Source organism: Vulpes vulpes, chromosome 12 (genome assembly GCF_048418805.1).
Source record: "Vulpes vulpes isolate BD-2025 chromosome 12, VulVul3, whole genome shotgun sequence".
Lineage (NCBI taxonomy): Eukaryota > Metazoa > Chordata > Mammalia > Carnivora > Canidae > Vulpes > Vulpes vulpes.
The window spans coordinates 85,070,096-85,142,184 of NC_132791.1; the positions used below are offsets into that span (position 1 = coordinate 85,070,096).

The following is a 72,089-nucleotide window of genomic DNA, read 5'->3' on the forward strand; positions in this document are numbered from 1 at the left end:
AATTTGCGTAATTGATGAGATTCAAGAACTGGTTATCTGGAGATACCCTTTGCTTGTCTCCTGCCAAACATGAGGTTTCAGAAAGGTCTTTCTAGGGCCTCCTGTCCCACTTAAACTCACGCCCCTGGCTTTTTCTTTTTTCAGGGCTGAGCTATTTGGAACAGTCTATGTAGCTTCAATCTGTCTCCCCCTTCCCCTCCTTCAGCTTCCAAACTGTTACTAGGACAGTGCGTCTCAAGTTTGAATGTAGATCAGAATCAGCTGGACGCCTTGGTACAACACAGATTCCCAAGCCCCATGGCCAGAAATTCTGAATTCCCACTCTGAAGTCTGAGGTGGGGGCCAGAATCTGTTGTTGTTGTTGTTTTTCCTTTTAAGATTTAATTTATTTATTCATGAGAGACACATAGAGAAAGGCAGAGACATAAGCAGAGGGAGAAACAGGCTCCCTGTGGGGAGCCCGATGCGGGGCTAGATCCCAGGACCCCAGGATCACAGCCTGAGCCAAAAGCAGATGCTCAACCACTGAGCCACCTAGGTACCCCTAAAATCTGGATTTTTATCAGGTTCCCAGGTGAGGACCCTGCTGCTGGTGTGGCCCACACCTCGGGAAGCACTGTACCCCAGTTATTGCCCTAAAACAGACTGGTATACTCATCCTTCACCACCAAAAACCCTTATGTGTCTACAGGATAAAGCCAACTATCAAGCAGAGCACGCAGACACTTCGGGTTTTTGGGGACATCTCTCTCTACTGAGCATCTCTGGTTCAGGCACAGCAAACATTTCCCTGTTCTACCGCCCCTGTGCCTGGTCCCTTCACACTTTCAGATTTTGCATATCCCGTCCTCTGCCTAGAGTCTCCCCCTCCTGCTTCTATATTGGGTAGACTCCCACTCATCAGTCAAGTTTCTGCCTAAATATCACTTTCTCCATGGAGCCATTGCAGATCCCTTCAGTAATACAATTTTCCTCTCCTATCTTCTGTGCTCCGATTTGGAACACATCACATTGCATCTTGATGATCTGTTTGCACATTTCTTTAATGCCTTCTGAGACCCTAGAATTAAAGCTCAACTTGTTCTCTTTATCCTTGTCTTCTGTGTATCCTGAAGACCTAGCACAGTCGCCAGCACAAAATACATGCCAGCTGAGCACTTGCTGCATGAAAAACTGGACAGTCAAGGGCAGACCATATAAGCCAAGAGTGGGGTAACATTTCCCTTATAACATAAAAATACTTAAAATGAAAAGACAGACTGACTTGTTAGATGGAGGTTGGGCATGTCAGCTAGAGGGAACTGGAGAATGTTTGCAATGTTGGACACTATGGAAAATATGCATGCAGATTTCCAGAATTGTCTCAGACCCTTGTCTGCTCTACATGGGAATTAATGCCATTTTCCCCAATCCTTCCCCCACCCTTCCAGAAACACATTAGCATTTTAAATCTGATTGGTACAAAAGAGAGTTTGGGCGTGGTCTCCTCGTCTGACCAAATATAACTGCAATTATTTCAGCGACAAAAAGTCAGAGAAACGACCTGATAACACCCTTCACATTTGAAATATAGAACATGCTGTCATTTGGAGGATAGAGACCTGAGGTTCCTCCTTTTATTAAGATAAATGCAAGTATTTTAGGGCTTAATGACACTTAAGCAGCCACAGAAGCAAGTCAGTGTCATTCAAGAAAGAAAAACTAAATTACACTCATTTATCCTCAGGTTTCTAAAACATAGCAAGGCTGGGGAAACCCTACATTTAGAGACGGTTTTAAGGGTGAGGATATTTTTCCGTCACCGGCTGGTATTTTATAAAACATGCCATTGTGTTCAGCCTTGCAGAATTTATGCCATTTGGAGTTGTACATTCAGATAAAAGTTGGCTCAAGGAAAGGGAATTGTTGACAGCCCAGGGGCCGGTATATGATTCATGAAGACGTGTGAGTTGATTTGTTCTGAGTTTTAATCTTTCCTTTCAGTAAAACCTTGACCGAGGGCTTGGCGATCAGCCTGAGCTTGTAGCTTCAGAATGGCAAAGTACCGTCATGAGTGGTGGGTGGTATTTGGGTGCCCAGAAATATTCTGGGATTCAACCACTAATGTGGTGCAGAGTAATCTTTTGTTTATTCGTCATTCTACAAGTTTGTATTGAGGGCTGGTCCAGTGCTAGGTGCTCCCATTGGCCCTGGGGATACAGCAGTGAGCAAAGCAGACCCAGGTCCCTGCCCACATGGATCTTGCACTCTAGTTGGGAGACAAGCAATAAACCAAATACATCTGTATGTGTATGGTGTGTGTGTGTGTGTGTGTGTGTGTGTGTAAATCACCATGGAGAAGAAGAAAGCTGGAAGAAGGCTACAGAATCAGGAGAGTAGACGGCCTGTGGTTCTCCACCAGGGGGTCAGGCAATGGCTCATTGACCCAGAGGCGGTGGAGAAGTGACCTGGGATGAGCCTCCCAGGCTGAGGAAGCAGGCACGAACGAAGGCTCTGAGGTGGGACCAGGCCTGGGGTGCTTAGGGATGGTGAGGTGCAAGTGAGGCTAGAGCAGAGTGAGTGGGAGAGAGGACCAGATGATGAGGTCCAGAAAGGACCAGAGGACCAGATGATGAGGTCCAGAAAGATGATGAGGTCCATGGGGGAGGGGTTCCTCATATATGGTCATGCCAGCCGTTGTAATGATTTGGGCTTTTATTGGGTGTGCAATGGGAAGTCTTTGTAATTAGAAAAAGGGTAGGCTCTCTCTTATGCTTCAGCAGGGTCTTCCTGGCTCCTGTCTTCAGAGTAGACAGGAGGGAGATAAAGCAGAAGCAGGTGGATGAATGAGAAGATCGTGATAACAATTCTGGTGAGAGATAGGTATGGCTTGGACAGGGACTTAGGGCACAGGTGGTGAGAAGGGTTAGACTCTGGATACATTCTGAAAAAAGAGCCAACAGGATCTGCAAAGGATGGGACAGAAAATGAGAGGGAAAGAGAGAAGAAGCTTGATGTCAGGGTTTGGGGGCCCAAGCTATGGAAGCAGGGCTGCCATTCATTGAGATGGGCAAGGCTGTGTGAGAAGCCGACAGAGAGCTCTATTTGAAACATCCTAGGTTGAGATGCTGATGAGACAATCCGGTGGCTCCTGGTCTTAGGGAAGATGTCTGTGTTGGTTATGAAGTCATGAGACATCTGCATATAGATGGCAATTTGTAGCAAGGTGATGTAGGTAGAAAAGAAAAGGAGCCCAAAGGAAAACGTATGTCCTGGGCTGTCTAAAGGGGAGAGATCAGGGATATGAGGAAGTCAAGGAACTGAGAAATAAAGATGTGGAAGGAATATCCACACAGATATTGACAGCGCCAATAACAGGGACAAGAGAAATGTTGGAAAGTATGATAGTGACCCAGGAGCTAAAATAGTCGAGGGATAGACTGTCCAAAATTTTGATTATTGTGCAATCAAATAGAATGACACAAAATGCCATAAAACCCAGCAGGCGTGTAGGCTGAGGCATGTCGACTTCGATTAATTATCCGTGAGCGCCACCTGCTGGACACAGGCTAAAGCAAGTAACTATAAGGATGAAGCCTCTAGGGGACAGTCCTCCGTGTGATTTTAATACATTTCGTGGCAAGTGAAGAAAAATAGAAAAGTTCTCAGGGCACTGTGATTAATTAGATAATCACTCTGGTATTTAGCCAGAGGCAATCAGTTTCACAAATCTTGGTTTTTGAAATACCTAGAGAAGAAATGGAAGAGGAAGGACTTCCAAGGGAAGCTGAGTTTGGGGAAGTTAGAGAATGGACGCACAAAGGGATAAAAAGAAAAGGAAGCAGGAATAAGACAGAAGAGTTGTCTCATCTATAATTTGGCCTTTGAAGAATATATATCCATTCTATTTTTTTATGTGTATATGTATTTCCCCCCCACCCAACCCTACCCCCACCCTAGTTCATTAAGGTTTTCTGTAATCAGATACTCATTTAAATATTCTAGGGACACACCCACCATACCACTGAACCTAGTACAGGTCCAGGCATAAAGTAAATGTTTAATATTTGCCAAAAATTGGAGTAAGAAAAAGCCCTCAACAGTAAAGCTAGTTGAGTAACAATGTGAATTTACTTCACATACCAAGCTGTACCACTCAAAAACATTAAGATAGTAAAGTTTACGCTATGTGGTTTTTTTTAACCACAATTAAACAATTTTTTTTAAAAAGTATTTTAAGGGTAATATAGAGGATCTTCACACTGAAGAAATGTCAGGAATCTTGACTTTATTGATGCCAATATCCTGGTTGATAGTGTACAACAGTTTTGCAAAGTACCTAGACATATTTCTTTATTGCTTAAAATTGGTGCTAGTTTGGTTTTTCTATAATTTTTAGGTGAGAACATCCTAACTGATAAAATGGCTTGGCTAGGGGTTTACTTCAGAAGTGGCAATGCTGTTGGGTACTGGCAAAGATGTTGATATAATAATTCATTCCATCAATAGGAAGAGGAGAGAAACCATGAATCCATTTTGACATATACTAAAGGAGCATTTGGGAAAATTCAAAATATGTTTGTGAGTGCGAGATTCCCTTGTCAAAGAATAAGAAAATGAATACAAAAATATGTATAAGCTCTCTCAGAGAATGCAGAAGCATTTGGGGACAGAGCCACCTAATGTGGCCATTTCTTTCCCTTCAATCCAACTTCCATCTCTGTGGGTCTGCTAAGCCAAGAAGCTCCTGGGGTCTATAGGAGGCTGGAGAGCAAGGTCCTAGGTTTGATCGGACTCCAGTGAAGAGAGCCAATATACATCTTTCTCTCCTAAGAGCAGGATGATTGCCCGGAGGCCAGTTTTGGGGAGCTCAGGTTTGACAATGGTGGATATTGGGAAGAATGTAGATTTTGGATATAGAGGAAGCCCCTGGTAAAAGGCACATCTGCCTGACAAAGTATGCTTGGCCATTGGGCTTCATAATGCTAAGTAGTTAACAGGGTTAGTTAAGCCCTTTATGCCAGTGAGATTGATAAAGTACATGGAGACCAGTGTCAGGGAACTCACTCCCATGTATATCATTGGGAGTTGGTGGCCTGACTTCTCCTCATGAGCTCCCTGGGATGGAGTTTGCTTCCCTCTTCCTGTCATAGCTGCTTTCCCCGGGGAATTTAAATGATCTTACCTGGGTGCTCCAGTCAGACGTCCAGCAACAGCTATGGCAAGGAAGGTCTGCAGTCAAAGACAGAATGACAAGTTGTAACAAATAGAATACATACTCAAGGAAATGAAGCTGCTAAAAGAGACAACAGTTTTGTAGGGAAAATTGGGACAGGCAACCGGGGCAGGAATTGTTGAAGCTAAAAAAATATGATTTATCAATTAAGCAATTCCAAAGATCAGTACAAGTTTGCTGTTGAGACCCAAATTAGCGGGCTTAAGAAAACAAGTCCAAGGACTATTTCAGTGATGGAGGCGGGGCAGGGCATAGATAGATAGATATAGATATAGATACATATATAGATATAGATATAGATAGAAGATAAGAGACTTGGAGAACAGGCCTAAACATCTACTTCTATAATGGAGCTCCAGAAGAGGAGCCAATACTTTAAGAAATAATAAAAGAAAATTTCTGTAAGTCAAATAGATATTGGTGGCCTATAGATTGAAAGGGTGTACTGATTTCCAGACTGTGTATATGAGAAAAGACACGGATTTAGGAAAAATCCCAATACAGTACCTGAGTTCAAGAACCAAAGAGAAAATCATAAAACCTTCAGGCAAAAAAGACTACATCACTTTCCAAAGAAAAAGAATCACACTGGCCTTGGACATCTCACATGCAATGCTGGAAGATGAAAGACAAAAAAGGAAGGAGGAGGAGGAGGATGAGAAAGGAAGAAGAAGAAGAAGAAGAAGAAGAAGAAGAAGAAGAAGAAGAAGAAGGAGAAAAAAAGAAGAAGACGACAGTAGAATCAGGGATGCCTAGGAGGCTCAGCTGTTGACCATCTGCCTTTGGCTCAGGGTGTGATCCTGGAGCCCCAGGATTGAGTCCCACATTGGGCTCCCACTGGGGAGCCTGCTTGTCCCTCTGCCTATGTCTCTGCCTCTCTTTCTCTCTGTCTCTCATGAATAAACAAATAAATCTTTAAAAAGAAAAGACAGTAGAATCAGATCTGGACTTTTAGAGAAAAGAACTGTAAGCCACAATCCTATACCTAGCTAAGATAACCCTTTCCCATATCAAAGAAACTTGAAGGAGGCATGAGTTCAGAGACGGTATCACTCAAGTGGTCCCAAAGGAAGAATTTTCATAAGGAAATGCTCTAAGCAGACCACAAACCCACAAAACCCAGGGAGATATGACAATAAGGCAAGAAGATGACAGGAAACCATCAGGGGCAATGAAACTTGAGATATTTACATCTGTAGTATGCCCATATCTGGGAATCTGGATAGAAGTGTAGTAATGAACTCTTGAAACAGAAGAACATCCTTTATGGATAATTTAACAATATTAAATCAAAAGTGCTAAATTATCTCAGACGTAGGAATTGGAAGGAGTAGTAACTAAAATCACTCAAAAACTTTCAAATTAAGACCAGGTGAAGAAGAGGGCACCTGGGTGACTCAGGTGGCTGAGTGTCCAACTCTTGATTTTGGCTCAGGGTTGTGAGATGGAGTTCCACCTCGGGTTCTGTGCTCAGTGTGGAGCCGGCTAGAGATTCTCCCTCTCTCCATCTCTGCCCCTCCTCCCTTGCACTCTCCCTCCCTCTCTCTCTCTCTCTCTCTCTTTCTCTCAAAAAAAAAAAAAAGGCTAGGTGAAGAAGGAGAAAAAATACATTGAAGAGTATTCACTGATCTTATTGAGGTGATATAGGGTATATTGGAGAGATGGTTGGTTAGCCACCACCTCAGGGAGGGCTCAAGCTGACTGGTTGTTCAGAGGTTCCAGAAGATACTGTGACAGTCCCGGTGTTTCCCACTGAATTGGGAGCATTGCCTGCGTAGGCTCTTCTATGTCCCTTAATCACATGGAGTAGCAGGCTTTTATCAGGTTGAGTGACATGCAATTGCCAATGACTGGACCATATTGAACCTCGGGTTTTATATTACAGAGAGCGGAATGTAATATTTTAGCCAAGCCAATACTCCAAGCCTGTCTACCCAGGGCATCACTTCCTTCTTGCTACATAGCCCATCACCTAGAGATGTTAGTCTTTCTAGCAACTGATTCGCAGGCCAGCAATTGTTTGCCTTGGCCTGAGGACTCAAGTCCAGACGAATTTCTCTACCTCTGCTGAGGCAGCTGCATCAGTTGTTTGTTTGATCACTTGTTTGTTTGTTTGTTTTCTTGTTTGGATTTCCAGCATTCAAGCTGGACAGATTACAAGTTTGGAACCATGAAAGAAGAAGCAGTCCCTCCTTGAAGAATCACACAAATGGTTCCAAGCCGTTTGGGCTAACCAAGCAGTCACTCGTTGCTGGGGTATCTGTGGAAACGGCAATTTCCTGCATTGCCAAGTTCTCTGCAATGGTAGAGGCAAGAGGTAAAATGAAAATTTCCATTGCATAGAACTTAGAGGATGAAATTGAAGACGTGGAAGACAAGTGTAATAAACTTTCATTTGCATGTTGACTGCAGAATGACTTACAATAACTTGTGAAACTGAGAAATTGAAAGTAACTGAAACCTCCTGTAACAGGGATTAATTAAATAAATAACAGCAGTATCTTCCAACCTTTTTAGCAATGCAAATCTCCTTCAATGGTTTAAAAATATTTTCAGCAAATGAGTGGTGTGTGAGAGAGAACTGATTTTATTTATTTATCTATTTTTAAAGATTTTATTTATTTATTTGAGAGAGAAAGAGAGAGAGAGAGAGAGATCACAAGTAGGGGGAAGGGCAGAAGGAGAAGCAGACTCCCTGCTGAGCAGGGACCCCCGAGACGGGGCTGGGTCCCAGGATGCTGGGATCATGACCTGAGCTGAAGGCAGATGCTTCACTGACTGAGCCACCCAAGTACCCCTTATTTATTTATTGGAGAGAGAGAGAGAGAGAGAGAGAGAACATGCATGCGATCAGGGGAGGGGCAGAGAGAGAGAGAAAGTCTCAAGCAGACTCTGCACTGAGTGCAGAGCCCAATTCGGGGCTTAATCTCAGGACCCTGAGATCATGACCTGAGCCAAAATCAAGAGTCTGATGCCTAACCAATTGAGCCTCCCAGGTGCCCCAAGAAAACTGATTTTAAATAAAAAGATATTTTTATAATTTTGACCCATATATTAAAGGCTATACTATAAAATTCCTTTGAAATATAATAGAATCTTAGAGATTATTAGTTAATAAAAACCAGTTAATGTAACATGGAGTCTTTTTTTTTTTAAGATTTTATTTATTTATTCATGAGAGACACAGAGAGAAGCAGAGACATGGAGGGAGAGGCAGCTTCCCTGCCAGGAGCACGATGTTGGACTCGATCCCTGGATCTCAGGATCATTCGATCCTGAAGGCAGACGCTCAACCACTGAGCACCCAGGTGCCCCATCGCCAGGGAGTCGTAAGAAGCAATGCATATATACCTTAAGTAGTTTATTTTAGCTTACAACATTTACTTAGACTTTCACTTGAAAATATGTTGAATATAACAGCAAGGCATGAACAGAATTCTCACACCAACCACATTCAGAATCCATTATCCACAACCGGAGTTTTAGTTGTTTTAATTGGAGGCCGAAGTCTGTACATCTTATGGAATGATGTGAGTGTAGAACCTTTGAAGATTTTTTGTACAATCTGATCTATTCCCTTACAGACCACTTTTAAAATACAGAAGCTGTTAAAAATGAACTATAATACCAGTACAAATGGCATTAATAGACTTTAGAAGAAACATAACTGACTTGGTAAATATTTAACTCAAGTCTTGGGGGCAGCTGTGCTTGGGCCTGTCACTCGTCTCAAGGGAGCAGCTTCCATGGGCATATGTGCTGTGTGCCTACTTGTAAATGGAAGCACAGGGCACGCTTGGGTGGACCTCAGAATTTCCTCGCAGGCTTGAGCAAACCCAGAGCACTGGGCGCCACCATCTGATACAGAAGGTCTGGGGTGGGGCCTGAGAACGTGCATTGATTACAAGTTTCCAGGTGACGCTGGTGCGGCTGGTGGTTTGGGGGTGTCACACTCTGAGAATCGTTGGCTCAGGTCAATCCAGGGAGTTGGTAACAATCCTCTGGGCTGTCTTTCTCCCACCGAACAAGTGAGCATTGCTGTTTATTTTAAGTTAAGTGAGGAAAAGGCATGAATTGTTGTCATGTACATTTTAGATGATATGTCGTGTTTACTCCCGGGAATGAGTTGTATTACATGGGGAGGAGATTTATGTATTAATTACTAGAAATTATTAGGCATTGAATTACTGCTTTCCTGACCCTGATGTTTAGAATGATGGCATTCTGTGCTTAAAATAGCCAATCGCTTTATTTTGGGGACTGTAATTTCTTGTTTCTGAATGAGGAGAGAAAAGGTTTCAGATGCTTCACTGCAAATGCTTTTCTGTCAACGATACTTTGCAAATGCAGCTCTCCTTTATTCCTGATCTATGAAAAGCCAGCTTGGAGATAAGATGTACTTGTCATTCTTGTTTTCTATCACATGGGCTGTGTGTGTGTGTGTGTGTGTGTGTGTTTAAGATTTTATTTATTTATTCATGAGAGACACAGAGAAAGAGAGGCAGAGACATAGGCATGAGAAGAAGTAGGATCCCTGCAGGGAGCCTGATGTGAGACTCGATCCCAGGACCCCGGGATCATGACCTGAGCCGAAGGAAGATGCTCAACCATGGATCCACCCAGGTGTCCGAATCACATGGGCTTTTGAAGGATCCTTGAGGTCTCTGTGAGCTAACTGGTCATCACAATGACACGAAGTCAGGAGCAGAGTCTGGAGGTTGGTCTACAAAACTGGTTGCATCCAACCTCGTGTTTGTTTGCACTGGCCGTCCTGCACCGAAAGGACAGGAGGACAGAAAGCACCTGTCGGGAAAGCGAGCAAGGCAGCCTGCCCTTCCAGGCCTTCAGACCGTTGTGCTTTCACTGGGGAAATGCTCAAGTCATTTGACTTATCAGCCTTTTAAAAACAGAAAGTGAACCTGCATTCTGTCTTTTGCCATGGAACTCTTAGAAAAGCAATAATGAAATAAGGAAACAGTATTACATCATTAAGGACAATACTGTTCAGTAGATTTATTTACATGGAAGAGTGAAAAAAGCAAGCTGCAAAAGAAAGTTTATATAGCATGAGTCCATTTTTGCAGAGAACAAGTGTTGAAATACGGCCAGCAAAATGTTCCCAGCAGTTATCTGAGCTAGAGGACACCACGTTGGATTCCTGGTGCTTTTTGCTTCTTATGTTTTTGCCATTCCATATTACTTGCATAATTTAAGAAAGAGGCAGCTATTATTTTAAAGAAATAAATACAAGTGACACAGAAAGACCATAGCTGTCCTCTCCCACAGTTTATTTTAAAATAATGCCCTTTCCTGGGGCACCCGGGTGGCTGAGCGTCTGCCTTTGGCTGAGGGCGTGATCCCGGGGTCCTGGGATTTAGTCTCTCATGGCCTCCCCGCAGGGAGCCTCCTTCTCTCTCTGCCTGTGTCTCTGCCTCTCTCTGTGTGTCTCTCATGAATAAATAAATACAATCTTAAAAAAAAATGCACTTTCCTGACCTGAGATGTGTGGCATCTACAGGTTACATGAGTGCAAAGTGATCTATCCGCTGACACCCCATAGCATAACACATCTTTAAAATGCAGTATTTACCACATAATTACTACTTCAAATACTAGCTGTTTACTGAGTAGGAATAAAAAAACACGGAAATAGGCCCAGTCATAAATTACTGGTAGTCACTATAGAAACACTCTAGGATAAACTCTATTTTTGTTCCTGTGATTGCAAAGTTACTTTTGATCTAACATAAGAATCTTACAAAGTGTATTATTTTAAATATATGTGCAATATTTTAAATATACCCTTTAAATATTATTTTAGTTATAAGTTATCCGCAAGCATTTCCTCTCCCCCTTCCCCCTAAAAAACCTAGAGGATTTGCTAAATATCAAGATTACCTTCTGTTAGATGGGACCAAATCATCTCTTACAAGGAAATCTGTATAGGCATTTTTTTCTGTTGCCCTCCAGTTAAAATGATTTAATCTTGTCTTCCTGACTCATGACTTCCTGAAGGCTGTTGTTGGCTTTGAGTCCAAATACCCTGTTGGTTGTTCCAAACTTTGTGTTTTAAGAACGAGAAAGCCAATGATGTTATTTCAACACATAAAATTAATGTGATCCCAGAGGCTATATTTTAGAAATCTCTTTCCTTTCTATCACTCTTCAGTATAAATCACCGTTAAAAAAAAAAAAAAGGATCATGGAAGAAAGTCACATTGACATTTGAAGTTAAGAAATAAGTTGCAGGGATGGGTTGATAGCTCTGGGGGCAGCACACACGGGTTCAAACGCAAGGGGCACCCCAATGGATGCTGGCCCTCTGTGACGGTGGGAGGTGCTTAGAGCCTCTGAGCCTGTTTCTTCATCCCCAAAATCTCTGCTTGTTTTGGTGTATAGTTAATATGCTTAGAGCTGTAGAGCCTTTCCCTGTGTCCAGGTGTCTGTTTCCATGGCCTCACTTCCCACCTTGACCAAGTGTTTCTTGCTGAGTAGATATGCAGCTAGTGATTTGGGATGTGTGACTCTGGCGTATTTGACTCTCTATATGGAGAGAGGTTTCCAAGCCAGGGTATCAGTGATGATATTCACACCTAGAGTTCGAGTGTTTTAACTCAGCAGACAGGTCACCCAAGTCCCTATTGGTAGCATAGGCAAGAGCATAAAAGTTCAAGAGAAAGTATTATTGAGGTATTTATCAAATTGGGGAATTTAATTTACAATAGTTACTCTACATTTGCATTGGATGTATGTTTTGGTCACTTAAACTTTATTATTTACAGAGATGGGAATGACCCCCAAATCTTTTCCTAAGTGGCCTAATGCAATTATTGTAGCTACTCTGATATTTTATAAGATTAGCACATATCACCACAAGATAATCTCCAGACAAAAATCTCAGGACACATGGAAACCATCGTGTTGCTCACATGGGATTTTGTATAAATAATATTCTATAATATTATGGCGTATTCTAAATGCCATTTTAATGATCTGTATGCTTATCTATGTGTTTGGTTAGCATTTTAAAAAATTCTCTTTGTCTCATGGAGGATTAGAAGCAGTACTTTTAAACCTATTATTTTATTTGGTACATCATAAAGGAGGTTATCCCAAATTAACATATGAGGTGATGGAGACACAGTCCTGGACCAGGACTCCCCACGTCACACTTGTATGATGGATGCTCTGAAGTGTCTTAAAAGTTTTGTTCTGGAGTGAGTTTTGTTTTTTTTTTTTTTTTTTTTTTTTTTTTCTTTTTTTTCTGGAGTGAGTTTTGAAAGAAATGCCTCCGCCACCACCATCATACCTCACTGGCTGCAAGAGTCGTCAATCCTACAGGCTATAGGAACACAATATCCCAAAGGGAATTCCAAAGGGAATAAACAGAAGGTGCTCACGGTCCTCAAGTCAAATTGGCACTGCCCCCAGCCAGGGATTCCTGTCTTCTAGAGCTGTCCTGCTTCTGGAAGATGTATGGGTACACTGACTCACTTGCTAACAAAATACTCACACAGCACTTACATGACATTCACTTTCTGAGGGATAAAAGAAAATGCAACCGTGAACAAAACAGACTCCTCTCCTGTCCTATTAATATTGAAATATCTAGTGGGGGAAGCTGCGAACCTGTCAGGCAATTACAGCCCAGGGTGGCAAGTGCAAAGATGAGCAGGCCAGTGTGCCAGAAGGTGACTATGAGGAAAGGGCACCAACCCTGACCAGGAGCTCTGGAGGAAATGGTCTGAGTGGGCACATGAACAAGAGGGCATTAGCCTGTTCAGCTCAAGTAGTGGGAGGAAGAGGGGGAAGAAGGGAACAGCCTGGGCAAAGACCCCAAAGCTAGGGACAGCATGCTGAGTTTGACAATAAAAAGTTCAGTGCAGGTGAGTTGTGAGAGCAGAGATCCTTACCAGGTGCAGAAAAGAGTCTGGACTTGATCTTGATAATGAAAGGAAGCCAAGAGAGGTGTTTTTTTTTTTTAAAAAAAGATTTTATTCATTTATTCATGAGAAACACACAGAATCAGAGACACAGGCAGAGAAGAAGCAGGTTCCCTGCAAGGAGCCTGATGCAGGACTTGATCCCAGGATCACGACCTGAGCCAAAGGCAGACGCCCAATCACTGAGCCACCCAGGTGCCCCCAAGAGAGGGTTTTAACCAGAGGACTGTGATATAAAGATCAACAAGAATTGTGATCCAGTTGAAGGATGGTTGGGTGGTGAGAGGGGATGCATGTGACAAGGCGTGGGGGGGATCTTCCCAATGGAGATGCATCAGACCTCGTCAGTGGTTGGATGTGGATGGTAAAGCAGAGGTAAGGACCCAGCCTAATCCTAAGAAGCTAAGGGACAGGAATTCAGCTCAGAGTGCCCACAGGGAAGCAAGACACTGGCCTAGGGTCTCCTCCCAGCTCACCCTCTCCTGGACTCTCTCTCATTCCCTAGACCTAACAAAAGTTTTTCTTTCTTCTTACTTAATTCTCAGAATTGGATATTGTTTGCTTACGCTATATGGATGAAGCTATAACTCCACCAGCTTCAAGATACCGCTTTAACCCTTCCCAACATGAAAAGTGTTAAAAGAAATAACTGCACACACAGATCAGAAGCATACAGGTCATTAAAATGCATAAAACACATCCCTGTAGTTTGTCGGAAGGGACCCTCAGAGGATGGGCACAGCTCAAGGGCCAGAGCCAAAAAGAAGGGTTTCATCTGGCACAAGCACATTGATATAAGCTGGAAAGTATTCATAAAGACATCTTCACAATGTCTAAAGCTTCACTGGAGGAGAAAGCCAACTTTATAATATGGAAGTGAGTCAAATCTTGTTTTTTTTTTTCCCCCGTTTTGCCAGCATCGGCATTGAATTCCCTCAGCTGAGTTCAGCCCGGGCAGCTCATACAATCCTTCCTCACCCCCCACCCCCGGGGCATCCCAGTGGGGTGAGATCAGGCCTCCAGAAAAGCACGAGACAGACAAGAGTATCACAAGTGGGGACAATGGGTGCTGCTTCATGAGATTCCAGCAAGGTGGCCTATTCAAACACATCATCCACTTGGTTGTAGGACAAGTCTGACTCCACCACCCCAAACCCTTCATAACCAAAGTTTCTTTCACTTGAGGATGTATTGCTCTTCTTCCTCTTCAAGGGCCTTCCCCCCTGTGGTTGGGGCGGCTCAACCACCACCGAACCCACAGCATCCAGTCCTTGGCCAAAGGGAACCTCAGCCCTACCCCGCTGGGCTGCATCCAAATGATTGGCCGGGGACAAAAGTCGGTCGCTCCTTAGCCTTTTTCGTATGTCTTCTTCTTTAGTCTGAAAAGCAGTATGAAAGAATAAAAATGAGCCCAAATAACTTCCTCCTGAATATGCCTGAAAAGAGCCTGGGTGGCTTTTCCATTTCATCACTGGGTCACTCAACAAACATTAGGTTGAGGCATGACGGTGGAAGGCAGACACAGGCCAAGGTAGGTAGGCCTTGGTCTCTCTGAGCGGCCAGGTAAGGGGTGGAGACAGGGGCTGGTGGCCCACAGCTGTGAAGGTGGCTTCCCCGCAGGATGGGGGACAGAGGGTGGTGGGGACCGGTGTCCTCTGATGGTCTACACGGCCTCTCCTCTGCTTCCAGCCTCCACCCCACACCTCCTCCCACTCCCACCCCAACTGGAGCCCTTTGCTTTCCACATGAAGAAAACCCCATCCTCAGAAGTGAGCATTGCTTCCCGAGGCTACATCGATGGAACCAGCATCTGGCCAGCTTCAAGCTGTTGCTCGACTCCTCCACCACACAAAGAATTAAGGTAAAATTAAACAGCACAGGAAGCCCACAAGTACTTAATGCGAATCTTAGAGCAGCAGGTGGGATAGGCCCGCGGAGCACAGGTCAGGGGGAGGCAGGCTCCCGGGGAGCTCGGGTACCTTCCTGCGGTTCTCCACCGCCTGCATCTTCTCTTCCAGATCATTCATCGTGAAAGCCTTTGCTTCCTTTTTGATCTTAAGCTTTTTCAGCCTGGCTGGTGGCTTTCTCAGGGGCATCGTCGTGCTTACCTGGAGGAAGACAGTTTTCAAAAGGGAGAAATGGACTGTATTCCCTGGCGAGGAGAGAGCCAGGAGGGGTGCAGAACACACGGTGCAAATGTCGATCCTAAGAATCTAAACAGATATGTTGGCAGAGCTACAAACCACAATGTGGACGCTGGTAACAGTGGAACTAATTCCTTAAAAAAAAAATCTATTAGAAGCCTAGAAGGGGGAAAAAACAGGCCCTTCCTGAAATCCATGAAAAAATGCAAAGGTGTTCTGGAACCCCATGAAGACTCACAAGAAGGAAACATTTGGGAGAAGAAGCACAAGGCAGATGAGCGATGAACATGTAGTTCATGGTAAAAACTGAAATCTGGGGGCACCTGGGTGGTTCAGCTCATTAAGTGTGTGCCTTTGGTTGGAGCCATGATCGCAGGGGCCTGGGATGGAGGCCCCCTCTCCCTCTCCCTCTGCCCTTCCTCCTGCTTGTGTACTTTCTCTCTCTCAAATAAATAAATAAATAAAATCTTTAAAAAAAATAGTTACATCTGATAGTATTGTAATATTCCACAGGCTCCAAATGCCTTTCATTTGGGATCGAGATGGGGTTTTCTGGGTCTCGTGCGGGAGAGAATTCATAATTACTGAGCAGGGACACTGGGCTAGCCTTTGCTGTCAGTACTTGGAGAAGGTTCTCATGACAGCAGGACAAATCCCCAACTATTTCACATGACTGACTACCCTCTCTGTAGTTCAAGGCAGCGATAGTGACGTTCTGATTACAATTTCCAGTTATGAAAGAATTAAATTGTTGTAGAGGGTTTGTAAAGAAAGTTCTAAATACGTGTTTTTTCTTTTTAAAAATTAATTTTTCATAACCTACGTCGCTCATGAAAAAGTAAAGTGATATATAAATAGTCTTCTGTTTAACCACCTGGCCCCCTAGTTGTACTCATCAGCATGAACTATTTGAAAGAGTCTGGTATGTGTCTTCTCCACACGCATGTACTCATCTACCTTTGTATGTGCAGGACATCTGTAATGTTAAACCAAACAGAAATGGAATTGTACCCCCACCAGGCTCTGCAATTTGCCTTCTTCACTTGGTTTCTTATGGGCATCCTTCGAGGTCAGACTATATAGATTTATGACAACTGGGGAAGGTCTCAACGAACTCCAGGGCTTCATTATAAATAAACTGATTATTCTAGGCAATTTCTCTAAAGACTCATAAAGATCAAGAACCTATTGATATCCGATGTAATGTCTAAGAGACCGTCTCTTTATGCTGTAAAACTGCCAGTACTGAGAAAATACATCCAACAGAGAGGTAGTAGCCTAACATAGTAGAAAAAGATACCAGAACAAGACTCAGACAGACCTAGGTTTGAGCCCTGGCTGGGCCACGGGGTGTTTTTGTGGCAGTTCTCAAGCTCTGTAGGCCTTGCTTTCATCATTTTAAAAATGGGGTTAACATTTATTTCACAGGATTTTCTGTTTTAAGGAGTTATACAGTAATCACTCAGGAAATGGTAATTACATTTCATTCAGTGAAAGCAATAACTTTTAAATCTTAAAAATAATTTATTAAAAGATTTTATTTATTTCCTTGAGAGAGAGAGAGAGTGAGAAAACACAAGTGGTGGGTGGCGGCAAGGGGTGGGAGGAGAGGGGAAGCAGGCTCCCTGCTAAGCAGGGAGCCCAACATGGGGCTCCATCCCAGGATCCTGGGATCACAACCTGAGCCGAAGGCAGATGCTTAACCACCCGAGCCCCCGAGCAGTGACTTTTTTAATGAAGTTTTAAATTTTAATTCCAGTATAGTTAACATGCAGTGTAATATTATTTCAGGTGTACAATCTAGTTATTTAACACATAAATATACCACCCAGTGCTCATTACTGAGCCTTCCTGAATCCATCATGTGTTTCCCCCATATCCCATCCACCACCCACCTCCTCTCTGGTAACTATCAGTTTGTTCTTATAGTTAAGAGTGTTTCTTGGCTTGTGCTCTCTTTTTTTTTCCTTTTGCTCATATGTTTTGTTTCTTAAATTCCACATATGAGTGAAATCATATGGTATTTGTCTTTCTCAGATTGGCTGATTTCTTAGTATAATGCTCTCTAGTTCCATCTATGTCGTCACAAATGGCAAGATTTCATTCTTTTTTATGGTTTATATTCCATGTGTATATATACTACCTCTTATTCATCCATTCATCAGTTGATGGACACTTGGGCCATTTCCATAATTTGGCTATTATAGATGCTGCTGCTAAAAACATTGGGATGCGTGTATCCTTTTGAATTAGTGTTTTTGTATTTTTTGAGTAAATACCCAGTAGTACAATTACTGGATCATGGCGGGGGGGTCTATTTTTAATTTTTTGAGGAACCTCCATACTCTTTTCCACAGTGGCTACATCAGTTTGCATTCCCACAAACAGTGCACGAGGGTTCCCCTTTCTCCACATCCTCACCAACACCTGTTGTTTTCTCTGTTTTTGATTTTAGCCATCTTGACAGGTGTGAGGTGATCTCTCATTGTGGTTTTTTAAAAAAGATTTCTTTATTTATTCATGAGACACACACACACACACACATGGGGTGGGGTGGGGGGGAGCGGGCAGAGACACAGGCAGAGGGAGAAGCAGGATCCATGCAGGGAGCCCGATGTGGGACTTGATCCTGGATCCTGGGATTACACTCTGAGCCAAAGAGGACACTCAACTCCTGAGCTACCCACCCAGGCGCCCCATCTCATTTTGGTTTTGATTTGCATTTCCCTGATGATGAGTGATGTTGAGCAACTTTCCCTGGGTCTGTTGGCCATCTGGACATCTTCTTTGGAGAGATGTCTGTTCATGTGTTCAAGCACTCACTTTTTTCAATGACAGCACACAGAATCATCACCAAGTTACAGTATTTGTCTTGAATGGTAGGAATGGAAACCCAGATCACAGGGGCCAGCAGGAGGCCTGAGCTTTAACCTGAGTTGACCACTAATTCCCACGGTGTCACCTGAGACAAGGTACTTCTTTTCTTTGGACTCTTATTTCCTCACATGTAGAAATAATGAAGAGGGTGAGAACCACGGGGTTCCTTTCAGCTTTAAGAACCATGATTCCCGGAAAGCCTTTCAGAGGGAAGCATTTGTTGAAGTTTTGGCTCAGTTACAGCCATCAGACAGTTTTATGTGGTGAGAAGTTTTTCACTACATGAAAACTGCGGGCTGTTTGTCAAAGCAAGCTCCCCCTCCCCCATCACTGTATTATTTTTATGACAATTGGCTCTCAGGCTCCCTGCTGGCAAAAGCCATTTGCTGCAAAGAGGGATGTTCTTGCTGTAGTGGTTCAACTAAAGATACTGTGAAATTAGTATGAAAACAGTTTTTTAGGGAAGTTCACTCATCGAGGGCTAAAAGAACATGAAATGCTAATCCCAGATTCAGTGAAGAGAGACTGTACGGCTTTACACAGAAGTCTGAATCTTGACTAAAGGAGTAGATAGGAAGTTCTGAGAGACTTGGGATTTCTGGTCTGGGTGGACTCTTCCTGTGGCTTTCTCCTAGCTATACCTACAAAATCAAGTACTTCCTCTCACTTCTGGAAGTTAATCCTACCTGTGCAGCCTTCATTCTTTCCTGAGTTTGGCATTTTAGGTAAAAGCCTTGCAAGACCCAAAGGAAAATATCTGCATTCCTTTCCAATGGATTTTATGAAGTCAGGATTTACCAACTGTTGGCACTTAAAAATAACAATGGTCACATTACACATAGAGAAGTGCTACTACTAGAAACTCTTAAAAAATGGACTACAAAACCTACTGAAGTTACTAGTTCAATTCTTGTCTTTAAGAATACCAGCAGAAGCATTGCCACCCCAAAGATGCTGTGATAGGGTTTGGAACTTGTTTCCAGCCAACCTTGCTGGCAGCCACTCTGGATTCCTTGGAGCTGCCCTAATTAACTGTTGACCTGCAGATGAACCCACCTTGGCCATGTTCCCTCGCCAAAGTCTGGTGCCCAGAATGGGCCAGAGCTTCTAGGAGACCTGCCATTCCTGCCCTGTCCCTGTGAGGCCTCCCAGGCCAAGCCACCACATTAGTTGACATTAATCTTACCAGGTGCATGTTTTCCTCCTTCAAAAACTCCCCATGAGGTTCAACAAATACTGTTAGAGACTCTGATGCAAGAGGAATCAATTTCCTGACTGCACTGAAGGTTACCAAGCACAGAAGTTGCCCAGAGAAGGGAATCAACTTTGACCAGAGACAGAGGGAGTCGATAGAGAAATTAGAGTCTTATGTTTGGAGACCCTGGGCATGCTAAGAGGCAGGAAAAAATGAGTTTGGGATAAAAGATGCCTCAAATGGATGATACCAACGTGGATTAATGAGAGTCAATTACATCTCTTATAGAGATCTATACCAATCCAAACACATAGCTACATGTGTATATAAAGTCTGTCCATATTTGTCATACAACCACTTAGGTCTCTTTAGAATGTTTTAAAGTATCCTGAAAGATACTCTTTGTCTGATATTTCGCTTAATATTATATTCCTTACATATCATTACAATTCCTTCCGAATGAGAGTAAACTCTTAGTATGAATCTGCTTGAAAGCATGTTATCTGCAGTGAAGGGGGAGGCACTAGGGAATTGCTGTAATACTTGCCAACAAGCAAATGATAAAAAGAAGAAAAGATGAACGGGGAGCCTGAGGTGGACAGATACCCCTGTGGGCCTCTGGGGAGAGAGACTGGCCCACAGCTGGTCTCCTTATTCAGTGGATGAGTGGAGGACCCTCAGTTTATAGCATCTTTTCTTATATTTCACTCTGCATGAGAAGCAAATTAAAGAAGGGGATGGATCTAACACTCACTTGTATTTATACTCTTGGTCTATATAAGAAATCTTGTTTTTAAAGTTTTCTCACATTTATTATTCCATTTCTCCCCTAATGTTTGATTTAAAAGATTTTTTTGGTACCAAAGAAGAAACTGTGTCACATGTCTAGTTGGCTTCATCGCACTGTAGTAACTAACATTAATATCCTTTTGGTTTATATTTTTAGCCAATTTTATCATCTGTTCTTTTTTTTCTGAAAAAATATTAAGTATTGGATAGTTAAAAGTGTGAACTGCCTAATAATATTTCTGCCCTCAGTATGTTCCTTCTTTCAGGATTTACTCATCTTTCTACATTGGCCTCCTAACTTTTCCTAAAATATGAAGATGTCTGATATACATTTGTTCTCAGCTACACCTGAATTGAGAGACTCTACTTCTGATACTTAGCAACTCCATCTCTCCTTCATTTCCATGTATTCCTAGGTATACCCTTAGTCCTCTACCTGAAAATATGTTATTATAACATTATGATAACATACTTATAACATTATAATAACATCTTTTCAGGAAGGTTTTAGAGTTCATTTTCAGAGTGAATGGGGGAATTTAATTTCAGAAGATTTAATTCTGGGGCGCCTGGATGGCTCAGAGGTTGAGCGTTTGCCTTTGGCTCAGGTTGTGATCCCGGGGTCTTCGGATTGAATCCCGCATCAGGCTCCCTGCAGGGAGCCTGATTCTCCCTCTGTCTATGTCTCTGCCTCTCTCTGTGTGTCTCTCATGAATAAATAAATAAAATCCTTTTTTAAAAAAAGCTGTAATTCTTTCCAGCTTTAGGATGAATTAGAGGGTTGTGTGCACACGTTGGTAGAATCCTCAGGGGTGGTTCTCAACCTGGACTGTCCACTGGAGTCACTTGGGAGCTTTCAAAAACACTATAGCCAGGGCTCACCCCCAGCCACTGGTCCCAGGTGGGACCTGGGCACTGGGGTTTTTAAAAGCATCCGAGGTGATTGGAATGTGCAGCCAGGTTAAGGACCATGGCCCTCAGCAATAAAACACAGCTGTGTAGCTGTGTTGTTGCAGGTCTGGATTATGCTGGGACATCACGACCTAATTGCAAAGCAAAAAGCAAAGAAATGAAATGTGTTATTCTTGCCTACCTCTGTGGTCCTGCCACATTTAAATCTTTTTGAGAACACTCCAGCTAGGCTCCTAACAACCATTCCATTTCTATATCATATGAACACAGTCCTCATCCTGGGCTCACTTAATGATGTCATTGAAAGTCAAGCCCATAGTTTTCATTTTTCAATAGATACATTTCTTTCACAACGTAGTTTATGTTAATTAATTTTGTCGGTGCCCTTTTAAGGAAGGTCTCAGTCTGAACTCATTCCTCTCTGGCGTTTGAATCACTGAAAAATGTTTTAACTCTATTTCCATTGCTGTTAGCATCAGGGTTCTACAGCATTTCCCTAAAGGAGGCATCACTTAGCTACTGAAAGTTTCCACAACCCGTCCTCCTCCAGATTACTCTCCTGTCTTTTTCCTTTCGACACAACTTCCTTTTTTTCTGACCCCTGGAGACTCACCCACAACTAGGAAAAAAAATCTCTCCCCTCCTTTTCCATGTTAAAGACCCTTCTTCTAGTACTTTCAAATAAGATAGGGCATTCTAAAGTGCCTTGTATCACAATAGCGTGGCCCAGACGTAAACTGCCATTCTACTGGCATTATCTTTTCCATTATATAATCTCTTTTTACCTTTCCTTGCCCCCTACATCCGCTTATTATTGGCAGCCTGATGATATCATTCATGAGGCTTAGCAATCTCCTCTCTTTTCCCCAAATACCTTCTGCAGGACTTATTTTCTTCTTCAAAAGAAAAATGCCACTTTGGCTTTTATTCATGAGTTCTCAGCATTTCCTACACACAGAGAAGGAAATTACCTTTATTCAAATACTTAAGTGACTTGGTCTAGGTGGCAAACTTGATTTACATAATGCATTTTTTTGTATTCCCAGTTGATTGTTTTCCCTACAAGACTGGGATGGGCAACCATGGAGGAGCCTTTTGATGTTAACCTCTGGTCCCTATTTCCATCATTTCTGTGTCTTTCTTTTCTTTCTCATTCATTTCTCCTTAGGCTTCTTTTCTCCTTAATTCTTCTTTTCATCTTGTTGAGGATGACTAGGGCTGCCTGGGAGCTTTGGTTAACAAGCAAACAAAAGAGAGAACAGAACAAAACAGCAGCAACAACAAAACCTGCCGTCCTCTTCATGGGTTTAGACAGAACTTATTAAAAAATTAAGGACTCAAGACTTGGGCCACAACCAGTTAAAATCGAAATTAAAATACTGCTCACACTATGATGATCAGTTGGATGAATCAACAATGAATCAACAACAACAACAAAAAACAAGAATATTAAGATTTTTGTCATTGTATTCATTTTCTTATGTTTGACCCCAGGTTGTGTATATATAAATGTGTAAGCATATCTATTATAGTTTTGGCAGTCATGCCTATTTTCCTATTTCCTATTTTCCTTAAATCAGAGTTCAGTTTTATAGTCATAATACCTAGTATACAGGCAATGCTTAATAAAAATTGTTCAAAGAATGAAAGTATGTTATTCAATGGGGCTTACTGTCTCTCAAATTCAGTAAAACCCAAGATATGTTTTGTTGGACTCATTAATCATTGAAGATTGGGGTAATTCTTGGGCTGTCTGGGTGGCTCAATCAGTGGAACATGCAGCTCTAGTCTTGGGATCATGAATTCAAGCCTCATTTTGGATGTAGAGATTGCTTAAATAAATAAGCTTTAAAAAATGAATAGAGTACTTCCTAAATCTGTAGAGAAGGGTGATGTGTTGACAGGTGAGAGAATTTATGGGAGAAAAACTGGCTTAGCTAAAGGTCACAATTTGCATGTTGACTCGAAGATTTTGGGGATTCTAACTCGTGATATTCTATTGCTATTATTAACAATAAACTAATGCTAATTATAGAATTACTTGCCATGACATCATAGGATTCTCCATTTCTAAATACTTTGCTGTGGCTTTGTATTATTCCTTGAACAATTAATTCCTCCAGAATGTCTGATGACTTTTGTCGCTCTCGGCTTTCTAGGGGTTGGGGTTTATGGATTAATCCACTGGTCACTAGGTCTAAGGGAAAAGAAAAAAGAAGGAATAAAAATTTAAATATGAACATTTTATCAATCAGATGCTAAACAGATGCCTTATAAATCATGCTACTTAACTAAATCTTATTTTATTTTATTTTTTTGGTCGCTACTTAACTAAATCTTAATCTCAACACTCTTACCTACATATGTTTCCATTATAAATCTTTGAATCGTTTCAAGTTCAAATTCTTAATGTTCTTACAGAGGATACACATCAGCATAATATACTATTTACTTAGCAGGCCTCATATTAACATAACAAAAAGTCTTTTTCATGTGCTGCTATGTACTACTTTTTTGTTATAACAACACTTATACACTTGAGTATGACTACTTGGGTTCTTTACACTAATTATGAAGCTAAAGCGCAGCTAAGCAGAAGATATCCTTCCAGTGACTCTTCTGAGTTGCAGTTTGGTTTCTATGCTTTGTATACAAAGGATAAACAGTGTGATGTTGCCAAGAGACTTCTAGTTCTGCAACCTTGAGTTTACAATGATGCCATCTGCTAAATCTATGTAAGAGCATGCTTTTTTGAAAAGGGTCTTTGAACCAAATCACAATTGAAGTCAAATGATATAAGCTAAAAATTTATTATTGATTCTAAAAATGGCACTGAAACATTTTCTTGGGAAGCCTTTATAACCTTTCCTAAGCCTCCCCTCAACTATAAATCACCCAATTCTACAAACAAGCAAGCAAGCGTCTGTTTTTACAGACTCACATCATACAATAAAGGTGCAATGAGGAGTCCTCAGACATGAGCTACCTTCTATTTTGTAATCATCGGGAAGTCCTGAGAGTAACCAAATTCATCCCATCTAGTAGACAGAGTCTTTTTATGAAAACTGATCTCACTGGTTAACAAAGACAGTTTTCACGAATGTGCAGGGAAAAGATTGCAAAACACACACACACACACACACACACACACACACACACTAACCAGATGTCTCTCACTTCAGAATATTCACCTTGTTGTTACAAGAGACCTCTCTAATTGACCATGCAAGTAACTTCAACAAATCAACTATAATCTCATTTCTCGTCCAGTGCTGTGTCTTCTAGTGTTTGGAATAGACTCAATGTTCACTTTAAAGAGCTATATACAGATTTTGGTACAGAACGGTAAAGCATGTCTTTCAGGTGGGTAAACTCGTAAGCTAGAGCTTGAAACAATAGAAAAAAAAACGCAATAAAAAGAGGTAAATTATCTTCAAAGAATTAGAAGGATTTTTAAAAGATATTTATTTAATTATTCACAAGAGACACAGAGAGAGAGGCAGACATAAGCAGAGGGAGAAGCAGGCTCCCTGTGCAGAACCTGATGCGGGACTCCATCCCAGGACCTCGAGATCACGACCTGAGCCAAAAGCAGACACTCAACCACTGAGCCACCCAGGCATCCCAGAAGGATTTTTTTTTTTTAACTTTTAGAAGGTGGGCTTATCTGGAAAGGTCAAAATAATAGTTAACTATTTACTGAGCACTTATGTGCCTGGCATCATTTTAGATACTTTATATATTTTATAACATTGTGAATTCTATGATTCTCTAGCATATAAATAAACTATATGAGAGAGGTGAATTAACTTGCGGAAGGTGACATGAGTAGGAAGAGAATCAACTAGGATTTAAATCCAAGAATGTCTGACTTCAGTACCTATATTCTCAGCCACCTCACTGCATTCTCTAAGGTCAAGGAAAGAGCTCCACTGTGTGGTCCATTTCCCTCCCAGGACGTTTCTAAAGAGAACGTCATCGTTGATGACTATCACTAACATTATACAATTGTTACATTATTAAAATGATTATGAAATAAAAAAATAATTAACTATCTCAATCAATTATTTTTCTGAGTCCACCCAAATGCTGGCTTGACATTGACAGTGGCTAACCTACAGAGAGACCCCTTGCTATGGCAGTCATTGCAACTAAATCCTCATGATTTCCTGGGACACTGAAGACGATTGGAGGAGTGTTTGAAAGTGACATTAAGCTTCTTTCAGCTTATGAAAGTAGTACATGCTTATCATAATAAACTTGGGAAATATAGAAAAGAATAAAAAAAGGGAAAAAAATGCGATCCTCTTACCATTCAGAGATTACCACGATTGATATATCAAATTCTATTTTTGCAAATTTGACATCATACTGAACATACAATTATGTTTCCTATGCACTTAACATATAAATTAGCATTTTCTCACAAGGTTAAAAATTCTTCATAAGTGTCAAGAGTGAAGCTATACAAGAAAACGAAAGTAAATTCATCTTTAACTCTGGCATAGGAAAAGGCTTTCTAACTATGACTCAAAATCCAGATTCAGTAAAAGAAAAGATTGATAAATTTTACATTAAAATAGTTTGCAAGGCAAAAAAGAAAAAAAAGCAATAAAGTTCAAGTGCAGACATTGCGAACCTCCTGATTTGATATACTAAACAGAGTACAGTATCATTTTTGGTATTTTTGCTCAAAATGGATAACCTGAAACTAATCGTGAGGAAATATCAAACACAAACTGAGGAAGTTTCTAGCAAATAAAATGGCTTATATCTCCAGATACATCAATCAGATAAAAGACAAAGAAAAGCTGAGGGACCGGCTCCAGATAAAAGAAGAAAAAGACCACATGATACCTAAATTAAACATGAGATTCTGGATTAGATCTCAAACTGGAAATTTATTTATAAAGGACATTTGTGAGACAATTGATACAATTTGAATATGCAGATGAGATAATGCACTGCATAAGGGGTAATTTGCTGATTGTGATCCTTGTACTGTGATTATACAAAGACTATCCTTGTTTTAGGAAACATACTGGTGTACTTAGGAGTACAGTGTCGTTATGTCTAGGATTTGCTCTCAGAAAAAAAAATCTATGTGTGTGTGTGTGAGAGAGAGAGGGACAGAGAGGGACCACGATGCATGCAATTATATCACATACAAATGTGGCATAATGTTAGCATTTAGGGAATCTGGGGGGAAAGAATACAGGTATTTGTTTTTTTTGCAACTTTACTTACATTTGACATTATTCATAATAAGAAGTTTGTTTCTTTTTTTTTTTTTTAAAGGAAAGACTTGGGAAGTGTTCCCGTGAAACTTGAAATCTGTAACAAATACTCTAAAGATGGGCAGAGCAGGGATGCAGAAAAGAGACAGGGAAGAAATCAGGCAGAGGACAAATATAAAGCTTAGGGCACTGGTTCTTATTCATTCCATGGCAAGGTCTCTCCTGGAAACTAATCTACACCACCTTTTGGGAACACCTGCTTTATTATTTTTTCAAAGACTATTTATTCATGAAAGGCACAAAGAGAGAGAGGCAAAAACATAGGCAGGAGAGAGAAGCAGGCTCCCTTCGGGGACCCCAACGGGGGACTCAACCCAGGACCTGAGCTGAAGGCAGATGCTCCACCACTGAGCCACTCAGGTGCCCCTGGAAACACCTGCTTGAATATTTCCACTCCTTCTAGAGGCTGGTGTGTCTGACAGCACTAGCCCGCTGGACAGAGTGACTGATGGTACCCCCAGGTCCCTGTGCACCTGACAGTCCTCAGTCTGTGAGCGCCATAGACACTGTCCAGGAGGGATTCCCAGGGACAGAATTATCAGCAAGAACTATACATTCTGGCCTGACACGCAGAGAGAGGAGGGGCCTCCCTGCTGTCCGCCCCCCACCCTTCCCACCGTCCTCTGAGGTCACGTCTGCCTCACATCAGAACCACAAGATCAAGGCTAATCTGAAATCTATCACAAGTAGAGTGAGCCACCAAAGTCCAAGGGAAAGAATCTCATTTACAAACCCATCTATTTCCTAGGGAAGACAGGACAGTGGTGAGGAGTGACACGAAAGCCTTCCCCTCAAATAAAACAGACCACATTCCCTTGAGTTCTGTCGAGTTCAGTTTGTCTCAGAAGCTGACAAAATATAACTAGGGGCTCTTCAATCAACACCAGGGGGGTAACTTCAGTAAAGCCAAAACCACCACGGGAAAAACCAAAATAGTTTCTAGGGGCACACCAGGTCATAATCACTTGTTCCGTGTTTCTGAAAGATGATTGTTTTGTATACTTGGTGATCCTTTGAATGGGAGACAGAGGGGAAACAGTTTGATGTAGGTTTTCTTTATTTTTTTTTTCAAATGTAGAACTTTCTCTTGGAGAGATGTGAATACAGGAGAAGTTTACAGGAATTTCACCACAGCCTGTGTGACTCCTATTCCCAAGGCCTATTCCCAACTGCCAGCAAGGGCTCTCAGCTTAAAAAAAATAAAAGGAAAAAGAAAAAGAAAAAAAAAAACCAAGATGGTTTTGTGTGTGTGTTTTTAAAGACTTTATTTATTCATGAGAGGAGGCAGAGACATAGGCAGAGAGACAAGCAGGCTCCCTGCAAGAAGCCTGATGCAGGGACTCAATCCCAGGACCCCGGGATCACAACCTGAGCCAAAGGCGGATGCTCAACCACTGAGCCACCTCCCCAGCATCCCCCAAGATGGTTTCAATTGTTTTATCTACAAGATGATTAATGGTTCGCATTATTTATTCAAATAATGAAGGCCTAAAGCCACACCTTAATGTCTCAGAGATAGGGACTTTGCCATCTGGGGCACTGCCTGGCCCACAAAACTGTGATGAAAGGGTTGTGAACACACATCATACAATGTAATGATGAATATAAAAATGAGAGCTGTTACCTGAATTTATTCTTCCATTTCTTTCACTAAGTGATGGGGAACTTTCTGGTATGGTTCCAGGTAAGCTTCCCAGGTTTTCCAGGCCGTTGGGGCTGCTTCCTGAATCCTTGGGAAATGCATCTTCATCTTGGGGCCTGCAGCCCTCCCCAGAATGAGTCACGGGGATGTCAGCCTGCGAAAAGGGAACAGCTTCATGAGAGTCAGGATTTCTTAGAAAACAGTTTCTTTAAGGGCCTTGAGATAGCACGATTATCCTGGATTACCCAGGTGTAACCACCAGTGTCCTTACAAGGCGGAGGCAGACAGAGACGTGACTACAGAAGTGGAGAAGGTGATGTGCCAGGAATGCAGAGACTCATCAAAGATGTTACTGGCAGCGGAGGGAGGAAGGGCCACCAGCCAAGGAGTGAGAGCAGTGCAACTCTAGAAGCCAGGACATGCAAGGAAGAGGATTCTTTCCTCATAGCCCCTGAAAGGAAAGAGCCCTGCCAACACCTTCACTTGAGCCCAGTGGAACTGATTGTGGACTTCAGATCTCCTGAAGTGGAAGAGAATAAAACTGTGTGGTAGTGAGCCACCAAAAGTATGATAATTTGTCATAGCAGCCATAGAAATGAATATAGTGTCTACAGGAATCTATCAGATACAAGCTACTATGCTGAGCACCTCAGATGACGCCACAATGAAACGTTCATTAAATGTGAAAAGTAAAGATATCGTTGTGTAAAAAAAGTTTTTTTTAAGTGAAAGTATCTTTATTGTTTTTGTTGATTAAAAAATACAGGCTCCTTGTAAACATAAATAATATAGAAGGAAATTATTGATGATCAGTCTATGTGTTGACTAAGCTAGTCCACATAGTATTATTATTCAATCAAACATGAATCTAGGTGCTGTTGTGAAGGTATTTGGTAAATATGGTTAATGTCTTCAGTCAGTTGACTTTAAGTAAAAAAGAGTATCCTTGATAATCCGGGTGGGCCTCATCCAATCAGTTGAAGATCTTAAGAGTAGAATTGAGATTTCCCTGAGGAAGGAGTTCATTCTGTGGACTGCACCTTCAGTGCCAGCCTTTCCTTTCTGACCACTTATGCTATTGTGTGGATTTTGGACTTGCCTAGCCAGCCCTCATAAGTGCATAAGCCAATTCCTTGTAATGTATCTATCTATCTATCTATCTATCTATCTATCTATCTATTTCTCTCTCTCTCTCTCTCTCTCTCTCTCTCTCTCCAGCCCCCAGCCATAATTTTGATTCTGTTCTTTTGGTAGAAATAGAATGATCAGAAACACAGTAGAAAGTAAGTACCATTCCCTAGACAAATGCACTATTAACATCTTAGTATGTAACTTCTCAGATGTGTTTGCTCCAAGAAATATAATCTTTAAAAACAAATTGGAATTGGCTAATTAGCACCTGAAAAGATTCTCAATTTCACTAGTCAGTAAGGACTGCAAGACCAAAACCAGAAAGGGAGACTACCTCACCTCCACCAGGATGACTATAATGATAAAACCACAGAATAAGTGTGAACAAGAACATGGAGAAAATGGAACCTTTGTACAGTGCTGTGGGAATGTAAAATGGTGCACCCACTTTGAAAAACAGTTTTCTCAAAAAGTCAAAAAGAGAGTTAGTTTTTGATCCCAAAACTCCACTTCTAGGTATATAGACCCAAGCAAAATGAAAACATATGTCTACACAAAACCTGGCACACAAATGTTCAAAATTAATATTCATAATATCTAAAAAAGTAGAAACACCCCAAATGTCAATCAACTGATGAATGGGTAAATAAAACGTAGTCTATCCAGACCAAGGGATATTATATGGCAATAAAATGAGATGAAGTACTGATGTATGCTGCTACATAGGTGACATTTGAAAACATTATGCTGAGTGAAAATAGCCAGATGTAAAGACGATCCATTTACCAAACATTCAGAATAGGCAAATTAATAGAAACAGAGTATAAATTTAGTGGTTGCTTAGGAAGTGGAGGTTGGCCACTAATGGATAGTGGTTTCTTTTGTGGGGTGGATAAAACTGCTCTAAAATTAGATTGTGGTGATGACTATGGATTGTGCATTTTAAATGGGTGAATTGTATGATATGTGGATTATATTTTAATAAAGATATTTATGAATCAAATAAATCAGGCTATATATTAAATGGTATTGTATTATATTTCTGTAACTTGTTTTTTTTTCCATTAACAATATATCAGAGACATTTGCTTATATCAGTATATATAGGTCTACCTCATTCTCTTTAATGGTGGGGAGTAGTCATTTACTTGATGACTGTAGCATAGTCTATTACATAATATACCACAATTTGTTTAACCAATTCTTCTTCTCCTCTGAGTATTTGAGGGCCCCAGGACCCCACCTCCAAACTCCACTATTTCCAGCAATGCCCTGATACACTAAATACCACATTGTATCTTGTTGGGGCAGCAGAAGGTGTAGAAGAAGAAAAGATGCTTGAATTGGGTCTTGAATGAGTTTCCAGTTGGCAAGATGAAAAGGTCATTCTAGACAGAGGCTAAGCACAAACGAAGCCAGGATATGAAACAATATTGTGAGCATATGAACTTGAATTATTCCAGTGGAGCAGAATCAGAAGAAGGCAGAAAGGGTAGGTGCTGAGGTAGGAAAGAGAAGTTAAAGAGTTTGATTTTATTTTAAATGTAACAGATAACCTACAAAGGAAGTAAAATAAAACGATCAGGAATCTGTTTTTAGAAAAATCACTGGGGTTAGTGCAAACTAGGGGAGCTGAAGGAAGCAATGAAGAGACAGAGGAGGGCAGCGAGTAACAACGATTGCAATTGTCCAGGTGAGGTCCTATTGAATATGAACTAGGACAGTGGCAGTGACACTGGGATATAGAGATGGGCCCAGAAACATTAGGAAGGAAGACAGCACACTCCTCAGAACTTCCATTTAAAGGAAAGGGTTTTCTCTGGTTAAAAGTTATGACTCCAGGGACTAAACAGAAAGCATTTCCTTTGGGAAAACTGAATTAAAGAAATAGGACATCAGCCTGAAACTCTTGGTACTCCCACAATAAAAATCATGGAAATTAAAAAATATATATAAGCACATTTGTTCACTTTCTGGAAGTTCTCCAAAGTGCTTTCAAATCCCTCAGAGGCTAAAGTAGAGATCACAGCAGCTAGGTCATGGCAGCTCCAACACCTTCAGGTTCTTGTCACTCAATTAGGGATTCTCCTATGTTCGTAGGGAGACCCACATAGCTCCTTATCACCATCTTTACACAGCACAATCGCTCCAGCTAAATCAACATCACTTCATTGTGCTGAGGGTTAATTAGTTCTGTGCTTCAAGATTACACGGGAAGGCATGAAAAAGCGACCAACTGAACAAACAAACCAGTAAGCAAACAAAAAGTCAACTGAGTTGAAATACAAATGGCATAAGGAGAAAGCATGAGAGCAACTATGTGCTTTTCTTTCCCTCCCTGTTTGTCTTTCTTCATAGACACAGTTACTGCCGTGTAGTTCCTGTACAGAAAGCTGACCCAGGAAAAGTCCTAATGTATATTATGTATTATTATAATTATCCTATAACTAAAATCTTATTCTATCACAGTCTTTCTCTTTCACGTGCGCAGACACATTTATACACACACATATCACAAATATATAAAAATATATATTGTTACATATAACAAAAGGAAAGGAGACTGATGCTTTTTCAGGGGCTCACAGTTCATACTGAAGGTAAAGCAAAGATCGTGTTAGGTATTCTTGCCCCTCTTTCCAAATAAAATACTAAAAACCAGCATCTGCACTGACAGGTAATTTCACAAGTTGTTTTGTTTTGCACACCCTTTGTTTCTTGAGCCTAGCAAGGCACAGAGTTAAACACAGGGCTGAATTTTGCCATTTAACATTTCCCATTGGAGACCTTGAAAAATTAAACAACAACAACAAAAATGCCCATATTGGAGCTGAGAGCAAATTTGAATATTCTCAATCTCAATGGTAGTTTTTCACAAGTGCCACAACCCATAATGATCTCCCAATGGCTTCATCAAAGCCATGAATGCTTCACCCATGTATGCTTCCTTAGATCCAGTCTGCCTTCAAGATCTGTTAGCGACCACAGCTTAAATGGTAACAGATGAAACACAATCTTTTGACATAAAATAACATATACCAGCCTTCAGCCCTCATGAGCAGAAATGTCAAGTTTTTCTCTTTGGAAACTAAGAATGCCTTTCAAATATCTTATCTATGTGCAACACATTCTAAAATTTTAACCAAATTTCATAATCTAGGTTTGAGAATAGACAGAGTTCAAAGACCAGAGATATTTACAAATTAATTATATTATTTATGCCTCTCAGGGATATGGCAAAACAGTTTTCTTGTTCTTTTTAATTCATTCAGGGTGTACATGTTCACACCAATGAGAAGTCTCTCAGCCATGGTGCTGGCGGAAGGGGTGGGGAGGTGGGTGGGAGGTTTTATTTTTTCTTTGAGATGCAGTTGTGGCAGAAATACAGATTCAAGAAGTTTCCATATTTTGTATTGATTCCATACATCAATGATTCCATACATCAATGATCCATACATCAATGATTTATACATCATTGTCTTGGGGATAAAATCTTATCAATTTTAGTTTGTTTTATATATTTTTAAAAATATTTTATTTACTTATTCATGAGAGACACAGAGAGAGAGGCAGAGACATAGGAAGAGGGAGGAGAAGCAGGTTCCATACAGGGAGTCCGATATGGGACTCGATCCCGGGACTCTGGGATCATGCTCTGAGCCAAAGACAGATGCTCAACCACTGAACCACCCAGGCATCCCAAATCTTATCAATTTTAGACAGAATTGGAAAGCAGTGAATGCTAAGCTAGCAGCTACACATGGGAACCATCAGCATTCCAAAAAAGATATTACTTTTAACTACAGAGAGAGTTGTTTTGTTTGTTGTGGGTCTGGAGGTACTATAGGTTGTGTTCTAAAGCTTTTGGGAAACACATTGCCAGTTTGGAGTCATTTGTCAAGTGTCCCCTGAGCTGGAATCTTAAATCACATTATTGGCAGGTGCATTTTATAAATGTATTTGTCTTTAGACATATAGGAAAAAAGTATTCTTCAAAACTTGATTTTTCTAGCTTACATCTAGTGAGTGGTAAAAACAAATAGCAACCCTCCAAAAAACACCCCGGAATATCATCTTTTAAAATTTTGGACTGGTCAAGGTCACTTAGTCCTGTTTACTGGTGATAAATAAGACTTTTCTTGTCAAAGATTAGGTAAGATCTGTGAAAGGTCCTTAGAGATTATCTATTTCAATCTAGTCTGTTCCCTCTCATAATAAGCCCAGAACTCGGAGTTCATCATACAGAAGAACATTTCTCCAACTGAGAAAAGTTTCCCAGGTTTTTTCTAATTATGCATTATTTTATTACTGTGTCTTTTTAGCACTTTAGACTAAGATACAAGGGAGGAGAAAGCCAGTAGGCAGGTCTCAAGAAGTTTGACCCAGAATTTTTAAAGTTGTACCACTACGAAACATAAATATTTCAAGCAAGCAACCATGTTCATCTCATTTTAAAGACACCAGTGAACTACTGAACTTTCAGCCTGTGCATTTAGGAAGTTAGCAAAAGCAGCAGTGTTCTGATAGCTAGAGAGCATTTAATTAATAATCATACATTTGCTGGATCAGATTTCCAAAGTCAAAGTGTTTGGGGTGGGGAAGGAGGGATATGCCTGAATCGACTCTGAGTCTATTTCCAGGATATTTTAATATTGAATTTCCTCCTTGCTGACTGTCATTAGTTTAGTTATGTGACTAGGAGATAAGAAGATACCAAGCAGGAGCCAGGAGGGACATGGAGTCACTCAAGCAATGTTTGTTAGTGCCTGGTCTGCATCAAGCACTGTAGTAAGCGTGGGAGACACAAAGACAAAAAGCCATTTCCTGTCCTCAAGAAGGTAGTAACTCAGGATGGGAAGCAGATATGAAAACAGAAAATAAATACAATAGATGTTTTGAAACATGTAGGAGAAGGTATAAGGTTAACTTTGCCAGCATGGTGGCAATAGCAGGGGTGAGGGGGACAGAGGCAGGAAGGGGGTCTTGAGTTGTCTTGAAAGATGGGTATATATTTGCATGCGATTCCTCAGGGAGGAGGGGGGAGTCTGAAGGGAGGGTAAGCAACAGGTGCAAAAGCATGGAGATAGAGACCGAATGGGTTTGGAGAGCAATGAGTAGTGAGATTTGAATGAGAAATGAGTGTGGGAAGAGATGAAGCAGGGGAATGTGACAGGAGGCAGCTCAAGGATGGCTGGTAAGATGCGCTAAGGATTTAGGATTTTATCTTACATAAATCACTGTGATAACGACAGTTGTACTAACTCATATTAAACACTTATTCTGTGCCAGGCATTGGTATGATCATTTCCCGTGGATTTAATCTCTGTTGACAACTCTATAAAATAGCTAGTATTAGAATTACCCTCATTTTACAGATAAGCACAGAGAGGTTAGATAACTTGACCAAAGTCACCCAGCTAACAGTGAACCCAGAAGTCAAACTGAAGTAACGATATTCTTGACCACTGGTTTGTATAACTACCTAATGGGTTGGCAACTGTTTAGTCACCAGAGGATGACATAATCAGATTTTACCTTAGAACGATTGCTCTCAAGGTCATGCAGAAGCCTGGAGCACAGGTGGGGGTGGGCAGTGGAGGAAGGATCTAGAGAGACCAGTTAGGAGACTCAACAAAAATCCAACAGAGAGGTAATGACTTTCATACCCAGGGAATTCAGGAAAAAACACTGAAACCCTCCGAAGCCTGAGGAAGCTTGGCTTATAGGGACCTAGTGGATCTGACATGCAGAGGATTGTCTTTTTAGCATTTCCTCCTGCTCTATGCAACAACATCATTTTCAGTAATAACCATGAAATGAAACAAATGATAATGGCCAGATAAGAAACACGAATAGTGAAAATTTCCTTCTGTGGAAGTCTTATACACATTCATGACAGTAAAGTAAATTAAAAAATAAAGATTTTTTTTCGTACAAAAAAGACAAAGGCACAATAAGTTAATATTTTAAATCACGTTAATATAGTTTTTGGAAAAAGGGAGAAAATGTATTCCTATATATTCATTCAAAGCAGTAATGAGTAATAAAGACGACCAAATTGTTTCTAAGAAGCCCATAAATCTATGAGGCAGAAGGAGCTTTCTTTTTTTTTAAAAAAAGGATTTATTTATTATTTGAGAGCCAGAGAGAGAGCCAGAGAGAGTACAAGTAAGAGAGAGAGAAAGGGTGTGTGAGCACAAGCAGGGAAAGGGCAGAGGAAGAAGCAGGCTCCTGTCTAAGCAGGGAGCCCAATGTGGGGCTCCATCCCAGGACCCCAGGATTATGACCTGAGCCAAAGGCAGATGCTTAAGGGACTGAGCCACCCAAGCGCCCCCAGAAGGAGCTTTAAACAAACATTTACCACGTGAGAAGGGAGTGTCACAAGGGTAGTGTTTGGGCTCAGTGCTGAAGGATAAGTAGGAATTCATCAGGTGAGCTGACTGGAAATGGGAGTCTGGGGAGGGCATTCCAGGAAGAGGGAATGGCATGGGGAAAAGCATGGAACCATGTTGATAACTGGAGGAAGGGAGCACTGCAGGCTCCTGAGGTAGAGCCGAGAGTCTGCAAGTGTCTGTAACTGGACAAGATAATGTTAGAAAGACCAGTGGGACCATGTGTAAAAGGTTTTGCACACTCCAGGGAATTTTTTCTTAGAAAGACAAGTGGTAGTGTAGGACGCAGATGGGGTAGGGTGCCAATGGGAGAAGCAGGAAGACCCAGTAAGAGGTAATAGGACCCTAACGTCAGAAGAGGCAGTTGGGATAGAAAATAGAAAACAGTGTCACCATGGGTGGGCACCAAGTCCTAAGCCCAAGTCTCTGGTTTGTTTTATGATGTGCTCCAAGAACCCAGCACATGTGCCACACACACAGTAGGTGCTGTAAGTGGCACCAAATGGCATCTTGCACTTTGTCTACTGAAAGAAAGGTGTGCTCTTTAGACAGTAGCTCCAAAAAGGTCCTTTCGAAAGGGTGACCATAAACCCTGGTTTTCTGCAGACTGTATGAGCTTAAGTCAGGCTGGGCCAATTTGTTAATAGTGTTCCTTTTCACTCTTAAAAGTATCTTGCTGTGATGACAGATTATATGGTAATATTACCTTTGGGTGACCCCTCTCCAATGTATACCATTGTGGGTTCCCAGCTTCATTCGTGGAATACTGATGGTGGTGAGGATGGGGAGACATCCTGGAGCTCATTTCTGCCGGGACCAACCCATCCCTCTATGCCCCACTTTGGAAAAACTTCCCCTTTGTGTCTCCAGAAGAATCATGGGGTTTGCAACCGAGAGGGAGAGAGAAAGAGAGAAGAGAGAGAGCATTGGAATGAGAGTCTTGAAAATCAGATTCTATCTCCGGCTCTGCCCCCAAATAAGCTGGGCAGCCTGAGGCAAGACGTCCACCTCTCTGGGTCCTCAGGGGGAAGCGAGAGGGCACAGCCAGACGGAAGGCCTCTAAAATCTCTTTGAGGGCCAAGTAATCCTCAAAGGGCCCCCTTTCTGGAAGCCAACGGAGTGTGACGGTTCCCAGGAGCTCCCCTCAGCAGCCCCAGCTCCGCACAGAACACACCTGCTCCCCCTGCCTCTGCTCCGAGGTGTGATCACCTTCTCAGGTTCTTGAAACACAAAAGGCTCCCAAAGCTAGGCCTCTGGCGCATGAGTCTCGGGGAAGGGGGCCCACCCACTGCCGGGCACCCAGCTGCAGGCCACTCCAGGCCCCCTCCCCACCCCAAGCCTGGCAAAAGGCGTTCTGCCCGCTTCGATGTCGTGCGTGTTCGTTTTACCTTAAATCCCTCTTCCCAGCCCTTCCTGGGCGCGGGCACGCGTCTCTGGTCCTCCGCAGCCTGGGAAGGTCCGCAGCCCATGCTCGCCCTACCGGGGCGCCCGCTGCTGCGCCCCTGCACCCCCGCCCCGGCTGCTGCGCCCCTGCACCCCCGCCCCGGCTGCTGCGGCCCTGCACCCCTGCTGCTGAGCCCCTGCAGCCCCGCTGTTGAGCCCCTGCACCCTCGCCCCCGCTGCTGCGCCCCTGCACCCCTGCTGCTGAGCCCCTGCACCCCCGCTGTTGAGCCCCTGCACCCTCGCCCCCGCTGCTGCGCCCCTGCACCTCCGCCCCCGCTGCTGAGCCCCTGCACCCCCGCTGCTGAGCCCCTGCACCCTCGCCCCCGCTGCTGCGCCCCTGCACCCCCGCCCCGGCTGCTGCGCCCCTGCACCCCTGCTGCTGAGCCCCTGCACCCCCGCTGTTGAGCCCCTGCACCCTCGCCCCCGCTGCTGCGCCCCTGCACCCCCGCCCCGGCTGCTGCGCCCCTGCACCCCTGCTGCTGAGCCCCTGCACCCCCGCTGTTGAGCCCCTGCACCCTCGCCCCCGCTGCTGCGCCCCTGCACCCCCGCCCCGGCTGCTGCGCCCCTGCACCCCTGCTGCTGAGCCCCTGCACCCCCGCTGTTGAGCCCCTGTACCCTCGCCCCCGCTGCTGAGCCCCTGCACCCCCGCCCCCGCTGCTGAGCCCCTGCACCCCCGCTGCGCCCCTGCACCCCTGCCCCAGCTGCTGCGCCCCTGCACCCCCGCCTGTCCCACCTCCCGCACCCGGAGCCCGGGCTGGAGGCGCTCGGCAGCCGGGCAGTTGCCGGGAACTGTTGCCACAATAAACCGCCAGACGCGGCCCCGGCCCTGCGCGGCGGCGGGACTTGTGTAACTGGAACCTGGGAGATCCGAGGCGCCGGACTCACAACTCGGAGGCGGACCCCAGGGAGTGAGGGGTGGGAGGAGCCGCCGCCCGGCCGAGTCCGCTTTCCAAAGTGCCCTCCGGGAGGCGTCCTGCGGGGACCCCTTCCGTGCCCCTCGGGGAGGCACCCTGGGAGGGGGCGGGGGGCCCGACTGGCGCCCGCGGCTCCGAGGGGCGGGAGGTGCAGACAGACGGACAGACGGACCCCGACGGCAGAGTCACAGGCCGACCCGGGGAGGACCGTCGCGCACCCAGAAAGCCCAGGATGAAGACAGCCAGGCCTTCGGTTCGAGACAGCCCGGCAGGCGCGAAACGGGCCGAGCAAGTCATTTTCATGGAAACTGCATTTGATGAGCTGTTAGTGGTCAGGAAGGTGCCGGGCTGTGCATGTTGGTCGCAGAGAATTAAATGAAAATGGTGTAATCCACCAAAAGAGAGACCGGGAAGACCGCTCACCTAAGCAACAAGTTCTTTCCAAAAATTTTTTTTCCTTTTTTTGCCCTATTACTTGTTTTTAAAGATTTTTTAATTTACTCATGAGAGACACACAGAGAGAGGCAGAGACACAGGCAGAGGGAGAAGCAGGCTCCAAGCCCGACGTGGGACTCGATCCCGGGGCTCCAGGATCACGCCCTGAGCCGAAGGCAGGAGCTAAACTGCTGAGCCACCCAGGGGTCCCCTTTTGCCTTATTTTTAATTAATTTTTATTTTCAAGAATTAAAAAAAAAAAAAAGCTGACATCATCTATCAACCCCTTATTTTACAGGCTGTAAACCCAAGCTCAGAGAGGTTGAATGACTCAGATTGGGGTGGGGAGGCTAGCTCCTGAGTGATCTGGAATGAGGAACCGGGTGGCCTGACTCAGTGGGTCCATGAAGCCACAACACCAGGAAAATTCTAGTAAGGATTCTTGGAAATGTAAAAATCCTGGATCCTTCCTGGGAAATTACTGGTCAGCTCTGTTAGAAGAGGCTGATTATTTTCTTATAGCATTTAAACTCATTTCACTGCCTCCCTTCCTGCTTAGATAGTTGTTACCTGTCAATTTTCCTTTCACGAAAATTGAAAAGAGAGGAAAGATGGGATAAAACTCAAATTGAAGCATTATAATTGTCGAGCAAGGAGCATTAAGGATTTGTGAATGAAGTTGAAACAAGGCTCAGATGGTGTTTGGGGAACATAGCTGAGAGTATTAACTCATGGTTGTAGTAAGTCACATGAAATATTCCAACTGGGAACTGAAAAATTCTCAACTAAAATAATCTGACACAAAGGACACCAATGAAATGTTCTTGAGAAAGTTTAATGAAAGTTTGCAGGATGGATGAATTGTGAGAGGGGTTTTTTCTTTTCTTTTCTTTTCTTTTCTTTTCTTTTCTTTTCTTTTCTTTTCTTTTCTCTTCTTTTAAGGCAATCTGTGAACAGAGATTTGCTAGGACATCAGTGTGAATAAATGGGGTGGAACCCAAATGTGTTGGGCAGGTATCCCTGGAAGCATCCTATAATTTCCAAAGTTGTGAAGATGCTGTTTTTCTAGAAATGTGCTAGAGTCTTCTTGAACTGCCTCCTGAGAGCTGATTGTCAGGAAGATTCGGACCTCGTTACACACGGTCATTATTAAAAATTAAGTTGTATAAATTTACAATTAAATTAGTTATATTAAAAATAAAGTTGATAAATACAACTCATCAATTCCTAATTATTTTATTACAATTTACTGTTATTGTGTGTTTGAGTTTGTTCATGTTTATTGTGTGTGCATGGTGTGCTACTGTGGCTCTCTTTCCAACTCCACCTCCAGTGGCATCATATCGGTAGTTTGAAATCAGTCTAAGAGGAAGATGGACACCAATGAAAACTGATAAAAGGTGACAATCAGGACTTTCTGCCCCCCACTCCCATCCCTGGAGCTGGTTATTAAACATTTACCATCATACTGAGGCCCTTTCTCTTATATTTCAGAACATCAAGGAATAACTTGATTACCCTTCTCTGATTTCTGCAGTGAAGTGGTCACCCCCACCCCCAGGCATGGAGCGTGTGTGTATATCATTTGTTCTTCTCCTGTCACACTGGAGCTTTGTACTGAGACTCTGTGCTGAAGGCCCTTAACGATCATGCTCTGGTCTTGGATAACTTGTTTCCACTTTGAAGGTTGCCAGTGTGAAAAAGTCTGATTTCCACCAAAAGAGGGGCATCACTTACTCTTTTTTTTTTTTTAAGGTAAGTTCTACATCCAAGGCAAGGCTCAAACTCACCACCCTGAGATCAAGAGCCACATGCTCAAGGACTGAGCCAGCCAGATGCCCCATCACTTGCTTATTTTAGATTTTGGCTACTATCCTTGGTTTTGCTCTTCAGTTTTGAATAATCCCGAGAAGGTGAGCTCTCTACTTCCCTACAGGATTTAAACCTGAGTTTTGATCTGAGCTCTTCCCTATCTCGGGAGTGAGGAGGATTTTATAAGGACTGGTGCCCCTCAGACTGTGATGTGCACTCCCCAAGAGACCTGGACAAAATGCAGATTCCCATTGAGTAGGTTTGGAGCCCAGGCTCCAAGATGACATTTCTTCCTTTTCATTCTTTAAGATTTATTTCTTGGTGAGAGACACACAGAGAGAGGCAGAGACATAGGCAGAGGGAGAAACAGGCTCCCTGCAGGGAGCCAGATGCGGGACTCGATCCCAGGACCCTGGGATCACGTCCTGAGCTGAAGGCAGATGGTCAACCACTGAGTCACTCAGGTGCCTCAAGACCACGTTTCTAACAAGTTTCCAGGGGTACCTACTGTTGGTGGACCATCCCACTTGGAGTAGGGAAGTTATAGAATGCACCTGAATATTAAATCATTACTTCAAAAGACAAAAAGGAAAAATGGAAAGAAGGAGAAAGAATTGAGGAGGAGAATGATAGGTGAGAATGAGCACAAAGGCCATACTTCATTTTACTTCCATCTAGGAAGTACCTTTAAGCATAAAATGACAAGTAGGAGCCCCAGGGCCACACCAGCTTCTTATCCCTCTTCTCTGGTAGAGGATGGGTCTTTGTGAATAACTAGGTCACAGCAAGGAAGGAAAGAAAATCCTTACTTGCTGTCACCCAAGCTCTGGAGTTAGGTTGTCCTCCTCTGTCTGTTCTGAGATAGGGATCTTTCCAGGGATGGCGGGTAAAGCAGAGGGCAGACAGAGACGTCTCCTGCAGCGCCGAGAGCATTGGTGCATCAGGGCAGGGTCGGTGCCGTCAGCTGAGGGATTTCAGGCTGTACTGAGTAGAACAATTACATGCTGACCTTCATTCCCAAACATGTCCCAGATGACTAATCACAACACTTATGGCTGACATTTTTGAGTGCTTGCTAAGGCTTAAGTGAGAGAGGGAGGCTGATGGCTATGTTGGTATTTCTATTTTGTTTCTATTTTATTAGTCAATTATTGACTTAAAGCACAGATTGGAAAACTCTGGCCCCCCCAAGCCAAATTGGGTCCACTGTCTATCTTCATCTGACACATGGCCTAAGACAGGTTTTTATGGTTTTAAACAGTTGAAAAAAAAAATTGAAGGTACCTGGGTGGCTCAGTGGTTGAGCGTCTGCCTTTGGCTCAGGTTGTGATCCTGGGGTCCTGGGATAGAGTCCCGCACTGGGCTCCCTGCAGGGAGCCTGCTTCTCCCCCTGCCTATGTCTCTGCCTCTCTCTGTGTGGGTCTCTTATGAAGAAATAAATAAAATCCTTAAACAAAAATTGAAAAAAGAACATTAATTAGTCATTTGTGACAATTTCATGAAGCTCAAATCTCAGTGTCCATAAATAAAGTTTTATTGGAACACAATCAGTCCCATTTGTATACATATTATCGAGGGCTGCTTTTGTGCCAGGGGGGGAGAGTTGAGTAGCTGTGACAGAGACCATATGGCCTGCAAAGCTGAGAATGTTTATTATCCAGCCTTTTATGGAGAATGTTTGCTGATCTATGATTTAAAATGATAAAGCAATTCCCACAAGGGTATTAAATAACTGTGTGGAACCCTAATGGCCTGCAAGAGAGTTTGTATCGCTTCCAGAAAGGCAAAAGTTTCCCGGGAAATAGATGACACAGAGGAGGAATTTGTCTCATTAACTAACTGAAGTCCCAGGCCTATAAACCATTCTGTTAAGTGGCTTCATTCAGCTGCTAACCCCCCCCCCCAGCCCCTGCCTCCCACCCCCGTGCTTCCCTGGAGCGCCCCGTTCAGCAGGACATCTGGGGAGTGGGGAACACCACCTCACTATGTGGAAGTGCTGTTTTGTATTCTGGGATATAGTGCAGGGAACATTGTAGCTTCTGGAAAAAGAAAAGAGAGCACCAGATTGTCAGAAACGAGTGGCATTTTGAGTGTCTTCTTGAATTTAAAGACCTAATTAAAAACCCCCATCTCGTTCTGGTTCTCCATGTTCCTTTGTCAGACACTCCAACCCAAACATTGTTTATCTGGAAAACAGTCCTCTCCCTTATACTCACATCGTGTCATTCAGATGTGAGGGGCCTCTGAAGTTTGCGTCTCTGGCAGGTTGCCTTCGTGACAGTACCATGCACATTTAGAAACCTCCTGAATCTGTCTATGAACTACCACTAGTAAACGAGGACCAACTACCAGAATATTGTTGCAAAAAAGACACAGCGACACATCTGCATCATCAAGATCTTTGTGGTACGGTCTGGATGCTTGCAGTAACCTCAGCAATGAATTAATGGCATTGCCTCAAAATGCAGAGGGCAGGCACATCTCAGGCATCTCTTTAAAGGACTTGATATGACAGATGCTTGCAGAGAACATCCAGAAATAGAGAAGTGAGCCCTCCAACAGGGGAAGATTGTTTGCCAAACTTTGGCATTAAGCCAACAAGCTCGATGTTTGCTCATTCAACACAAACTGGGTAAATGCAGAGAGAAAACACCAGTCTCAGGGCAATGGCTCAGAGAACGGCAGCTTGACCATAAATTTAGCAGTAACAGTGTCATGGAATTAGAAGACTTGCATTTACACCTACCTTAAGAGCCTGTTCGGGACCACATTTAGGCATCATAGGAGTCTAATTCTGGGCGGAGAGCTTAATGGGGATGTGTACAAGGAGAAACAATACCCATTGGGCGGCAGTTGGAAAGGCAAGCTTGCTTTTGAGAAAGCTGTCACAGCTCCCAAGCTTACACATGGCAATTTTCACACACCGATATTTTCACAATTAAAGAACAGTAATACTGAAATGATTTTCGCTGTTTCCAATTTTGGCAGTACGTGGCCCAAAGCACCGAGACGTCTGGAATTGCTGGTGTGATTTTGTCGGGGCGGCCTTGAACGTATTGTTTGACGCTCCAGGGGAGTTGGGCTGCTGGCAGACCTGAAAGACTAGGAGGAGGACAAAGCTCCCTAAAAGACTTGGATTTTTTTTCCCCCCACTGGAATGTGGTGGAAAGAGTGCTGGGCCAGCTGGCTCGATTCTGACCCTAGTCCCATTCTGGGCTAGTGGGCCACCCTCCAGGAAGTATTTGATTTCTGGGGCCTGGCCTCTCCCTCTTCTAATGAAGAGGCCGGACTAGGAGATGCTGGATGTCACCTGGATCGCCTGGTTCTCAAAATGAGCTCGTTGGGGCCCCTGGGTGGCTCAGTGGTTGGGGGTCTGCATTCTGCTCAGGTCATGATCCTGAGGTCCCGGGATCGAGTCCCTCATCCGGCTCCCTGCAGGAAGCCGGCTTCTCCCTCTGCCTATGTTTCTGCCTCTTTCTCTGTGTCCCTCATGAATAAACAAATAAAATCTTGTCATCAACACAGATTCCCAGCAATGTGGACACACCTACTGGATCAGAATCTCCACAGAGGGTGCCGTGGGATCTGTATTTTCCAGTTTTCTTGGGTTGTTCAAATGCACCAGTGGGTTTGCTGCACTGCCGGAAGAGAAGCAAGAACTCGGGCTTTGGAGAGAAGACCAACCTTTGACCTTTGGGAAATTATTTCAGCGAGTCTCATTTACTCATCTTTAAAATAGGAAATAGTGATAATACCTACCTCCCAGGGTTATGGTTAAAAATAAGTTGGAAAACAGGCATAGAAAGTACTTCATTGACTCACAGGGATGATGTAGGAAACAGCAGCTAAGATGACCAAGGCTACATCTTGACATTTAGGGTTGACTTATTCATTATTGTAAAGTAGATAAAATTCTAAATTTTATCTTTCTTTTTTTTTAATGAGATAAAATAAATTTAATAAATGTACATACAAGGAATCCCCATCGGCATGAAGTTCCTGACAAAATTCTAAATTCTGACTGGAAGTTCACAACTTTATCAAATTAACATCACTGCGAGTGAAGAAAACAATTTTTGGTTGAGTAATCTGGCTTTTAAAACAAGATTTAATGTTTTTGATTTTTTTTAACACCAGCTTGACGATATCTCACTTTTACACCAGTGAGGACGGTTCAACTGCTCTTCGCCTGTTGTGTCAGTCCCCAAAAGCTCTAGAAAAATTAAGAAAAGAGCACAAGTATCAAGTGTCACCTACCACAGGCCTGACTCGAGCATGGCCTGGTTCTCTTCACAGTAGATGTCACCAACGTTCTTTTTTATGGAGAAACCCCTTCCGAGCACAGACAGGCAGGGTTCACATGAACCCCATGATTCTGGGAGTCACCTTCCACCCCCTGTCTTCCTTTGATCAGGCTCTGCAATTACAGTAGCTACAGCAAGCTGCCTGTTCTCTGTTCTCTTGTAGAGCAAGCTACAGTGAGGGCCTCAGATTCGGAAATACTTGGAGTGAAATTATAGCTCTTCTTCCCAAGAAGTCTATTGAGCTTCGCCAGGAGTCATCACAGAGAGGCTACTCTGGATTTCTTTCTGTGCGAAGACTTGGAACTCAGGCAGAAATACACGCTATTGGGGGTAGGGATGGAGGAGGAGGGAGGGAGGGGGAGAAAGAGAGAGAGAGAGAGAGAGAGAGAGAGAGAGAGAGAGATTGTTCCTAAGGGGACTACTTTCCCAGACAGATGAGGTGCTGAGTATGCTCTGGACCAACATCCACTGGGAAAGAGGGACTCTGATCCTCAACTTCCCTGTGCCTGATTGGGTTGCATCCACACTCCAGTGGGCACCCGCATCTTTGCTTGCAGAAATGGCTTAATTCCAATCAATTCCTCAAACATGGATTAGAGGCCTATGAAGGGTCAGGCGCTCTGCAGGGCCTGTCATTGGCTTATGGTAAAGTCTGTATCAGGCACAGCTTTGGGCTGTGTATTGCAGGTGGAATTGTCATGGTGACAACTGTCAGAAGAAGAGAGGATTCAGGCAGATGCTGTGGACTTAAAATGAGAAAATGTCCATTCTTTAAAAAGTCTGCGTTAGAAATGCCAGAGTGGAAGGGGAATGTGTGAATGCCAAACTCCAGCTCAGTTCTGTAAACCATCCTGGGTGGCTGCTCATAGTTTTTGATTACAGTTGGGTAACTTGCCACTGTGTTTTTGAGTACTATCGGCTAACTATGCAGGACACAGAAAGGTTGTGCGGGTCCCTTCTCCATGGAGTCGACATCAGCCTGCTGCGGGAGGCTGCACAGGATCTGTGGTTTATGCTGTGTCCTTCTAGTCCTTCTTGTTTCTAATTCTTTCTTGTGGGATATTCTTGTGGGATATTTTCTTGTGGGCCATTTGCCCCATTCTTATGAATCCTTCCTCATCACGCTCCTAGATTGCTACCCAGATGGGCCTTGCTCTCACACCTACAGACTCCTATAGTATCTCCAATTGCCTGATGTATTACATTAAAAATATTTATTTATTTGAGAGAAAGAGAGAGAGTGGTAGGGACAGAGGGGGAAGGAGAGAGACTCCTCAAGCAGACTCCTCGCTGAGCATGGAGCCCGATGTGGGGCTCAATTCCACTGATCCTGACCTGAGCTGAAACCAACAGTCAGAGGCTTAACTGATGGCTCTTCCCAAGTGCCCTAGACATATTACATTTTAATTTGTGACCAAACATCATTTGTTACTTTGGTCTAGTCAAGCCAACTTTCTTATGATCCACACACATCCAGTCAACCTGCCATTTGTTCTACATGATTGCTTATTTATTCATTAGACAAATGTCTGTTGGGCACCAGGTGCTGTGCCATGGTGTAGGGATATGGGAGAAAGCAAAACAAAGCCCCTGCCTTTATGGAGCTTATGGAGGGGCAACAGAATAAACATATAAGTAGACATATATCATAAAGGAGCTGGAAAGTGGGAAGTATGATGCAGAAAAAATTAAACAAAAAACACTGAGAAATAAATAGAAAGCCACTGGCAGGGTACAGTAGAAATGACCCTTAGGTATGTAGGTGGGTGGAGAGGGAACAGTAGACAAAAATGCTGTGTGCTGGAGCATGCTTGAAACTCGTGAAGGAGAGTGTGGGGACTGGTGTGGCTGCAGTAGACAGGAGAAAGTAGGGATGAGGTCAGAGAGGTACCTAATGTCAGTATCATTGTTCTTCAAACTGGGTGGGACCCCTAAAGAAATAGTACCAGCCAGTTCTTATCCTCAAGGCAGTCATGTATGATTCCACTAATCATCTGAGGTGCTTGAGGTTCAGAAAAGGGGATAAATTATCAAGTGACAGGCCCAGGATGTAGCTGCCTCCAATACTTCTAAGTCCACCTTGCCTGCATGGATCTTGCTATTTCTTCTTCCCTTAGTAGAGTTTCTCTGGCACTCAGCAGAGAATAATACTGTGTTTCAGGGCCTCTATCTCCCCGTCAATGTATTTTCTTTGCAAACAGGTGGTGTTAGCAGCAATGGGGGACCCAGAATATTGCTTAGATAGTGATGTGCTGCAGTAAGCATCACAGCAGAGACCACTCTTCTCCCCTAACAGGTTTTGTAGCTAATGGCACCATGAGTTCCATTCAGGGTAGTGTCTGAAGTCTCAAATGGAATAATTGAACAACTCTCCATAGTGGGCAGATCTAAAACCTTCCTGATAAGTTTATTCTCATTCCCCTCTAGATTTAATCCCAACTGGCTATTAATTAGACTGAGTATTCACCAGCTAAGTGCTGAACTGGCAAATACCTATCTCATATCTCATTTGAGATAGGTATTTGCTGTGATATTAGCAGTGAGACTCACCTAGCAGGGAAAATCTTATTTTAAGGGACACTAAACGATGTAGCCAAATTGTACTTTCAATGGTTCAGAGCAGATGTGATATCATTGAATACCGCTAGAAGGAAATACTCAGCGTGTTATTATCTTATCCTTCTGGCTTTGGTTGAATTAAATTCAGCAACAACTTAAGAATTCTTTTCTGTTCTGTTGGGGAGGGGAAGAGAAAAGAATGTTTCAAAGTTGCTACAAAAGAAAAAAAAAAGAAGCATCTCACCTGTCCTCTTCTCTCAGTCTGTTCTATAAAAAGAAACAGAGTGAGAAACAGAAAAGCTATCTCAAGGATATGATTATCCCATACCTAGACAGCTTCACAAAAATCCTGGACAATGATGCCTCCCACCATCTTCCCTTTTCCCTGATGCATCATGGTCCTGGTAGACTTCTGCTTCTGGTCAAAATGAATATGGGAACACAAAACCACCCAGGGCCCAACAAGGCAAAATTGATCATATCAGATGTCTAATAACAAAAATTTAGCAGGCATGCAAAGAAACAAGAGAATATGATCCACAATTAGGAGAAAAATCAGTCAGCCCACACAGACCTAAAATGAACACAGATGTTAGAATTTGTAGACAACATCAAAACTTAGTACCTCTTGCAGGGTGCAGACTTCTCCCTGTGCCCTCTCATGACAGAAAGAGGGAGGGAGGGCTCTCTGGGTCCTTTTTAGAAGGGCACTAATCCCATTCACCAGGGTTCCATGATCATGACCTAATTACCTCCCAGGCCCCACCTCCTAATACCATCTCATTGGAGGATTAGGACTTCAATATATGAATTGGGGGGCAGGGTGGAAAGGGACACAAGCACTCAGTCTATTGCAATGAGCAATTAGTCCAGAAGAAAAGACTAAAACTTGGAGACATAGCAATAAAGACTATCCCAAATGAAACATACAGAGAAAAAAAAGACTGGAAAATGAACAGAGCATCAGGAACAACTTCTCGTAACCTAAAATGCTTGTAATTGCAGTTTCCCAAGGAAAGGAAAGAGAAGGGGGGTGGAGGAGGATAGAAAAAATATTTGAAAAAATAATGACTTAAAAAGCTCCAAATTAGATGAATACCCTCAGATAGAAGACACTCAAGGAAACTGGCACAAGAGGTATAAATTACACTAAAGTATGTCATAGTCAGCTGATCCAAACCAGTGATAAAGAAGGGGCACCTGGCTGGCTCAGTGAGAGGAGCATTTGACTCTCAATCTCAGGGTTGTGGGTTTGAGCCCCATGTTGGGTGTGGCAATTACTTAAAAAAATAAAATCTTAAAAAAAAAAAAAAACTAGTGACAAAAAAAAAAACTAGTGACAAAGAGAAAATCTTAATAGCAAATAGAGAAAGAAAATCTACTAGGTGCAGAGTAACTTTTAAAGCACATGAAGTAGTTTTAAAGCATCTGAAAATACTGCAAGCAAAAGTGTGACCTATCATTTTATACCCTGCAAAAATATCTATCAAAAAATAAAGGCAAAACAAAGACTTTTCAGATATACAAAGAGTGAGAGAATTCATCACTGACAGATCCATATATGGAAACGTTACAGGAAGTCCTACAGGAAGAAGGCAAATGATATTCAATGGACATATGGATCTCACAAAACAATGAAAAATACTGAAAATGGTAACTATATGCATAGATAGATGAGATTTTATTACTTTTTAAATCTTTTTAAGAGATCATTGATTGTTTAAACAGAAATAATAACAATGCAGTGTGGGGTTTATAATGTATGTGAAAGTTCCATGTATGACAGCAATTATAGCACAAAGGCCAGGAGGGGAAGAATGGAAATATACTGGGAGCATACGGGAAAAACAATAACATGCTTGCTGGGTAAGCTCTCAGATATTTGGAAACCAAATAGTATTCTTCTAAATAATCCCTGAGTCAAAGAAGCAACCAAATAACTGAAAGAATGAGTCTTGACATCTGTTTTTCCCAGTTCTTTGGGAAATTTAAACACCAGTGTGTATCATGATAGTATTTTGGGTGAGCAATAGTTATGACTAGTAATAGTAATTGGGAAGTGTATTAGTTTCCATAGCTCTGTAACAAATCACTAAATTTGTTCAAATGCAAACCACTAAGTTTGAATCAACACACATTTATTATCTCACAGTCTCCATGGTTCAGAAGTCCACGCATGGCTTAGCTAGGTCTTCTGTTAAGGATCCTACAAGTGCAAGGAAGGTGTTGGCTGGGTCTTACCTTGGACCTAAGATCCTCTTCCAAGCTCATGTGGTTATTGGCAGAATTCATTATCCGGCAGCTATGGAACTCATTTCAGCCTGCTTCTTCAAGGCTAACAGGAGAAACTGCTGCTGCTTTTATCTCTGACCTATAGACCTTTCTTTAAAGGGCTCACCTGATTTGGTCAGGCCCACTCAGGATAATTTCCCTTCTGGTTAACTCAAAATCAACGAATGTGTAACCTTAACTGTATCTGCAAATGCCTTCACCTTTACCATACTATGTAGTCCAATCATGACTGTGACACCTCATCATAATCACAGGGCCAGCCACATTAAGGAGAAGGGATTATATGGGGGCTTTCTGCCAGAGTCCTGGGATTTTAAGGATTATCTTAGAGTTCCACCTTCCCCACAGAGAGAGAAGGGAATAAGAATAGGGAAGGGTATTATTTGTTATTCAAAATCTCTTGTAAGTTCCTGAGTATTCCTGGATGCAAACAATTAGTTTTGATTGGCTTTATATTATTTTTCTTCCTCAAGACCATTGAGAGGGTTTTGAATAACTTTAAGAATAATTATAGTAACAATAACAGCCACCATTTCTTGAATGCATGAGCCTGACATTTTGCACAGTATCTTACATATAATATTACATTAGATCTTCACAACAAGCATGTGAGGTAGGTATTATTACACTCATCTTGTAGTTGAAAAGAAGATCCTAAAGTTTAGGAGTTTTAAGTGACTTGCCAAAAGTAATGCAGCTAGTAAGGGAGGAGTCAAGATTCAGACCCAGAGCCGTCTGATTCTAAATCCAGTACTATGGAGAAAAAATAGGAAGGCAGATATCAGGAGAATCTGTGTTTCCCCTGCTAGTTTTGCTTTTTGAACAGCTTGTCATTTCTTATTGAATTGTTTCCATTAAAGATAAATGCAGCCATCTTCAGCTTTTGGGAAATGCTCTCTCTGCTGGAAAGAACATACAGCAAAGACTAGTGTGTGTGTGTACACACACACACACACACACACATATTTAAACTCTGCCAAAGCACTTTCTAATTTCAATTAGAAACATTATTCCCCATATGTACCTCTCTCCTACTTCATCTTAAAAGTTAGAACAAGACTGTGTAGTTGTGAGCAATTGAATTGTGTTTCATGAGTCAGTTTCTGATTTGGAACAAAAATGCATTAGGGGCACCTGGGTGGCTCAGCGGTTGAGCATCTGCCTTAGGCTCAGGGTATGATCCTGGGGTCCCAGGATTGAGTCTTGCATTGGGCTCCCTGCAGGGAGTCTGCTTCTCCCTCTGCCTATGTCTCTCTCTCTCTCTCTCTCTCTGTAAATGAATAAACATGAATAAACAAATAAAAATATTTTTTTAAAAAATGTATGTAGTTATGAAAATGTGTGCAGATGACACTGCCTTAGCATTGTAATTATTATATGCAACTAATACATGTGACTTCCAGTCTGATTGTTGGCAGTGCTATTATTTTATACGTTTGCAAAATTTTTATTCCTGAATCTCTTTAGTCCAATGGAAAAGCTAGCTCCTATCAGACTGATCATTGCACATATGTTCTCTAAAATGGGGGTTGTTCTTTGAGACCAAATGGCTTCATGGCTCTGGTAGTTGCCTCCCTGTGAGGGGACAAAATGCCTCCTAGGAGAAGGGGAACAAAACGAGTAGATTGGTTGCCCCTAAAGAAGAGGTGCAGGTGAAGTCAACACATAAGATTTTATCAAGAGGATACTCTGATGCTTTTGTCTCTAGTTTAACTTGGAGAAAAGTAAACGCCACGATCTCCAGGAAAATTTGTGGACCTGTCTTAAACAGCAGCGTCTTCAAACATACAGGGCTATGTAATTAATATCACCACCAGGGGGCGATAACACCACGGCGATGCTGGCTGGAAATCGTAATAAACTTGCCATTACTGTGTTCAAATCATCTATAAAAATAATCTTATGTGAATGGATTATGTGCTACTCAAGGTCTTCGATACCATTAAGTACTGATATACTAATTACATATCTGCTTTAAAATAACGATAAAAATCAGCCTTTGCAGCTTGTATAGTTGGGCAGGCTTTGTGGGGAAAACTTTTATTCCCCTCTACTACCCTCCCCCTTAGAAGGAAATTTAGCCTTAACAGGGATTATGATGGGAATCATGAGGTAAGGAGTGGGGGTGCAATGGACAAGTGCAGGCAAGCTTCCAGATAATGAAATGAGTCCCAGAGACATGAAGAGTGAATCCCTCAACATCATTCTCCTAGAAACAGGATCAGAGCCCATAGATGTTGAGTCACATCTACTAGGAACCCCATAAGACTATGCAGTCTTCTCAGTTAGGTTCCCAGGAGAAGTGACTCAACATCTATGGGCTCTGATCCTGTTTCTAGGAGGATGATGATCTCCTCCATATGCCTCAGCATTTAACACAGGCTTATTGGGTTCCTAATATAGGCAAGGTACTGTGCTTGGCCTGGGCTGTACTGGAGGACTAATAACACCAACAATAATAATACAAACATAATCCCTGCTCCCAGGAACTCAGGGTCTGGTGGGAACATAGATAATGAGTTGATGCTCAAACAAAACTCTAATCACAAACTATATTAGATGATATAAAGGAAAGTCTAAGTTAGTGGTAGATTATATAACGGGAGGAGATGTCAAAAATTGACACTTAACCTAAGCTCAAGGGAAGAAATAACAAAACCCTGGAGAAGAGTATCTCAGGCCGACTCTAAGGTATATAGGATTATAGAAACAGGCTAGGCCCATTTCAGGCCAAGTACCCAGTAGGCCATGTCCAGGGTTTGGGATTTCATCCTAAGGATGATAATAAATGTTGAAAGGTTTTGTATGGAGGATTGACATGGATTCAATTACATTTTTGTAAGACCAATCTGGTTTCCATTTGGAGAAAAAAATGAATAGGAGTTAGAGAATAGATAATTATTAGGGGACCATTATAGTCATCAGGTGACAAACAATGAATGCTTAATAGTGAGGTTGGAGAGGAATAAATAGATTCCAGATGTATTCTGAGTGAGACAGGGTAAAAGGTGTTGCTATTTTGGATGTCATGGTTAGAGGAGAAGGGGGGATGCAGAATGACCCCCCCCCCCCACAGAGTTGGATTATGACAGGATAGATAGGTGACATTTATTGAATTGGGGAAGACAGGATGAGGAACAGAAGACCAGATGTTTAGTTTTAGACATGATAACTTGGAATGTCAAGGAGATATCAAAATGGGGATAAAAGGTTGGAGCTCAGGAGGAAGATGTAGGCTAAGGATTCAATTTTAAGGATGATTAGCATAAGGCCTCATGAATAGATGATACCTCATAGAAAAACAGAATAGAAAGAAACAAGGGCCAGGAACTGGTCCTGGGAGGATGCCAAAATTTAGAGGTCAGATAGGAAATGGATGCATACAAAAGTGACTATATATGAACTGCTAGATATGTTCAAGAAAAATGAGGTGGATGTGGTATCATGGAAGCCAAGATGAGAGGATCTTTTGAGGAGGGACTAAGCCACTGGATCAAATGTTACAGAGTGATTACTAAGTAAGATAAGGCCCGTAGAGGAGAATTGGATTAAGCAACATGGAAGCCCTTGGTTACCTTCCCTCAGGCACTTGTCAGTTAAGTGATGAAAATGAAAACCAGGTCAGATTATTTGAAAAAGAAATGGGTACACAATACTCCAAAATAAATCATAGATGGTTTAGGGACTTTAATGTGAAAGAGGAAACTAAAAACTCTGAGAAGAGAGTGTGAAAGAACATTTTCATTATTTAGAGTAAGAAACAACTTCTCAAATGATACACAAAAAAAGAACAAATCATAAAAGGTACATCTTATAAATTTGACTACTTTAATATTAATTGAATATTAAGAACTCTGCTTCATAAAGGTTATAAAAAACCAAGTTGTATATCCCATGATCCCTCTGTAGCATATTTAGAAATGTGGAGAAAATCTTGCCCACACACCCAGAGACGTGTGTAAGAATGTGCAAGGTAACATTGTCCATAAAAGCAAAAACCCAGTAACAGTTTAGATGACCAATCTCAAAAGCAATGATATATAAACTTGTGTATATTTATTGAACAGAAAATGTTACACATCACAGCTGTAGTGAAAGTGGTTAAACTACATGAATATCTCTCACACGTGTAACATTGAGCCAAACATTCAATGTGCAGAAGATTATGTATTGAGACGAGTTAGATAAAGTTCAAGAATGCTATTTAGAAATATGAATATCAATATCCAAAGAAAAAGCAAAAAGAATGGAAAACATTTGCCATTTCTCAGCAGATTTGAGAATAGAGAGTAGTGCAGAACACTGTTTTTAATATACTGGTGATATTTGAATTTTTAAAACTATATGCATGTATTATTTTAATTAAAAATGTAAAAGAATTCTTTTTAAAAGGATTTTATTTGTCTGGAAGAAAGAGAGAGAGAGAGAGAAATAAAGCACTGGTAGGGGAGGGGCAGAGGGAGAGGGGACAAGCAGACTCTTCACTGAGCAGGGAGCCTGATGGAGGACTTGATCCCAGGACCCTGGGATCACGACCTGAGCCAACGTCAGATGCTAAACTGACTGAGCCACCCAGGTGCCCCAAAAGTAATCTTAAAAGTAAAGGAGAGGTAACGAAATAGAATCTCTATAAGGGACAGCTCTGAACAACTTTGGATCTGAAAGGAAATATGGAGAGAATAGTTGGTTGAGGTAGGAGATAAGATCAAGGGAGGGTTGCTTGTTTGACTGCCTTTTTTTTTTAAGATAAAATATATTTGATATTTACAGTAGGGGCCAAGGCAGGCTTCCCCCAAATGTGCCACTTTGGCATATTTGTTATTTCAAATAAAGTTACTTAAGACATGACAATGCAAGAAAGATACTCAGACCCTTCTCTGTCACCATGAAACAGGAAATAAATCTCCCATATGACACCTTCCCTTTACTAAGAAGTAGAAAGACATCCTTGCCACCAGGGATAGGAACTTTAAGGCAGAGAAATCTGTAGAAACAAGCCTACCTTTCTACTACCTATCTACTTTTTCTTAATCTACTACCTCAATTCAAATTCTGCTTAGAATTCCTTACCAAATAAAGCTTCCAAACATCTGTTTTCTTTTTCCTGTCAATTTCTCACAAATTTATTTTCTTTGTCTAAAAGATATAACAACAACTGCCTGCTTTGGTCATCTCTTTAGGTCTCAATTTCAATACTGGGCCACCATATGGATGTAGTAAAAATTTCGGGATACCTGGGTGGCTCAGTGGTTGAGTGTCTGCCTTCAGGTCAGGGCATGATCCTGGGGTCCTGGGATCGAGTCCCACATTGGGCTCCTTGTGGAGAGCCTGCTTCTCCTTCTGCCTACGTCTCTGCCTCCCTCTCTGTGTCTCTCATGAATAAATAAGTAAAATCTTTAAAGAAAGAAAATTTTATTTTTGTGCTGTTAACCTGTCTCAGGTAAATCAAATTCTTAGTCCAACTGGAAGACTTTGAAGAGTAGGGGAAGAGTTTCTCCTTCCGGGCAGTATCAATGGAAAGAAAGCATTCAAGATGGGGAGGTCAAGGATGCAAAGGATTAAGGGGATAATAACCCCGACTATGGTCCAAGAGAAGGCAAGAGGAAGTTGAGTTCACACTATTTTGATAGGAGGACAGACTCTTTGTATGTGGATAACAAGAAAGAGGAAGGAGGGATTGAGATAGATACAGGTAGCTGGGTGAGTTGTATAGAAGGAACATGAGACTGTTTTTATCTGATGGGTTCACTGTCCTTTTTTGAGTGAGAAAAGATTATTTGCTCAGAAGAATGGTTATAGAGGAAGGGTCATAGCTTGAGAGTGGGTGTAGGATGGATTTGTCATTGTACATAGTTGGGCTGTGCTGGAAGGTGAGAATCATGAGTTTATGGTGATATTAGTTCTCTCATTTGTATAATCACTTTGCTCAGAACTAAAATCAGGGAATATGTTCCTCCTTGCCCCCACCATGAGATATATGGCAATGTGCCAATGGCTACTCAAGGCTGAAGGATAAGCATAGCACAATTTCTGGAAGGTAAATTTTACATGATACTTATTAATTTAGAACATTTTTATTTAAAATCCAAGAACACATAAAAATGGATTATTAGAACACAAAGTTCAAATAGATTTTTATGGCTAATTAGAATAGTTTAAATGGGTTGTCATGATTACAAGAGGTGGCTCTCCCTCAAATTCCTAGGCACGTGACTTGTTTGCTCCCTTTTGTAGGTAGAGGTACTTGAGTGAAAAGTCTGAAAACCAATGACTTAGGCTGTAGTGGGTATGGGAGTCACACAGAAGCCAAGTGGAGATTAGGAATCATATTTTTGGACTCAAAAGCATGTGATTTTTCTACCTTCCCACATAGCATCTAAAGATTGTTCTTCAAGATTGTTCATTTCTGTGTTAGAATGTTCTGTTAAACTGCATTCTAAATGATGCATACGATAATCTTGTATTTCTTTTATTTAACAGACAATTGTGACTGTGGTACCAGAATTCTGGCTGTCAACAGAATTTTATTAAAACCCATGGCAATCTCTGCCTGTCATTTGGCTGGTGGACTACTTGACTATTTTGGGCCTTTCTTTTGGTTGAATTCAGAGCTGTACAAATTGGGCTCAAAATTGTACTAATTCTGGACTCTGTTTAGGGAAATACATTTGCATCTCTATCATCCTTGCTGTTTGACAGATGAGTAAAAGGAGTCACAGAGGTGTTGCTTGCTCGAGATCCTAAAACTCACAAGCAGAAGCTGCTAGTTTCCTATTCTGTCAGAGTAAATGGTGCTACTATTTTTGGTTCGGTGTTCTTTTCCATTTCTGGTTATCGTGATCAGAGAGAGACAAATTCTACTTTGTTTCTAAGATACCCTCCGATCTCTTTCAGGCAACTCACAAGCCAGCTTTGTCACTGAAGCTCTCAGATAGTAAGGTCCTTGGGTGATGGTAGCTGGTGGGGGATTCTATGATAAATGTTACAAAATAAATGTACTATATTACCTCAAATTCTGTGCCAGGAATTACAATGAAATCTGTGGATTTAACCCTTCCCTTAATAACTTGTCAAAACCTGTTATCTCCTTAATGCTATGCCCTTTGAAATGAGCCAGAGGTGAATAAATCTCACCAATATTGAATAACAGGCATTGAAAAGCATTTAAATAGTGTTTAAAGGGGTAAAATTATTTTAAGTATTTAGGAAAACTAAAAATTCTATCTATATGTTAAAAAGGATAATATGATAATGAAGTCTAATAATATAGTAGTAATCAGATTAGGGAGCAATTCGCCATTGACAGGAAATAAGAGACTGGGGTCTGGTGCCATTGGCATCCTAGGAAGGAGCTTGGTTTCATGGGTACCAGAGAGGTGCACCAATTCCCTGCAGTGACTGAGAAAATAAAGGGGAAAGAAGCAAATTAGGAGAATGTTATAGATATAGCCCGAATTTTCCATCCTGAGTTTTCAGTTGGGAGGGTATCTTACAAGGCAGGGCATTTGCGCCGAAAGTTACCAATCTCTTGCCTTCCCCACCACCTACCATTGACCTATTGCTGACTATTCCTAATTGGGAATAAAAGGGAGATGGGGGTAAGGAATAGGATCTTAATCCCTAAATAGAACTGTGTATCTGTGGCAGACTCTAAGATGCCCTTGCCCCCCAAATCCCCACCTTCTAGTATACAGGCCTTCATACAGTATCACTCCTTGAGTTCTGGCTGGCCTAGTAATCTGTCTCTAATTAATGGAATCCAGCAAGATGTTGCATGTCACCCCTGTATTTAAACCACATAAGATGGCAACTTCAAGTTGCCAGCAGACTCTGTCCATTGCTGGCTTTGATGAAGCCAGCTAACATGTTGGAGAGACCATCAGGGCAAGGAGCTCAGGATGGCCTTTGGCCAACAGTCAGCAAGGAACTGAGGCCCTTAGCCCAATAGCCTGCATGGAATTGAATCCTACCAACAATCACATGAGCCTAGAAGTGGATCCTTCTACTGTCAAGCCTTAAAATTAGACCCACCTTGACTGCAGTCCTGCAGTCCCAAAGCAGAGAACTCAATCAAATGATGCTCAGCCTCCTGACCCAAAGTACCCAAACCACGAGATTAAATATGTGCTGGTTAAACTGGAAATTACACCAACAGGGAGAGAGAGAGACCATCCTCTTATAAGTGCATGACTTCGTTATGCTCTCTCATACCTCCATACTTCTGCCCAGCTGTGCTTTCTGCCAGGATTGTCCTTCTTTGTTCGTCCTCCCCTTCATCCTGCAGAATCCAATTCTTCTTGCAATAGTCAGCCATGGCACTTCTTCCCTGAAGCCTTCTTAAATAGACTCTTCCCCCCCTGCCCTTTGGCACCTAATACCCTCTCTTGTCACACTTCTATGTTGTCATTGATCACATATGGGTCTGACTGCTCCTCAGAGTGTGAGATCCTTGAGGGGAGGAGCCATGCCTCTCCAATTATTTCCCCAACATCTTCCAGAGTGTCTACACCAGAGTGTTTATAATATTTTTAAAAAGATGTTATTTAGTTATTTATTTTAGAGAGAGAGAGGGAGGGAGGTGGGGAGAGAGTGCACGAGCATGGAGAGGAATAGAGGAGGAGGGCAAGACTCCCCAGCAGACTCAATACTGAACTTGGCATAGGGCAGGACACGGAGCTCGACCCGGGACCCAGAGATCACCACCCCAGTCAAGACCAAGAGTCGGATGCTCAACCAACCGAGCCACCCAAGTGCCTCCAAAGTGTTTACAATATTAATATTTGCCAATTGGATTAAGAGCATCTAGAAGAAAAATACCCTGACCATACCTTTGTGAACATGCCAAGGATCACAAACTAACCCTGGTCAAATCTTGTTGTCATAGAAATTTAAATAAACAAAGATTTCCCAGTTTGTGCTGCTGGCCCACCAATTTGAAAATTATACTCATTACATTAATATTTCAGCACAGGCAAAAGAGATACTGAGATAATTTGTTGCCAGGAAATTTTATTTCAATGAAACACAATGAGCATTCCAACCCTTTCCAGACTCTAATCTCCCTTTGCATCCATTCGTGCTGTCCCACTTCCACATGCCTCCTCCCATCATTGTCTTTTGTTTCTCTTGTGCCCAACCCTCTCTAGTCATGGCTTCCATATTAGGCTCTGTCTTGCTTGAATTGTTGGTAGGCGTGTAGATGGTTGGTAAAGGTGGCTTCTTACCCCTCCCTGGAACACCAGCGACTTTGCAATCTGTGGACACCCTGTGTACAATACTTCTCGCACCACTTCTGTCTAGGAGACATTTCTGCTGGCCCTTTGGCAATATTGACCAACTGCAAAGCCTCATAATGGTGTGCTGGGAGAGTCCCGTAACCCTTAGACATTAAGTGCATGGGCTCCAGTTAGACGGTCTGTTCAAATCCAGAACTTCCCATTCACTGGCTGTGACACCTTGGGCAGGCTATTTCTCTGTGCTTCAGTTTATCAGTAAAACAAGGTGATAATAATAGCACTTACCACATAGAATTGTTTCAAGAGGATTAAGTGTATCGATATGTCTCTGAAGCTCTTGAAATAGTCCCTGGCACTATAGAATTTGCTCTTGTCGAAGATTCCAAAGTTTGCCAAATAATAAGAAATGTGTGAAAAGAGACACACATACTAAATTCCGCCCAAGACAATGCTAGAGAAACATTACACAGGAAACATCCAATATTGTGCCATTGGGCAAATCTGGGTTACATTAAAGGATGCAATTGTGCAGGTTTTGATGCCTATTCCTGACTTTCTTGCCTTTTCTTTTTTTGGTTAAGATGACGACATCCTGGGGTGCCTGGGGGCTCAGTTGGTTAAGCGTCAGATTCTTGGTTTCCACGTCAGTCCTGATCTCAGGGTCGTAGGATCGAGCCCTGCAGCAGGCTCTGCACTCCGTGCAGAGTCTATTTAGGATTCTCACCCATCCCCTTCTCTGCTCCTCCCCGTCTCTCTCTCTCTCTCTTTGTCTCTCTTTACATAAATAAAATCTTTTCTTAAAAAAAGATGATGACATCCTTCCTTCAGGTATCTCTGCATCCTGGTACCTTCATCCCAAGGATCTTGGCTATTATCCCTTACACTGTAAGACAGGACAAGTGTTACCTCCATTTTTTGAACAGAAACTAAAGCATCAAGAGATACAATAGGAGCTGATGGGTACACTTTAGCTTACATGTATCTAAAATCCTTTTAGGTGCAAGCTTTCCCGTCAAACCTACTACGAATGATGAGAGTCCACATTAGTTTCTCCTTTTCCAAAGTCTATAACATGCTCATTGCTTAATCATACCAGTTGTTGTTTTTCCCTGTTTCACAAATATTAGTTATGTTTCTAAAACCTTACTAAGGCTGGGGACTATATCTTGCACATTTATTTTCACTCCTCATATAAAACACCTGATGTTACATTCTGAGAAATAGTTGATCAGGGACCTGGAAGGTAATGGGTAGAAGAAAATCTAGAAGTCCATGCCAGTCTCCAGGATAAGGGGAGTACCTATGTGTAGGTAGGTAGGTGGCTTTTCCTCGGATGTACTATCAACTAAGAGTACTTGGCTTCCACCTCTCTGGGCCCTGGTAAGTTTCAGCATGGAAGTTAATAGTGATCACACCAAGAAATACATGACCCTGCCCAACCCACCCCAGACCAGGCAAGTCTGTCCTTTGATTATTCCTGGTCCACATAATTATTGCTGACCTGTGGCTAATGGAAATCTGCTTTTTCATTCCAAGAAAATTTTGGTGTTCCGTGCTAAAAAAATGCTTTATTCTCTAGTTCACTTGGGCTCAATAAAAGTGAAGCTAAGTCTTAAAAAAAGTTTGCACCATTATATTCCAAAATTACTGCATGCATTATATTCCAAAATTACTGCACCTAATGAGCATTCAGTGTAGTTGGAATTCAACATGCCTGCTAGCAATGCTTAACATATTTTCTTTCCTAACTTCTGATTTGACCAGTAACATGAACCCTTACGTACTCATGCCCACCAATGATTCATAAATGTCTTTATTCTTATGGAATGTACTCTGCTTATTTGGCTAATTACAGTGATTCTTCACTTTTACTTCATTGTACAGTTTATGCTTGTTTTGCAATGTGAGTCAAATTTACTTGTAAATTTCCTTTCTCACCTAGGTCATAGTGAGCTTAAGCTCATTACATATTCATGTTCAACTTCCCTTTTTCATAACTCATTTTGCCTTGTTGACTCTCACTTCAACTTTCCCTTCCTATATGAAGGTCACATTTTTTAGAACAGATGATCTCTATTTTTAACAACCCCTGGCCTTCACATTGCCCTGAGGTCATGGAGTGGAAGGGGCAAGAATGAAATTTCGGGTGTTTGACACTGGTTAGAGATTGTGGCTCCCCTGCCATATGCCTGGTGAGCAAGTGTTTATTCCTTCTTTAAACTTCATTTGCCTCCCTGTAAAGAGGTAATAATATTTCCCTCAGAGGGTCACAGTGAGGATTGAAAGAATTAACACATTTCCAACCCTTAGCACCATGCCTGAGACATACTAAGTGTTCAGTAAATGTCAGTTATGATTATGCACCTTTCCTTCTACCTTTGGCAGCTCTGCCCTTTTTAGCTAAGTCCTTTACCCTCTTCCTAACAAAGTAGCCTAATAGCATCTCACCAATTTAGCCTACTACTGAAACAAATGTAATGCTAATGCAAGACTCATGGATTGTTAGTGATGTTTGTGTCATAGATGACATTAGTCCACATTTATGTCAAAGGGAGGAATTATAATTGCCTCAACAAGCCCTGTATCCACTTGCTCTGAACTTGATTGTTAATGCTGTTAATAATTCCTGACCTTGACTTTGTATCAACTTCCCTTTGTAACCAGTCTATGCCTCCTGCAATCTCAAGCAATTCTAGACTTTCTCCTTCCAGACAGATCTGTGGAAGGCTTCCTAGGGTTGTTCAGTCATCAACACCCTGCCCCCACCTCTTTCAGGACATCCTCCCTCTTTGCTGCAGCAGAGACCACTATTCCTCCAGGGAGCCCACCAGAATTTATCAGAGGAAGCAGAGTTCTTCAACAGTTTAGGAACCCAGCATCTTAATCCTCAAATATTTAATGAATAAATGAATAATCACATTAAAGCTTCCAACAGTCAACTGGCAATTCAAGTAGTGTAGGGGTAGGATTATTAATGTATTGAGTATGAAGAGATTACATCCCATGGTAAATCTGAAATAGAAGCAGGCAAAATCCCTGTATTAGGCATTATCCTGCTGGCTCCAGAATTGGACAATTTCTTCTGTAGTTATGAATCATTTCCCCCTGCTTTTTTTACTGGATTTTTTTTGATTACTGATCAAAAATATGGGTTCATTATTCATGTCATGTCTCTTATCATAAAGATCTAGTCAGACTTACTTTTCTGTCATAATCCTTTTCTATTAATAATTGCCTATTGGGATGTAATTCTCATGGCATAAAGCTCTACTTTCTAAAGTGCACAATTCAGTGGTTTTTAGCATGGGCATTACTACCTAATTCTGGAATATTTTCATCATCTCGAAAGAATTCCTATATGCATTATCAGTGACTCCCCATTCCTCCCTGCTCCAAACCCTGGCAACTACCAATCTATTTGTTCCCATGGATTTGCCTCTTCTAGACATTTCATATATGATACAATGATACAATATGTAGTCTTTTGTGTCTAGCTTCTTTCAATTAGAATAATTATTTTCGAGTCACCCATGTTGTGGGATTTATTAGAACTGCATTTTTTTTTCTGATTAAATACTGTTCTATTACATGACTGTGCCACATTTATTTACCTGTTTCTTTTTTTTTTAATTTACCTGTTTCATCAGTTGATGGATGTTTGAATTGTCTCTACTTTAAAAAAATATATATTATCCCGCTACCTTAGAGGAGGGTCATTGATGATATCTATTTTTTTTTATCATATCATGTATATATTACATAGGCAGACTTGCTGATAAAATTTTGTGCATCTGTGGTTATTTTAAGACTCTCTTTTTTCATCTCTTCTTGATTGAGCATGACCTGGAAATCCCTGCCAGGGTATTTTCTCCAGATTTGACAGCCCTTTATTAATAGTCAAATTTAGATTATATGTTTATTCATGGACAGACAGCTCTTACTATTACAATTCTTACTATGTTGTTGTCAGCACCATACAATGCACAGATTACTATATAAATATTTTATTTTAAATTAAAAAAATTTTAAAGTAGTGTCTACACCCAGTGTGGGGCTTAAACTCACAACCCCGAGATCAAGAGTCACACACTTATGGACTGAGCCAGCAGGGCACCCCAGTGTATGAATATTTTAGATCAATCGAACTCTTGCAATTGTCTTTGTGTGTACATTCCCCCCTTGTAGACACTTAGATCTCCTCTGCAGAACAGAGTAAGAATCATTCCTACAAATATTATTATGCAAACATAAATGCTCCTACGTAATCTACTCCCAGATGTACCTGGGTGTGAGGTGAACATGAATCCCCAATATTTCTGAAGGGAAGTATCTTCCTTCCTAGAGTGTGACCCCCACAAGTTTCCAAACATTTTCTAATAAATCATTTCTCTCCCTTCGTCTATATCCACTTCTCATAAGTAATCACCTGCAAGAAGCCGGCAGAACTCTGCCACCTTGCATATACCTCACAGCAACTCTCTGCTACTGAAGCAAGCAAATGACTTCCAAACTCATTTTTTATTTTTTTATAGCATCGAGCTCAGATTTTACAAATGTTACTGACATTTACCACTTAAGTATGTAGATTAGAAGTAACAAATGGGGTTGGGGGGGGGGGTGCGAGGAGAGCAGGGAAGCACAGGTGTGGATCTTCCCCAACAACCATAATTCTTTTATCACTCCCTACCTCTCTCCAGACCTCCTCACTTTCTATAGCTAACATTATCTTATCTCTTTCCCCAAAGTAATTCTTTGACAAGAGGAGCTCTGAGCCCAGTTCAGTTTACCAAGACCTGAGTATGACGTTACAAAAAGAAAAATAGTACCCCTCCCCCTTGAGATTGCCGTAAGGATTATATTAGTTAATACACATAAAGTGCTTAGAACATTGCCTGACCCAACATAAGTGTTTGACATATGTTAGTTTCTATCATAGTTTTGATTATCATTGCTATTTTTATCATTTGACTCTGCATCTTAAAGTAGCCGAGACCAACACTAGGAAATGAGGAGGTGAACATGTCTTGGGAAAAGGGGGAATCATTGTTATACTATATCACTGATATTTTATCAGCTGTTAGAATTACATTTAAAATGCTATACTTGAAGGACAAATCCCTCAAATTCATAAGGATTTTATTTATCTATGTAGTAGCTACTTTTCTGATGATATACATAAAAATCTAGGTTTTATAAAGTTAATCTGTTAATCTAAAAGGAGAAAGACTCACAATACAGATAACTTTTCCTTTCTTTTGGCCTGGAATGCAAACTCTATGCAGGAGATGAGCCAGCCTCTCGTGACTATGGAGCAATGAACATGAGGCTGGAAGTCACATTTTAAGGACATCTGAAGAAAGGTATCACCGTGGAGCTGCCCTTCAGGCTTTGGACTCCTACTTCTACAGTAGCTGATCTAAAAGGACATAAAATGACATTTGGTTAAGCCACTGTATGTTTGATTTTCTTTCTTTTGGCTTGCCAATGGTTCAAGCAGAGGCGGTATGTATGGCTGTCTATATGGAATGATGTGAGGAAATAGGAACTGAAATTTTTAGATAAAACAAAATAATCTCTTCTACTACCTTGAAATAATGCAATAAACAGTCATTGTTTGTTTTTTATATATAAAGTTTTCATGTGCTTTTTAAAACTCAAAATCTGGAGGGGCACCTGGGGAACTCAGTGGTTGAGCATCTACCTTTGGCTCAGGTTATGATCCTGATCCTGGATCAGGTCAAGTGGGACTCAATCCCAGACTCCCTGTGGGGAGTCTGCTTCTCCCTCTGCCTGTGTCTCTGCCTCAGGTCATGATCCTGATCTTGGATCAGGTCATGTGGGATTCAATCCCAGACTCCCTGTGGGGAGTCTGCTTCTCCCTCTGCCTGTGTCTCTGCCTCTTTCTCTGTGTCTCTGATGAATAAATAAATAAATCTAAAAAAAAAAATCAAAATCTGGAAATAACTATATGCATTGGAATACGTATGGACCTTGTCTTATTATTTTCTGTATTGATATTCTGACATCTGGGGCCTTGGTGACCAGAGAGAGACTGGCCCTCCCAAGGCCAGCTAGCTCCTTGGGACGGTAAACTTTTTGTGGAATGTGCCTCGGATACACAAACCAACTAGTTCAGAGCCCATACCCACCACCTCCTTTTATACTCTGGGCCACTATCCACCTGCCCTAATCAACCCAGGGCCAGAAACCACACAACTGGAGACAATCCCTGTGCTCTAGAGCATACCCAAATTATTCAGACCAGCCAATCCTACACCTGCTCAGTCTGCTTACCTTGCCTAGACATTCCTTTCCTAGAAAACCTCAATAAAGGCTGCTGCCTGTGATGCTCCTGCCAACCTGTGCCCATGTGTTTGGCCTTGGTGCTTCCCTAGTGGCCCTGCCTGGCATGCTGTATTTACTTATTTACTGTGGGACTATGAGTATAATAAAAATGTCTTCCTTCGTGGCAATCGTTTCCATGTCTGTGTCTTACCATACCTGCCTAAGACAGATTTTGGGTACCATTACAATTGAACCCCAACTCAAATGGCTTCAGCATTAATGAGACATATTGCTTCACTTGACAGGAAGGTCCTAGATATAACATATAGAAGGGTTGGTTAATTCAGTGTCTAACTTATGTTACTAAGACCCACTTTCTTTCTGCCTTTCTGCTCTGTCTTCCTCAGAGTATCAACATGATCTTTGGCTAACCTCCTCAGGTCAAAAAATAGTTGCTTCTGTTCAAGGTATTATGTCTAAATACTACTACAAAGGGGAGCAGAGGAGGGACTGCTTTTTCCTATTTAAGAAAACATTTCCCTGGAAGTCCCTCAAACTGGTTTCTTTCCATGCCTCATTTAGCCAGAACTGAGTGACATGCACACCTTAAACTCATTGACAAGAGGGAATGGGACCACCAGGATTGTCTAAGGCTGATGAAGATTTACTCCTGAGTTTCAGAGAGGAGGGATGGACACCCAAACAAAAGAGTCTTTCAACTAAGAGACAATACATTTCTACAGTAACTTACCCTTTAATATAAAGGAGATTTAATATAAAGGAGATTCTCACTGCATAGAAAGAAGGGGCCCAAGAGCATAGAGAATAAAAGTTACTTTTTCTGAGTTAATATACTGAAGAACATTTTCTGGAACAAAAATACTCCTTTCTTCCAAATTTGCCTGCAGATAAACAGACTGATGCAGTGTTCTTCCTGAGGGTCCATGGCTTCTGAATATCCTCGTCAGCATAATCTGTTGCATTTTCCCCCTTTCCCCCCTCTCTCTTTCCTCTTTTCTTTCTCTCTTTGGTCTGCTAAAATTGTATACATTTACTAACACACTTCTCTAGTTTCAAGGCTGCCCCAACACACCTCTCTTATTGTTTTGGGATGAGCAGAACCAAGGTTTTGATTTTTACTTCAGAAACTGAGCCTCAAGCTTATTTGCCATAATTTGACAAGACTTTGAGATCGCCTTCATGGAGATGGGATGAATGTGTCCTGCGGGTGTATAAAAATATCAGTTAGCCAAAGGGGTGGACTGTGGTGGAAGGCTGAAGCTCTTGTTGCTGTTGTTATGGTCCTCTTCCTGACGTCTCTTTTCCAACAAATATTCCAAGCACCAAGCCTTCCATCTTAACCCTGCTCATTCCCTTCATGTGTGACAACTACAAGGGAAGTATTTGCCAACTACGTCCTGACCACAAGGTCTGTGATCTAGTCATTTCATCTAAGGAGGCTTGAAATATCTGACAATTCAAATGAAAACTAGGGGAGAGCAGAGCATTGCAGTTACTCCAGTTGTATCCCCAAGCAGGGGTCTAAATTAGCTATGGTGTGGGTGTGAGGGAAACAAAGCTATCTTCTTTTGGCCATCTGGAAAGTAGACAGGGACTTCGTGATGTCAACTGTGAGTTATCATGACATCAGATGGGAGGTGGAATTATCGTGGTGAAAGGAAAGGTCTGGAGCCATGGTGACTTGTTTTTGAAGCCTGATTTTGCTGAACCACCTTACATGGCGTCCCCAGCTTCTTTCCACAAAGGACGAATGTATGGGAAGACCCTGCCTATTACAGTGCCTGGTATGGAGTACATAGTTAATCAATGGAAGCTGCTATCCTTTTTGTTTTTTGAGTAGGCTCCATGCCCAGTATAGAGCCCAACTCAGGGCTTGAACTTACAACCATGAGATCAAGATTTGGATGCTTAGCTGACTGAGCCACCCAGGCACTCCTGGAAGCTGCTACTTTTATCACAAAAGTATATGCAACATAAGCTACCGTTTTCTAGACTTGATTAATTGGGTAAGTAAGTTTCCTTATTTCTAGGCTTACTCAGGCTTCCCTGAGGTGAATTGACCCAAGGGATAAAATTACCTAGAATTCCTCCAACAATATTTTTCCATTTGCAGGCTAATATCAGGCTTTATCATTTTGCCTGGTATTACTTATGAATGTGAAAAACTTCCTACCCACTAGAGTAATAAAACAGTAGCATCTATATGTCAGAATCCATATACCATGGGTTAAAATATTAGACGTGACAGCTAGGGTCAGAATGAAGTTTTGGTGATATTTTAATGGTATGCTAAGAAAACTCCAAAATGCTTGCCTTGTCCCCATCCTCAAGACATCAGAGTGGGCATTGAAAAGATTGTTATTAATAACACATGGGACACCATATCAGAATAACACCAGTTTAAAATTCTTCCAAGATGGGGCAAATATAAAGAAGACAACCAATAAAAAGTGTAACCAGAGAGAACTTCTCCATGGGAATAGAGTTTCAGTGAAAAATTCCTACATACCAGCTTAGTAAACTATTTTTAAATTTATTATTATGGCTTAAAGACCATTTAGATGTTAGTCTACATCTACATCACCTGTGCTGAGCATTGGCCTCCTAAAAGGAGAGGATTTTTTTTATCACTCCGCATAACATCCAGCTGAAGCGCTAATAAATGTTCTAATCCAGATGAAGCGCTAACAAGTGTTCTCATAATGAGGACTTGGATGATTTTGGTTTGATTTGATTTTTTTTTTCCATTTCAGTGTGAGAGGATCACAACATAAGAGGGTAAGACATATGAGAGATTATAGCTACACAGATAGTGTATGAATTGAAACCTTGAAAAACCCGCTGCACAAGGACAAATGACCAGATTAGATCCTACTTCATGTGCAGAAACTCGGGCTACAATCCATGCTGTTGTAGTGCTTTTCTTCTTGTTCTAAAGCTGCTTAAAACGTGTAAAATGTTGTCACAATTTATTGCAGTTAAATACCCTCACCTTTGCTGCAGTAAAGTGCAGTAAGTGCTGTAAAGTGGTGTATCTCTCTGCTAGAATCTCATGAAATTATTGCAAATCAAAGTGACACAAATGGCTCAGAAATAAATGTAAAATGAAAGGAAAAGAATGGTATATATTTTGAACCTTATGTATATACTTTAAAACCTATATTTTGTGTTATATTTTCTTCTTGAAGAAAAAGCTGTTGAAGATCCAACTTTAAAGATGGTTTAAATATCATGTATCTGAATTAGAGGCTCCCTGGTACTGAATGGTGACCATATATGTCGAAGGAAGCCTCTGCAGCATATTAATTTCTTTTAGTAACTGATCTTTACTTTGAACAGAGATGGTGGAAGGGTGGTGATAATTATTTGGAAGACAGTAAGTAAAGGGATAAAATAGAGCAAAGATGTTGTTGGTCAGGTTATGCTGAGGCCAAGTGTCTATAAATGGAATTAAAAAGTGAAATGGGGCAGCCTGGGTGGCTCAGCAGTTTAGCGCTGCCTTCAGCCCAGGGCCTGATCCTGGAGACTCTGGATGGAGTCCCACATCGGGCTCCCTGCATGGAGCCTGCTTCTCCCTCTGCCTGTGTCTGTGCCTTTCTCTCTCTGTGTGTCTCTCATGAATAAATAAATAAAATCTTAAAAAGAAAAGAAAAGAAAAGAAAGGAAATGATTTTGGACCTGATAGGTGGAACTTTGGACTTGGAGCAAACCCATTCTTCAACTTAAATTTAGTCCTAAGCACCAGACAAACAGCAAAAGACTATATTTTCACTTATCCCATAATTCCCCAAGCACAAAAGTATCATAAATGACTAAACCTCATTGACCATCGTGACTATCAGCAACTTCTTTTTAAAAGCCACAAGACGGGGAGTGGCTTTTGAGCCTAGGGTATACACTTTGCAACTTTTTACTTACCTAATGCAATATTGTCACTGTCTTCACAAGACTTCCTAACTTGCCAAGTGAGGAGGGAAGAGGACGAGGTGGGAAAGTGCTCTAGAGTCACAGACCTGGTTCAAAGCTCCTGGTGCCATTTGCTCTCTCTTCGCTTTAGGGAGAGCCCTAAATGCAAAACAGCAATAAAAATAACTAAACTTCTAGGGTCATTGGAGGATGAAGTGGGATGGTTTGTGGAACGTGTTTTGGACACAATAAACAGTGGTTGATGAGCCATTTGCTCTCTCTGGGCTTTAGGGAGAGCCCTAAATGCAAAACAGCAATAAAGATAACTAAACTTCTAGGGTCATTGGAGGATGAAGTGGGATGGTTTGTGGAACATGTTTTGGACACAATAAACAGTGGTTGATGATTTATGGTAACCCAACTGAGTTGACATCATACGTTATATATTTTTTTAAATTTTTATTTATTTATGATAGTCACAGAGGGAGAGAGAGGCGCAGAGACACAGGCAGAGGGAGAAGCAGGCTCCATGCACCGGGAGCCCGACGTGGGATTCGATCCCAGGTCTCCAGGATCGCGCCCTGGGCCAAAGGCAGGCGCCAAACCGCTGCACCACCCAGGGATCCCCATCATACGTTGTATTATTTAAATAATTCCTTTCAAGATGTTCACAAACAAATTCAGGGAATAAGTGCAGGCCCCTCATTCCTTACTCCCCAATATCCTCCTCTTGATACTCAGAACTGCTGCTGCTCCCTACACTTCCCTGGAGAATGTTTCCCATGTGGGCCAGCTCCCCTCTGCTGCTATTGATCATCTCGGGCCACTTGGGGAGAACACCTTGTTTTTCCTTGTCTGTCTTGTCACCACCTTGGAATAGGTCCTTTATCCTAATTCCCCACCACAGGGCAGACACCAGCCTTTGCCTTAATTAATGTTGGTGGAAAGTTCAGAAATAATGAGTGGGAAGCATCAGGCAGAAATTTACCAACACAGCCAAGGTCCTGAGCCATCCCCCAGGTGCCTTGCCAGGTCTCTGCAAAAAGAGCTCTGATCTGCTCTGGATCTTATAGCTCAGGCCCCATCTACTCCAGACCTCCCAGAGGAGTGCACTTTCCCTCACTCCAATTTAAGACCTGAGTCCACTTTTTCCTACCACATGATTAACTCTGCCTAGAAGAAAACTCTGAGTCCACTTTTCCTACCACATGATTAACTCTGCCTAGGAGAAAACCCATATGACCTAGAAGAATATGCTCTGGCCATGGCCAAATAATGGTGTCAATAATAACTGGGTAGAGAAGAAAGCCTCAACTCAGATATGCCCCAGAAACCCAGAACTTGTGCCTCCCCTCCCACAAGCTTCCAGGTTTCCTAGGGTGTCACACTGACTTGTCGAGCCACCGGGGTTGCCAAGCAGATGAGGAGAAGGCAACTGGAACCCATGTCTGGGTCCTGAGATTCAATTCCAAGATCCACCAGCTGGTAGCATGGAGGTTGTGGGTGTCCTGTCTTCCCTTTCACAACTAGCTCAGGAACTGGAGCAAAAGGAATCTGTAGGTCTATAGAAGCTGAAGGACCTGGAGATAGGAAAGACAGAAAAAGCAAAGTGGGCCAGAGGAACGGGCATGGCTACTTTGACATCTCCCTCCACCTCCATCTATCTATATGACACATACCCATATATGTAATATTCAATATGTATATACATACTATATAGTCATATATGACACACACCCATATATAACTATATAGTATGTATATACATATTGAATATTATAGTCAATTGGGTATAATATTTGAATATATGTAGTGAACATACACAACTCAATATATGCCTTTATATTAGAGTTCTCCAGAGAAACAGAACCAACAAAATCAGATAGATAGATAGATAGATAGATAGATAGATAGATAGATAGATAGGCAGATCTTTTACAGGAATTGGCTCATGCAGTTGTGCAGGCCCAAACTCCTACAATCTGCCATCAGCAAGCTGGAGAACGAGGAAAGCCAGTGGTGTAATTCAGTCTGACTCTGAAAGCCTGAGAATCTGGGGGCAATGGTGTAAGTCCCTGTCCGAGTCTGAATGCCCAAGAACCAGAGACACAGATGTCCCAGGGCAGGAGAAGATGAATGTCGCAGCTCAAGCAGAGAGAGCAAATTCTCCCTTATTCCATCTGTTCTATTCTCAACTGATGGGGTGATGCCCACCTGCATTGATGAGGGTGATCTTCTTTAATCAGTCTACTGATTCAAATGTTAATATCTCCTACAGATACCCTCTCAGACACACCCAAAAATAATGTTTTATCGGCTATCTGGGTGTCCCTTAGCCCGGTCAGGTTGACACGAGAATTAACAATCACATGTGCTATCACTCCTGTGGTTTTGTTACATTATATAAGATTGCATGTTCCTAGCAGACTCGCTCTAGTCTGTCTCTATCTATCTTTCTCTCTCTCTTGCTGGCTTCTGAAGAAGCAAGCTGCCATGAATCTGACAGTTGTAAGAAATAAATTCTGTCACCCACCTAGGAAGCTTGGAAGAAGGTTCCTTGCCCAGTCGAGCCTCCAGATGGCAGCCCTGACCAGCATCTCGAATGCAGCCTTAGTGGTCCCAGCTAAATTGTCCCTGGACTCCTGACCCAAAGAAATCTTGAAATTCTGTAAACCTTTTAGTTCGTGGTAATTTCTTATACCCCCCATAGAAACCAATACAGTCAATAATTCTACAGAATATGTTTTTTTCAATATTAAGGCCTTCAGTTCTTTCAATATTTCTGGATCCTTATGTTTTGAATGTTTCTTATAAACACATAATAGAAAAAAATTAACCATCACATTATTCAATTGAATACATATGTGTGCATGTATATATACCTGTATATATTCAATTGCTCTCTTTGAATCTTTAGGTTTCACTCCATCCATCATTATCTCTTTTTTAAAAATTTTCAACACTATTTTCTTTCTTGCTTCCACCTGTCTCCTAATCTCTCCTTTAAATAGAGCCATAATATGAGACTTAATCTTTTTTTTTTTCAGTAGACTCCACACCCAACATGGTGCTTGAACTCATGACCCTGAGATCAAGAGCTGTGTGCTCTACCAACTGAGCCAGCCAGGCGCCCCAAGATTTAATCATCTTTATTTGTTTTCTTCTAATTTGCTTTCCTGTTAACGGTTTTTTATATGCAGAGTGGCTGAGCCTTGTATTTGATATTTATCTGTTTTTTACTTACATAGCCTTCAAATACCTTTTTCCCATGGTCAGTGACCTTTTACAGAGAAATGTCCCCACCTTTGTTCTAAGTAAACACTTGAGTGTAGCACCAAACAATGC

The 72,089-nt window shown here is 42.0% G+C and overlaps 1 protein-coding gene across 1 annotated transcript; it reads right to left on the bottom strand.

The window, feature by feature from the left end:
* Nucleotides 1-13,186: 13,186 nt before the first annotated feature.
* STMND1 (stathmin domain containing 1) lies at nt 13,187-37,064 on the bottom strand. The gene is made up of 5 exons (XM_025999329.2): nt 36,926-37,064; nt 27,997-28,168; nt 23,121-23,272; nt 15,138-15,266; nt 13,187-14,537 (listed from the first exon to the last, which is right to left on the bottom strand). Exons 1-5 carry the CDS (start codon nt 37,004-37,006, stop codon nt 14,256-14,258), a joined length of 816 nt encoding a protein of 271 aa, XP_025855114.2. The 5' UTR covers nt 37,007-37,064; the 3' UTR covers nt 13,187-14,255.
* Between the last annotated feature and the right edge of the window lie 35,025 nt (nt 37,065-72,089).

Bases quoted from the DNA above. Each gene is read 5' to 3' on its own strand.
- STMND1 (XM_025999329.2), bottom strand. From the start codon at position 37,006: ATGGGCTGCGGACCTTCCCAGGCTGCGGAGGACCAGAGACGCGTGCCC. The intron at 23,273-27,996 runs GTAACAGCTCTC...CTTTTCCCTTAG, and splicing joins AAATGGAAGAATAAATTCAG to ACCTAGTGACCAGTGGATTA. The intron at 15,267-23,120 runs GCAAGTAATTCT...GTCTTCCTCCAG, and splicing joins GAGAATCCTATGATGTCATG to GTAAGCACGACGATGCCCCT.